At 42.7% G+C, this 72089-nt stretch overlaps 2 protein-coding genes across 2 annotated transcripts; both read left to right on the plus strand.

Annotated features, from left to right (window-relative positions):
• Positions 1-34193: 34193 nt before the first annotated feature.
• Positions 34194-39892, plus strand: LOC127330864 (putative F-box/FBD/LRR-repeat protein At5g56810). The gene is made up of 5 exons (XM_051356939.1): positions 34194-34691; positions 37959-38058; positions 38307-39161; positions 39255-39410; positions 39527-39892. Coding segments are annotated over exons 1-5 (1419 nt in total). The 5' UTR covers positions 34194-34689; the 3' UTR covers positions 39833-39892.
• A 13823-nt stretch (positions 39893-53715) lies between these two features.
• LOC127337142 (large ribosomal subunit protein eL34) lies at positions 53716-54282 on the plus strand. The gene has a single exon (XM_051364028.2). The coding sequence runs from the start codon at positions 53753-53755 to the stop codon at positions 54110-54112; it is 360 nt and encodes a 119-aa protein (XP_051219988.1). The 5' UTR covers positions 53716-53752; the 3' UTR covers positions 54113-54282.
• Positions 54283-72089: the final 17807 nt, after the last annotated feature.

The raw sequence follows: 72089 nt of genomic DNA on the forward strand, positions 1-72089 counted from the left end.
TTTCGTGGGTTTGTTTGGGTATCATCCAGGTTAGTACTTTTTTTTCCAAATCATGTTCTTCACCTGTTCTTTTCTTTTTCTTAAATTTAAGTAATTTACTTCCCATAACTTCCTGTTTGTATTTCCCCTTTACGTGACTTTAACTTTCCGTAGGTTTCCTGCATGTACTTCCCCTTTTTATCACCTGTACTTCGCATATGTGTTTCTTGTACTTCTTGTTTATTCTACTTGTACTATCCTGTTTCTTTGCAGTATTTCCTGTACTTCCTATATTTCTTCTTTTTAGTTTCAGATACATATTTTTTAAAGTTTACAACTGACTTTGTTGCAGGTGAATCTCTTGATCTTGATGAAGAGAATTTCTGTGTTTTCGATACCCAGACCTTCATCCCTGAAGCTGATGTCGTTAACATCAGTAGTCAAGATGATGATTCTGTGAAGAGAACTGGCAACAAATCCCTTGATTCTCTGAAGAATAAGCTGGCTGATGTTCTTGTGAAGGCTACTATTTTTGAAAAGACAGTTGTGGATGCTGAAGTTCTATCCTCTGATGATGACTTTGTTACGCCAAAGACTAGGTCAGGAAAGGTACTTACTCCTGTTAAGAAGAGAAAGGATCCTTCGGTCGACTCGGCTAATATCACGACCAGAAGGAGGGCTCCAAAAAGACCCAAGAAGTGGAGTGGACCTGTAGAGATTCTAAAGCCTGGTGAGTTCAATCACCTTAAAAATGCAAGGCTGCTTAAGGACTTCATGCTGAGCAAGCATGGAGTCGAAAAATATGGAAGGTATGATATCTTATGATCCTTCTTTTCTTTTTGGACCTGTTTTTTCCCCTCTGTAATGATTTTTTGTGTGTGTCTATATAGCGTCAATTACTGTAGATTTGTCCATGGGAAGGACACGTTTGGCGATGATATTGAATCATTATTTACCGGCAAAGAATTGGCTATGGCCTTTGGAGATCTTGGGGAGTTAGAGGGTGAAATGATGAGCTATATTATCTGCCAGTGGAAGGAAGATCCCACCCAGAATCATGTCTTTGCTTCTGGAACGCGTGTCCTATTGTCTCCCTACTTTCTTACGGTGAATAATATAGTTTCTCTTCTTTTTTATAAGCTATTTGTTATGTTTTGAATAGTCGTGTTGAATAGTCATAACATTTTAAACTTTTATCTTTTGTGTAGTATTTGCTAGAAATGGACGGCATGACTGTGAGCAACAACTTTGATGCTGTAAGGGCTGTGCAGAGTTTCCATGATTATTTGAAACCAGGGGAGAATCTGTTGACTGCAAAACTGGTAATACGTTTATTAAAACTTTGATGCCCTAACCTGCCTGCACTTCTGCTGAGTTTAACTATGTACTTCCTTTTTAATGTATTTTTTACTGTGCACATGTTTATTTATTTTTTGATGTACTTTTTTATAACAGATCATTATGCCCTACTGTAAGACAATGCCTGGTTCACAATAGAAGCATCATGTCTTGTATGTCATGAACAAGTATCGTGCAACCTTTGATGTTCTCGATTCGTTTGATTGGAGTAGCCACAAAGAACTTTCTCGGAGTTCGTTCCATGCTGCAGATGTCAAGGAGATTGTATGTTCTAATAATTTTCTGCATATTTTCTGACAGCTTATGTAGGTTAAACATTCTTTGTGCTTAATGTCCTTCTTTTTCATTTCAATGTTAAAACAGGCTCGAAGGATGACCTTAGTCATGGAAGGAGTTTATGGCAAACAGAAGTATGATTGGAAGGCAGAGTACTTGTACTCAACTGTGTTCCATGTCAACAACATGATTCCTCTACATGATCTGCCAGTGGAAATTCAATGCCTTTCACCTCATTCTGTGTTGTCTACCCAAGGAGAAGAGCTTATTGTGATGCTTAGCCAGATGTCATAGGAACCTCATTTTCATATTCATATATAATTTGAATTTGATATTCATATCTGTAATTTAATATAGTTTGACCTATTGGAACATCAGTCCTTTTCATTTTGTATTGGAACATCAGTGTACTTCATACTAATCAATCATGTACTTGGTACTGAAGAAGCTTTGTACTTTGATCTGATCTTATCCTGTACTTCTTGCAATATGTCTTTTTGTTCTTATTTTTTCAATTAGCCTTTTTGTGTTTCTTTTCTGAGAGAAGTGTTGTACTTCCTGCAGATTTAAGGTTGTACTTCTTTTGTATTCCCCATATAATAATTTTGGGATCTATATTTTTATTGTAGTTCAAGATTCGAAGCTAGTACTTTTGTATTTTGTCCAATTGTACTTCTTTGTTTTTACTCATGTACTTCCTGGTCATCTTCTATATTTTTAATCCTCCTCTGTATCCCCTACAAAACTAAAGCTATGATATAAACTTCTTACTGGAGTTCAAGAATGTAATGAGTTGTACTTACTTGTATTCCTGCAGATTCATCTATGATATATATATATTTTTACTTGTATTCCTGTAAATTAAGCTTGTACTTACTTGTACTTGAATTCTGTACTTCCTATCGTGTATGCTTGTACTTCCTTTTTGCTGGCCTTTGTTGTTGAGGCTGTACTTCTTTGACTGACAAAGCGCTTAACGGCCTGGGCCGGGCTTTTTCTCGGCCCAAGAAGTGTGCCTAAGACATGTGCAGCATTTTGCGGGTGGGACTTTTTAGTCCCACCTCGCTAGTTGATGAGCATGGCGTGTGGTTTATAACGGGGCATCCTGACAGGTTGGCAACCGTCCTAATTAACTTGCATTCGCGCTTGCACACGGTGCACCCCTTCTCTGACCTGTGGGCCTGGGTGGGCCTATCGATGCCTTGTTTAGATAGTGGCCATCATAGTCTCTGGCCTACGCAGGTGGTCAATTTTTTTTGTATTTATTTGTAATTTTTTGCAGGTTTTGTACTTCATACTGAGTAAACTTGTACTTCCTAGAAATGTATATTTTACTTTCTACTTTTTTATCTTACTGTTGCTGATGTATATACTTGAATTTTTATCTTTAATGGTAGTTATGTACTTCCTTGGGATTCTTTCTCGTACTTCCTTATAATTCATTCCTGAACTGCCTTTGTTTTTTGCCTGTAAGACAAATAAGATGTCTATTCATATATCAAATTCGCGTTGTACTGCCATTCGATGTTAGCTTGTACTTCTTTCTAATTCATGCTAGAACTTGACGTCTCGGGCCTACCCAGGTCGTCATTTTTTCTGTATATTTTTGTAATTTTTAACAGACTCTGTAGTTCCTATTTGATTAACCTCGTACTTCCTATTAATACATATTGTACTTCCTACTTTTTATTTTACTGTTTTGCTGATGTTGCTGATGTACAGACTTGAAATTATGTTTAATGGTAGTAAACTAATGACTGAATGGAGTAAACCGAGATCATTTTCCCATTACAGATAATTACTGAATGGGAAGTAAACTAATTACAATATCGTAACTTATTTCTATGTTTTTTTATGCTAACTTTTTTCTGGTGCTCCTTCTTAGTGGAGGTGGCGTTGGTTCATTTCCTTCATCCTCGTCTTCCGCTTTGTCATCTTCTTCTATGTCCTCGTTTTCCTCAGCCTCATCTTCCTCTCCCTCTCCCTCTCCCTCGCCATCCTCTTCTTCTTCTTCTTCTTCTTCTTCTTCTTCTTCTTCCTCTTCATCTTCCTCGTCCTCTTCTTCTTCTTCTTCTTCTTCGTCCTCTTCCTCCTTCTTCTTTGGTTTTCTTCTTGTTAGCATTTTATTCTTCGATTTTCCTTTTAGCTTCAAGCCATTTGTCACAGGACAAGTAAGAGAGTTGTGGCATGTTCCATATTTGTGACATCCTGAACACATCTTTCTTCTTGGAGCTTTTATTTTACTGATAGCAAGTTGTTTCATTACTCTAGGATCACTTGGACAAGATCGAGAGTTGTGTCCAGCTTTCAGCTTGCATATACTGCACGTGTTCTTCCCTTCCTTCTTCCCAGTCTTCTGCACCTTCTTCTTCTTCATAGCTCCTGGAGGTTTAGAGCCACCAGGTTCCTTATTCCTGCTTCCTTTAGTTTTTGACTTAGGTGGTGGTAGTATAACCCTATGCGGCATACTGTTACCATCGTTGTCAGGCTGATTATCTTGCTGGTTAGGACAATCAGGATATTGTTGGATAACGTTGCATAGAAAACAAAAATTTTCCTACCGCGAACACGCAATCCAAGCCAAGATGCAATCTAGAAGACGGTAGCAACGAGGGGGTATCGAGTCTCACCCTTGAAGAGATTCCAAAGCCTACAAGATGAGGCTCTTGTTGCTGCGGTAGACGATCACTTGCCGCTTGCAAAAGCGCGTAGAAGATCTTGATCACGATCGGTTCCGGCGCCACGAACGGGCAGCACCTCCGTACTCGGTCACACGTTCGGTTGTTGATGAAGACGACGTCCACCTCCCCGTTCCAGCGGGCAGCGGAAGTAGTAGCTCCTCTTGAATCCGACAGCACGACGGCGTGGTGTCGGTGGCGGTGTAGAAGTCCGGCGGAGCTTCGCTAAGCTACGCGGGAAATATGAAGTGGAGGAGCAAAGCTAGGGTTTGGGAGGGGGTGGCCGGCCACTCAAGGGGGCGGCCAAGCTATGGTCTTGGGGTCGGCCGGCCCCCTCCCTTGGCCCCTCATTATATAGGTGGATCCCAAGTGTTGGTGTCCAAGTCTTCGAATAAGACCCGAAACCAAAACCTTCCATAGGAGGGGGCAAACCTAGCCCAACTAGGACTCCCACCCAAAGGTGGGATTCCCACCTCCCATGTGGGGGGTGGCCGGCCCCCTATGGTGGAGTCCACTTGGGACTCCACCCCCACTAGGGCTGGCCGGCCATGGAGGTGGAGTCCCTTGTGGACTCCACCTTCCTTGGTGGTTTCTTCCGGACTTTTCTAGAACCTTCTAGAACCTTCCATAGAACCTTCCGCGACATTTTATTTCACATAAAATGACATCCTATATATGAATCTTATTCTCCGGACCATTCCGGAACTCCTCGTGATGTCCGGGATCTCATCCGGGACTCCGAACAAATATTCGAACTCCATTCCATAATTCAAGAACTACCATTTCAACATCCAACTTTAAGTGTGTCACCCTACGGTTCGAGAACTATGCGGACATGGTTGAGTATTCACTCCGACCAATAACCAATAGCGGGATCTGGAGATCCATAATGGCTCCCACATATTCAACGATGACTTTAGTGATCGAATGAACCATACACATATATTACCAATTCCCTTTGTCTCGCGATATTTTACTTGTCCGAGGTTTGATCTTCGGTATCACTCTATACCTTGTTCAACCTCGTCTCCTGACAAGTACTCTTTACTCGTACCGTGGTATGTGGTCTCTTATGAACTCATTCATATGCTTGCAAGACATTAGACGACATTCCACCGAGAGGGCCCAGAGTATATCTATCCGTCATCGGGATGGACAAATCCCACTGTTGATCCATATGCCTCAACTCATACTTTCCGGATACTTAATCCCACCTTTATAACCACCCATTTACGCAGTGGTGTTTGATGTAATCAAAGTACCTTTCCGGTATAAGTGATTTACATGATCTCATGGTCATAAGGACTAGGTAACTATGTATCGAAAGCTTATAGCAAATAACTTAATGACGAGATCTTATGCTACGCTTAATTGGGTGTGTCCATTACATCATTCATATAATGATATAACCTTGTTATTAATAACATCCAATGTTCATGATTATGAAACTAATCATCCATTAATCAACAAGCTAGTTTAAGAGGCATACTAGGGACTTCTTTGTTGTCTACATATCACACATGTACTAATGTTTCGGTTAATACAATTATAGCATGATATATAAACATTTATCATAAACATAAAGATATAAATAATAACCACTTTATTACTGCCTCTAGGGCATATCTCCTTCGATCTCCCACTTGCACTAGAGTCAATAATCTAGTTTACATTTGTAAAGATATAACACCTTGGCCTTATGGTGCTTTATCATGTATTGCTCACGGGAGAGGTTTTTAGTCAACGGATTCGACACGCCGTAAACGTATGTATTTTGTAATTCTTTTGCGTCTCAACGCATCACTCATTTCCAAATGAGTTGGCATTAAATATGTTTGATCTTATGGTGGAACCTTAATTCCGCGGTCTGAAATAAGTCACTAATATTGTCACATACAATATAGCTTCAAAGTTCTGACACTATCGGAACTACACCAAGTTCTCAAAGAACTTCTTGATTCAACATCCTCAGTCATTTGTCAAAACAAATGACATACTCTGCCTTCGTTTTGTAGAATCCATCACAATATTTAGAACTCTTCTAAATCTAACATAGACAACTTTTAGTTCATTGTGCTACCTTTAAAACAACACTTAGTCTAATTTGAGATTGAAATTCTATTTTGATATGTGACAAAATAAATATCGGTGTAACACCTTACAATGATTTGTTTGTCATTTCTTCATACAAAATTATATATATGTATATCCTTAGTTCTTCTAAAGTACTCAAGGATATCTTTACTGTCGTCCTATGATCATCTTATGAATCATTCCGGTATATGCTTCATAACATTTTAGAGCACAAGATATCTGATTTTGTACATTTTATTTGTGATCTAAAATCACTCATGTATTTTTACTCATCGAGTGTCAGATACACTCAAGTCTTGTTAAACCTTCACATGATAAGAACATTTTCTTAATATTTCTATATTGAACTATTTCAATATCCATTCTATGTACTTTGACTTAAACTTATTATGTGTTTCAATCTATCTTCATAGATCTTGACACTAAATATGTTTTAGTCCATATCCTTTCATTGAAGTTAATTTTCAATGAAACCTTTTAATCAAGTATGTAATTACATTATTTATAACCAACTATATGTCTTCTACATAAGTATTATAAATATGTCTCAGCGCTCCCACTTAATTTCTTGCAAATGCAAGCCTCTTCATCGTCTCTGATGAAATCAAAAACTCTTTGACTATTTCATCCAGTGAAGATTCAAACTCCGCGATACTTACTTCATCCAATTGAAGTTCGTATACCTATCTAGTATTTCACGGACCAGCAAAACTCTTGGTTTGTATCTAGTATACACCTTTAATATACACTTCATTAAGTAGTGTATTTTGCCATCCTACTAACATATCTCATAAAAGAAATATGTAGTGATTACTAGAATAATCCACATAGACTATAAGCATTGCTACGGAAGATCTAATCTTATCGTACTCAACTCTTTGAACTTTGTCGTAAACAACTTTTCAATAAGTTGAGCTTCTTCAAGGATATTTCATCCAAGTCCATCAATTTCATAGATCCATTTACTTTCAAAAAGTATTCATCTATCTTGGATTTTATGGCGTATAGCCATTTTAACGAAGCCTTGGCCCATCATAACTTCTTTGTTTGTAGTTGGTTTATCATTGTTCAAAATCAATCCTTTGTTCACAAATCATTTATTTGATCACAAAGTAAACCATACCTACAAGATTCAATATGTACTTCGATCTCCATGGCTAAAATACTTTGTAGTCATGGGAGCCATGATCGTTATGGCCGCTTCCGAAACCAATTCCGATGCTGCGCTACTCTGATCATTATGCTCAGGTTCATAAACCTTATCAAATTATATTGTCCTCCCACTCAAATACTTCACTAGAAACAATTTCTCGGAAATAAGAAACATTGACAAACACTTTTGTCTTTGTCTTGTGGGAAGAATTCCCAATTAAATCTCTGGGATAACCAACAAAGACATTCATCCGATTTTGGTTGTAAACTCTTAGACCAAAATTTAAAGAAAAGACTATTAGGGTTTATACCCATACCATAACTTGTATGGTGTCATTTCAACGGATCATGATGATGCTCTATTTAGTGTAAAAGCGGTAGTCACTAAAGCATAATCCACAAAAATATAATGGCGTCATAATATTTTATCACATCATTAATCCAACAAGGTTTGGATACATATCTCGGATACTATATCATCATTATGATACTCCAAGAAATGTGAGTTGTAGAACAATTTCATAACTCTCTTAGATGTTCGCTAAAACTCGTAATTCAAATATTTCCACCATGATCCAATCATAGATATTTGATTTTTCTATTACGATGATTTCCACTTCATGCTGAAATTTATTTGAATCCTATTCAAATGTTTCAAACTTTTCCTTATTGAATATATCCACATATATACTCAATTCATTGTTTGAAAGTTTTCATGAAGTTGAAGAATCTTCCGCACACAACTATGCTCAGTGAACCACATATATCATTATGTATGTTTTCACTAAGTTAGTTGCCCGTTCAACTCTTTGGCCTATGAACGGTATTTCAGTCATTACCTTTTAGAAAAGATTTTGCAAGTGCCAAACGATTCAACAAATCGAATGACTCCAAAAATCCATTTGCATGGAGTTCCTTCATGCGATCTTTTCTAATATGACCTAAATTGCGGTTCCACAAATAAGTGGAATTCAAATCATTTGCCTTATGGCATTTTTAGCGTCAGTGTTATGTATGTGTGTTTCACCATTAAGATTTATAATAACTTATCCATCGTACATGGAGTAATGTCATAATTTGAACAACTCATTGTTTTCATTTGACTAGAGCAAAATAACAATTATTAAGTTCTTTATTATAAATTCTAAGGGTTAGATAGAATGCCAACGACGAACATAATAACACTTTATTTTGTTCCAGACGTGCATTTCTATCATATTCCTTGTCAGTCACTTAGGCCATTGTATTCTTGTATTGCGTTGTTTTGTATGACACTTCATACCAACCAATATGGTACTAATACCCAAGAATTTCATTGTGTGACTTAACTAGGAATACAACCATAACATGTATATCATTTATATACACCTGAGCTAGACTTTCTAGTCTTTTCTTTTCTTTTGCCAAAATATCTTTTGCAGTTTCTCTTTTAGCTTTCCTCATTATTCAGAAAAACATTTCAACATCAATAACTTCTAGGTTTGTTGGTCAAATACCAATAACCTTGAGGTTCTTTATTTTGAAGTTGATCATCATATGACAATTGTTTCAGATTTCACTATTAGTAAATTTGTAATATGATGAACAATTTCACTCATAATTTTATCCATCAATTCATGATAACTTTCTGAGACCATGTCTGTACATGCTAGGCTCATAAAGTTTAAACCTTAGTATTCGCATATGCAAATCTGGCTTGCACCCGTTGGAAGCACACGTAGAATCTATAACACCCGATCATCACGTGATGCTTCGAAACGACGAGTCTTAGCAACGGTGCATACTAAGGACAATCACTTCATGGATATGCGAATATCGTTAGTGCCCCAATAGTTGGAGGATTGGGACGCCTTGCGTCTTCAACCTTCGTACATTCCCATAAAACTTATGAGTTTATGTAGTCTCACCAAATTTATATTCTATCATCTTGCAATAAGGTCTTAGATATCACATATATCTCGTACCTTGATTATTTCTGAAAACTAAATTTTCAGCTCCTTACTTTTCAAACAGATTTGAACTTCAAGTTTCACGGAGACAAGATAACTTTAGGTACTAATTGAAAACATAGCTCTTTGAATCAACAATGTGAGGTTTACTAAAAGTTTGCAATAGGACTTAATCAATTCTTGATTCTTTAACAATACGGTACCAATCCGTAAAGTTTCTTGTCAGATTTTAACAGTATTTCTATCTCAATAACAAGACTAGCGCATGGTAGAAAACGGATGCCAATACTACAAAATTAATTCAAAATACTACTCAGACTATGTTTATGATAATTAGTTCATGTTTTAATCTAATTACTAATGAACTCCCACTTAATACAACATCCCTCATAGTTGTTAAGTGGTACACGATCCAAATCCACTACACCAAAACCGATCATCACGTGAGATGATGTAGCTTCAATGGTGAACATCAACATGTTGATCATATCATCCATATGACTCGTGTTCAACCTTTCGGTTTCCGTTGTCCCGAGGCCATGTCTGTACATGCTAGGCTCGTCAAGCAAACCCAAGTATTCCGCGTGTGCAACATGGCTTACACCCGTTGTATGTCGAGTTTATCACACCCGATCATCACGAGATGCTTCAAAACGTCGAACAATGCAACGGTGCATACGAGGGAAGAACACTTTATTATCTTGATATTAATGTGAGGGATCATCTTATAATGCTACCGTCGCGATCTAAGCAAAATAAGATGCATAAAAGGATTAACATCACATGCAGTTCATATGTGATATGATATGGCCCTTTTGTCTTTGCACCTTCGATCTTCATCTCTAAAGCACGGACATGATCTCCATCATCAACGGGCATGATCTCCATCATCGTTGGCGTAGCGTCAAGGTTCATGGCGCCGTCTTCATGGTTGTTCACCTCATGTAGCAACTATTACAACTACTTTGAAATACTACTCAACATGAAAATTAAAGACAACCATAAGGCTCCTGCCGGTTGCCACAATACAATAATGATCATCTCATACATATTCATCATCATATCATGGCCATATCACATCACCAAACCCTGCAAAAACAAGTTAGACGTCTCTAATTTGGTTTGCATATTTTACGTGGTTTAGGGTTTTCGTGTAAGATCTAATCTACCTACGAACATGAACCACAACGGTGATACTAGTGTTGTCAATAGAAGAGTAAGTTGAATCTTCACTATAGTAGGAGAGACAGACACCCGCAAAGCCTCTTATGCAATACAAGTTGCATGTCGAACGAGGAACAAGTCTCATGAACGCGGTCATGTAAAGTTAGTCCGAGCCGCTTCATCCCACTATGCCACAAAGATGCAAAGTACTCAAACTAAAGACAACAAGAGCATCAACGCCCACAAAACCATTGTGTTCTACTCGTGCAACCATCTATGCATAGACCTGGCTCTGATACCACTGTTGGATAACGTTGCATAGAAAACAAAAATTTTCCTACCGCGAACACGCAATCCAAGCCAAGATGCAATCTAGAAGACGGTAGCAACGAGGGGGTATCGAGTCTCACCCTTGAAGAGATTCCAAAGCCTACAAGATGAGGCTCTTGTTGCTGCGGTAGACGATCACTTGCCGCTTGCAAAAGCGCGTAGAAGATCTTGATCATGATCGGTTCCGGCGCCACGAACGGGCAGCACCTCCGTACTCGGTCACACGTTCGGTTGTTGATGAAGACGACGTCCACCTCCCCGTTCCAGCGGGCAGCGGAAGTAGTAGCTCCTCTTGAATCCGACAGCACGACGGCGTGGTGTCGGTGGCAGTGTAGAAGTCCGGCGGAGCTTCGCTAAGCTACGCGGGAAATATGAAGTGGAGGAGCAAAGCTAGGGTTTGGGAGGGGGTGGCCGGCCACTCAAGGGGGCGGCCAAGCTATGGTCTTGGGGTCGGCCGGCCCCCTCCCTTGGCCCCTCATTATATAGGTGGATCCCAAGTGTTGGTGTCCAAGTCTTCGAATAAGACCCGAAACCAAAACCTTCCATAGGAGGGGGCAAACCTAGCCCAACTAGGACTCCCACCCAAAGGTGGGATTCCCACCTCCCATGTGGGGTGGCCGGCCCCCTATGGTGGAGTCCACTTGGGACTCCACCCCCACTAGGGCTGGCCGGCCATGGAGGTGGAGTCCCTTGTGGACTCCACCTTCCTTGGTGGTTTCTTCCGGACTTTTCTAGAACCTTCTAGAACCTTCCATAGAACCTTCCGCGACATTTTATTTCACATAAAATGACATCCTATATATGAATCTTATTCTCCGGACCATTCCGGAACTCCTCGTGATGTCCGGGATCTCATCCGGGACTCCGAACAAATATTCGAACTCCATTCCATAATTCAAGAACTACCATTTCAACATCCAACTTTAAGTGTGTCACCCTACGGTTCGAGAACTATGCGGACATGGTTGAGTATTCACTCCGACCAATAACCAATAGCGGGATCTGGAGATCCATAATGGCTCCCACATATTCAACGATGACTTTAGTGATCGAATGAACCATACACATATATTACCAATTCCCTTTGTCTCGCGATATTTTACTTGTCCGAGGTTTGATCTTCGGTATCACTCTATACCTTGTTCAACCTCGTCTCCTGACAAGTACTCTTTACTCGTACCGTGGTATGTGGTCTCTTATGAACTCATTCATATGCTTGCAAGACATTAGACGACATTCCACCGAGAGGGCCCAGAGTATATCTATCCGTCATCGGGATGGACAAATCCCACTGTTGATCCATATGCCTCAACTCATACTTTCCGGATACTTAATCCCACCTTTATAACCACCCATTTACGCAGTGGTGTTTGATGTAATCAAAGTACCTTTCCGGTATAAGTGATTTACATGATCTCATGGTCATAAGGACTAGGTAACTATGTATCGAAAGCTTATAGCAAATAACTTAATGACGAGATCTTATGCTACGCTTAATTGGGTGTGTCCATTACATCATTCATATAATGATATAACCTTGTTATTAATAACATCCAATGTTCATGATTATGAAACTAATCATCCATTAATCAACAAGCTAGTTTAAGAAGCATACTAGGGACTTCTTTGTTGTCTACATATCACACATGTACTAATGTTTCGGTTAATACAATTATAGCATGATATATAAACATTTATCATAAACATAAAGATATAAATAATAACCACTTTATTACTGCCTCTAGGGCATATCTCCTTCAGATATGTCTGTTGGTTTTCTGTCCAAAAGTGAGTTTCATCAGGCTCAAACTCATCAATATCTAGGCACTGGCTTGAACCATCTTCATCATTATCTGGTGTTGACGAACCCATTGCATCAAGTTCATCATACAGTGCCTACAGACCAACTTTTGCTCTTGCCTGCTGTTCTTCTGAGCATGTGGCTTTCCGAACAACTTTCATAGCCAGCTGTAGTACTTCATTCTGCTGGTACAGGTACGAGGTTCCATCAGAAGCTTGTGTCTTGTAATCTCTCCTATCAAAAGTTCCTCTCTGTCGCGCTCCAATAGTGTACCTCCTTAGTATGTAACGGACTGGAATGCTATCAACCCTCAGGTGGTCCAGCATGCATAAAACATGTAGGCAGAACAGTCCTATGGTAAAAAAATGAAGTTTCAATCCATTACAAACTATAAGAAGTGCAAGAATGGGCGACACAGAAGTTTAAGTCAAAAGGTAACAGAAGTACAAGTTGTAATTTTGTTTATTTATAATGTTGTACCTGTGTGTTCCCATAGCAGACACTCGCACCTGTATTCGCCTCCAATAGAATCTACAAGTACTCTGAACTGATGGTTTGACCAAGAAAAGTCGGTCGTTGGTTGGTGATAGGTCACCAGATAATTGTACTCATCAAGATCAGGGTAGTCTGGATTTGGTTTGATGCGGACGAGTGTGCTTTTCTTCAGCATAGCCTGGTACTCTTTGAACACAGTCTTTGTGTAAAGTTGTTGGAATTGATGCTCAAATCCATAATGGGTTCTCTTATTTGTTTTTGACTGTAAAGAGGACACAACACTTTTTCTTTATCTTATATGAAGAAAAGATAGACAAGAATGCTAACACGAAGCACAACATGTGGAGTAAATGTTTTTAAATCAAGTACCTGTGTTGCATATGTCTTTAAATTCTCTGCCTGTCTCCTTTGGAATATTAATTTGGTAACTTGCTCTGCAAAACGGTTCAGACTGAGCTTCTCATTTAACAGACCACGCTTTAGGGATGCATTCATGTTTTCTGAGTGCTGAGTAGATGTCATTCTCGCGCAGAAGACGTTCTTGAAATATGCTGAGATCCACTCCTCCCTGATTTCCCAGAGCTGCAACATCATGGGATCATCGTGCAGATTGTATTTGTCAAGTAGATTTTGCCAAGTGTGTTCAAATTCTGTAGGCATGAGTGGCCAATTCAGGATTGCTGTAAACTCAGCCTGGAAGGTCAAATACTTCTTGTACAGACTCGACAAGTGTAGGTGGAATTTCCTCATCATATGCCATCGGCATAGTTTATGCAGGGTTTTAAAGAAAACACGAGGGATTGCTGCTGCCATGGACGGGCATTGGTCTGTAAATAAAAAGAAGGTGTCTACAAATCAATACACAAGTGAAGCTGCCAAACTGAAATTGGTTCAGATGTAAATTATTTACTATGCTATATGTTTCTGACAGAAATATGCAAAAGAATGTGCGTAAATAGACCTGTTAAAATTATTGTGGGTTGCTTCCCATTCATGCACTTCAAGAACGTTCTGAACAGCCAATAAAATGAGTCTTCACTTTCATCCCTGACTAGAGCACAAGCAAAAATAGTGGACTGTAGGTGGTGGTTTACTCCAACAAAGACACCGAGGGGCATGTGGTGTATGTTTGTTTTGTATGTTGTATCAAATGTTATGCAATCCCCAAAATCCTCGTATGATCCCCTACAGCTTGCAGTAGCCCAAAAGATATTCTTTATACGGTTTTCATCATCAAGCTGAAAATCGAAGAAAAACTCTTTGTTGCAAGCTTTCATCTCTCCAAAGTAAGACAAAAGCTTATTAATATCGTCCCTAATATCCTCTTGGGAATTTATTGCCTTCCTGCAATTATATGGATGGAAAGTACAGAATGCTTTAGCAGGAAGTACAACCGTACTACAATCAAAAGTACATGGAAAGATAGACATGCATTAACAGGAATGTTTTTTCACACGTGAATTACAGAGTTATCATAAAGGGAAGTTCAGGTTCGCAAACAACTTCAATTCTAAGTTGAAAAGAGCAAAAAGGTAGAGTGTTGCTTACCGGTTTAGTAAGTAACGCCCATGAAATGTTAAGTACTGCGCGCCTCCCACCGATGAATACAGGATTGACAAAATTATCCGATGAGATACATTCTCAAACTGGAGGAACTTTACAAATTCCAGCAAAGAAGGGTCGAAATCTTTATGAGAATGTAGGAAATTCATCATGCTGGGGCTTTGAATCATATGGTGGTTGTGTTCGAACTTTATATTCTCAATTACATAAGTCTTGTCTGCCTTCTCCTTTACTCTAATACCAGCAAGGCAACCACATCAACTAGTGGTTTTATCACGCAGGCGATCAGTTTCTGCAACAGTGCTCTCGTAATGACCTTGGCGGTTGCAGTACAGGTATCGATTGGCACCATTGTGCTGTCCAGTTCTGACTCCAAAACCAGCATGCCTTGCATATCTATTGTAAAATATTTTGGCAGCCTCGAAATCTTTGAATACCATTTTTATCTTTGGTAATAGATAATTTGGAAGATCATGATCCTGCAAAAACAAAAAACAATAGTACATTAGGCATTCCAATGAGAAGTACAAGTATGATAAACAAGAAAGTACAAGTATGATGTAGCAACAAGTACAAGTGTGATACATCAAGATGTTCAGAAACTAAATTTCTTCAAATGTACTCACATGGCTGTAGCGACGTTGCTCCACTGGGGTATCTGCTTCTTCTTCAGGGAGTATTGGGCAAGGCGGTGTCACCAATGATTTGTGTAACAATGGAACTGACGGGTCACGGCGAGGCAATCTAGAGGACGAAGGTCGTACAGGTGCAAGTGGAGGAGGAAATCCAGAGGATGAGGGACGTATAGGTGCACGTGGAGGAGGAAATCCAGAGGATGAGGGACGTACAGGTGCACGTGGAGGAGGAATTCCAGAGGATGAGGGACGTACAGGTGCACGTGGAGGAGGAATTCCAGATGATGAAGGTGCTGCTGGTTCTGGTGCTTCTGGTTCCCTACTAGGCATTTTGTAGGCACTAGCATTACGCTAATTTGAATGCGCATATCCATTATATGGAATATGATCTGGAGGATGCGTAGCTCCAACCTCAGCAACCTTTCTAGCAGGTCGTCTAGTTGATAGGACACGTGCAATATTCAGGATATGTGGTGGCACAACAGGACCTGGATTGTAAGGAAATTGCGACGTTGTTCCTTTCTCAGCACTTTTGTTCGTATCACAATTTGTTTCTGGACTATACATGTCTGAGTCCAATCCCATTGTAAAAGGTGAGTAGCCAGTGACATAGAAGTTGCGTGGAATTTCAGGTGTCACCCACTGCAGAGGTTTTGGATCAAGCACAACTTCACTTCTTTTATTTCGTCTAGCCATTGATTCATCCTGCGATAGTACAATATCAGAGTTTTATTCGAATAAATAAGGGCAGTACACATAACACAATTATAACTTGGACAAAATAACAAGTTCAAGATAATAAGAGAAGTACGAACATGAAGAAAGTGAAGTACAACATAACCAAAATTAGCAGTACAAGATAACTAAATACAACACTCAGGGATTACTAAGTTCAACTGCAAAAACAGAGAAGTATAGGACTGAGAGATAACTAAGTTCAAGTGCCAAAACAGAGAAGTACAGGACTCATCGATTACTAAGTTCAATTACAAAAATAGAGAAGTACAGGACACAAGCATTACTAAGTTCAACTGCTGAAACAGAGAAGTACAGGACTCATCGATTACTAAGTTCAAGTAGCGAAACAGAGAAGTACAGGACTCATCGATTACTAAGTTCAAGTGCCGAAACAGAGAAGTGCAGGACTCATCGATTACTAAGTTCAATTACAAAAATAGAGAAGTACAGGACACAGGCATTACTAAGTTCAACTGCTGAAACAGAGAAGTACAGGACTCATCGATTACTAAGTTCAAGTAGCGAAACAGAGAAGTACAGGACTCATCGATTACTAAGTTCAAGTGCCGAAACAGAGAAGTACAGGACTCATCGATTACTAAGTTCAATTACAAAAATAGAGAAGTACAGGACACAGGCATTACTAAGTTCAACTGCTGAAACAGAGAAGTACAGGACTCATCGATTACTTAGTTCAAGTAGCGAAACAGAGAAGTACAGGACTCATCGATTACTAAGTTCAAGTGCTGAAACAGAGAAGTACAGGACTCATCGATTACTAAGTTCAAGTGCCAAAACAGAGAAGTACAGGACTCATCGATTACTAAGTTCAATTACAAAAATAGAGAAGTACAGGACACGGGCATTACTAAGTTCAACTGCCGAAACAGAGAAGTACATGACTCATCGATTACTAAGTTCAATTACAAAAATAGAGAAGTACAGGACACGGGCATTACTAAGTTCAACTGCTGAAACAGAGAAGTACAGGACTCATCGATTACTAAGTTCAAGTAGCGAAACAGAGAAGTACAGGACTCATCGATTACTAAGTTCAAGTGCCGAAACAGAGAAGTACAGGACTCATCGATTAGTAAGTTCAATTACAAAAATAGAGAAGTATAGGACACAGGAATTACTAAGTTCAACTGCTGAAACAGAGAAGTACAGGACTCATCGATTACTAAGTTCAAGTAGCGAAACAGAGAAGTACAGGACTCATTGATTACTAAGTTCAAGTGCCGAAATAGAGAAGTACATGACTCATCGATTACTAAGTTCAATTACAAAAATAGAGAAGTACAGGACACAGGCATTACTAAGTTCAACTGCCGAAACAGAGAAGTACAGGACTCATCGATTACTAAGTTCAATTACAAAAATAGAGAAGTACAGGACACAAGCATTACTAAGTTCAACTTCTGAAACAGAGAAGTACAGGACTCATTGATTACTAAGTTCAAGTAGCGAAACAGAGAAGTACAGGGCACAGGCATTACTAAGTTCAAGTAGCGAAACAGAGAAGTACAGGACACAAGGATTACTAAGTTCAACTAGCAAAACAGAGAAGTACAGGGCACATGCATTACTAAGTTCAAGTAGCGAAACAGAGAAGTACAGGAGTTGCAGTAGAAGCAGAGAAGTATCATAAGCATACAGAATAAGTACAATTTCACAATTGGAGAAGTATAAGGTCATCACTTTTTAGAATTACAACATGAAAAGTTCAGGTTTTAACACTGAGAAGTTCAAGATTCTAGTTTCTAGCTGTACAACATTATCTCACCTCATTTAGTTCAGATGTACTTCGTTTCAAAGGAGTAACTGTTGCAGATACACATGTTTCCCTTATTTTATCTGAGAGCAAAGTAGATTTGTGAGCAAATCGAGGTGAAGATCTTGTAGGAACGACATCTTCAACTCTTTTCCGTCGAATCTGCATCTTCTTAGATCTTGGATGATCCATTTGCTTGGATTTCTTGAATTCAGACCATTTATTTAGAAAAATCCAATATTTCAACTATGATTTGGCACTGCTGCATTTGTAGAGAAGGATCCCAGAGCTGAAGAATTTGCAGAGATCCCTGAAGAGACTTGCCGAAGAAGAGGGGGCCGCGCCAGAGAAGAATTCGGCCGGGATCTAGCGCCGGAGAAGAATTTGGCTCGCCGGAGAAGAAGATGCCGCGAGCTCGGTCGCTCCGCACGAGCTCGATCGCCGCGCGAGCTCGGTCGCCGCGTGAGCTCGGTCGCTCCGCGACGGCGCCGGAGATGTGGGGCGGAGGCGGGGGCGGGCGCGGGGTGGAGGCGGACGCGGGGTGGCGAGGTGGCGGCGGGGACGGGGTGGAAGCGGGGCGGGATCGAGGGCAGGTGGTGTTTGGTTGGGGGGTCTCGGTCGGAGCGGGCGTTCCGCGAAACCCTTATATAGGGGCCGGAGATGCTCAGAATAATATTCTGAGCACCAGTTTCAGAATAGTGCTTCCCTATATATATATATATATATATATATATATATATATATATATATATATATATATATATATATATATAGGTCTGCTATTCTCGAACCGGTTCGAGAATATTCTCGAACCCTTTCTGAACTTCCCGGTACATGGATGTGAACTTCTTCTTCCCTAAATCTGAACTTCCTGACGGACTTCAATATTGTACAGGGCGAACTTCCGAAACTTTAGTCTAGTTTGAAGTGAACTTCAGAAAATATAGCGAACTTCCGTCGCATCTGAACTTCTCTAAACACAGATCTGAACTTCCCCTTATCTGCATCTGAACTTCCAGACGGACGTTAACGTTGTAAGGAGTGAACTTCCATTTTCAAATATGAACTTTTATACGGGGTGTGAATTTCCGTATGGAGGTAAGTGAACTTCCCAATGGTGGCAAGTGAACTTCTGAAAATATTGCGAACTTCCACCTATTCGAATTGAACTTCCGAGTTGTTTTGTCTTTTGTTCGAAGTGAACTTCCAAAAATAATGTGAACTTCTACTTTTTGCGTTCGAAGTGAACATTCGATTTTCATGTTTAGTTATGCAGAAGCCTTCTGAACTTCTGAATTCGGCGAAAGTGAACTTCACCAATCTGCGAAAGTGAACATCTAAATTCGGGCGGATGTGAACTTCCCATTTTTTGAACTCTAGAAAAATTTCAGAACTTTTGAATTTTGCGAGTGTGAACTTCCAAGTCTTGCAGATGTGAACTTCCTAATTTTTTGAAATCTGGAGAATTTTCTAAACTTACAAATTTCGTGTATGTGAACATCCAAGTTCTGCAGATGTGAACTACCGAGTCTTGTAGATGTGAACTTCCTGGTTTTTGTAGATGCTATTTTTTAGTTGACAAAGAAGTGAACTCCACATGTCAGCCAAACCGAGCAGCATCACCGCTGACCAGCATCGAACTCTGCAGCAGGGGACGACAGCCTTCACTGGCCAGGCATGGTGGGTTGGAGCATCAACGCATGTAGATGAGGAGCACACGCTAGCAGGGATCCAGTAGACGTGCAGCGGCGGGGATCCAGGAGGCTCGTCGCGGCAAGATCCAAGAGACGCGCGGCGACGGGATCCAGGAGGCGCGCGGCAGCGGGATCCAGGAGGCGCGCAGCAGGGGTCCAGGAGGCGTGCGGCGGCAGGGACCCAGGAGGTGCGAGGTGGTGGGGACCCAGTAGTCGCGACGGCGGCAGGGACCCAGGAGGCGCGCGGCGGCGGGGAACCAGGAGGCACGCAGCGGCTTCATTTTTCTGCGAGGATGGGCGCGTCGTGGAGCTGGCCGCTGATGGCGTGGAGGAGGCAGGTGGCGCTGGGATGGTGGGAGGCGACACGGGGTGACGAGGAAGAACGTGGGGTAGTTCGGGGATGGGAGGTTGGCTGGTTCGGGGAGAGGTGGGGCGGGGTGGTCGGGTTCGGTGGAGGAAGAAACTAAGCGGGATTAAGGGGGTTCGAGAATAGCTATTCTAGAACCACTCTTAAGGGGGGTTCGAGAATAGTCCAGCTCTATATATATATCTAGTAAACCCTAGATTAACCCTAATTAATATATATGGCCTAGCTATATCGATCATGTATGAACATCCCTGCGATTCATTAATTATATAATTAGCGCTGATAATTAAATTAATTAACTTGAATTTTGACAAGTTCTCGAAGGAAAACACACTTCAATTAATTTGCCTCACAATATATATATAATTAATTAGCTAGTGTGCATGCATGGCCTACCATGCGCGCATGCATATATTTTGTATATATATTTGTACAATCTTGGGGATTTCAATCTCTCTCTCTCTATATATATATATCGTTGGTTGCCAACAACACACATGGACATGCACTAGCTTTATGCGCAAAGGCGGGTGCCTCTAATTAATAATGTGTGTGCGCACTCGATCAGTCTAGTTTTGATTAATTGTAGCACACAAATAAAAAAGGTGTATTTTAATTCACAACAAGTTATAATTAAACCCTAACCCCTAAACCCTAATTAAACCATAAAACCTATATATATAGCTAGCTATAGGCCAACGACACTTAATTAATTGCGCATCAAGCAGGCTAGGGGCCTCTAAGTGTGCCATGAACCCTATACCCTAATTAAACCATATATATAAAACTAACCCTAGCTAATCAAACCCTACTTAAAACACATAACACCCCAAGCTAATAACCCGATCTAATAAAACCCCTGCTCTATATATATAGCTAGTAAACCCTAGATTAACCCCAATTAATATATATATGGCCTATATCGATCATGTATGAACATTACTGAGATTCAATAATTATATAATTAGCACCGATAAATTAATTAACTTGAATTTTGACAAGTTCTCGAATGAAAACACACTTTAATTTGCCTCACAATATATATAATTAATATATGCATGCATGGCCTAACCATGCGTGCATATATATGTTTGTGGATTTCAATCTCTCTCTCAATCTCTCTCTCTCGTTGGTGTCCAACAACACACATGCACTTTGTGCGCAAAGGCGGGTGCCTGGATCTAATAATGTGTGCGCACTCGATCGATCTAGTTTTGATTAATCATAGCACATTGTATTTTAATCCACATATAACCCTAATCTAAAACATATAAACCCTAACATGGCCTAATAATTAACCCCTTCTCTCTAGCTAATCAGTGTAAAACTTTCACAAAATTAAAGGGGTCCCTCTATAATTAATTAATGTGTTCATAAACCTCTCCCTTTAACTAATTAATTCACCGCTAACAAAAACTTGGGTTTTGACAGAAACCAAATTAAGCTCTATAGCTATCTATATCTGCTAGCTAGCTAGCTGGCTGCTAGTACACCCGAGGACTTGCTTAATTATATATGGCCTAATATACCATGTATGAACACATTACTTGGATTCAATTAAGCCACACGGCCACCCAACTATTAGCAAGACCATATACATGGCCATATATGTGTGTGTGTGTGCCATATATATACATAGCTAGATTGTGATAAACTGTTGCCCCATATTTGGTGGATGTGTGCATCTTGGCATGTAAAACAGTTAATGTTTGCAAATGGCGTTGTCAAAATTTATGTACAAATGATTTCTTTCCATCCAAAGTGCATAAAATGGGAGTTTTAATGAAGAAAGTACAAATAAAACAGCTCAACATGCCCCCACCCCCGATTTTCACACGAAGTAGAGCATATTTAAAGGATAATTCCAGAGTTTTACTAATTTTCAAGCAACCTTGCTAATTTCCCCCCACTCACATGACTTTATGTCAATTTAATGAAAAAAATATGGTGAATTTATAAACTACATGCGAGGGATAGTTTGAATCATGCGCGCGGCAAATGGAACCGCCTATTCCTCAACCTTGTGGACGGCAAATTAAATACGCAACTCCATTAAGCACAACCTACCGACCTTAATTATCACCCCGGCAGCCCGGCCGCATGAACCCCCACCCACCCCTACACAACTTATCCCCATCCGAGCGAAGAGCTTCCCCTCCCCGTCCCGTCCATGCGATGAAGCTTCCCCTCCCCGTTGTTCTTCTCGAGACGCACCGTCGGTCAAGTTGATACACGGTAGGGCTGCTATCTCTAGCTCAATCATGCATCGGGCAAGACGGCCCACCGATTTGTATTTTCTTTATGCTGCTAAAAAAATTCATCAGTATGCTCGAACTAATTGGCACTTTATAGTTTTCTGCTCGATTTTTCCTCGATCAATTTGTTCATTTGCATGGGCATATATAGTCAATCCTGCTCTCAATCCGTTAATTTGCTGAAATGCCATGGCAGAGTTTTGTACTCGATCTATTTCCTAAAATGTTGATGGGCATTTTTAGTTTTGTACTCGACATGATTGCCGAAATGCATAATCATATAGTATAGTTTTGTACTCGATGGATGTACATTTCCTACTACGCCTTAAATTAATCACCAACCACTGTATCTCGTAATTAAACAGATGGACAGAACTTGGATACTGCATGGACACTTATCTTCCCCTTCATATATAAATGGTGTTCAACACTTTATGGGGTTTGTTAGAGCTCATGAAGGTCACAACGTGGATGTGTATTGCCCGTGTTGCACATGTATGAATGGTGAGAAGAGGCCTCACCATGTAGTGGAAGATCATTTACACATTTTTGGGATGGACCGCACATATGTTTGGTGGGTTTATCATGGTGAACCATATAATGATCCTTTAGCGGGAGAAGCAGATATTTTGCATCCAGATCACCTAGGACAAGCGGGAGAAGCAGATCTTCCTCACACTGTATGTGTGCTGGCATATGTAGTTAATTATTTATATTGATGATGCCGCTGTTTCGATCAATAGTTTGCATTGTTGTGCAAGGTTCTGTACTCAAATTTAACTTGTTGCAGATGGATGAACGGGAAGGAGAGAAAAAGCGCTTGCTTCATGAAACAGGTTTCAGCTCTGGGACCTGTGCTATGCCAGGTGAGAAGGTAAATCTGTAAAACAACATTTGTTCATGTTGCATCCCTTAGATGTTTGTCTAGTCGGTTGATGTACTAATTGCAGAAGCATGGAGTTGAAGAGGTCTCTCAGTTTGATGGCAGAGTTGAAGATGAATCTCAGTTTGATAATAATCATGAAGATGATTCTCAGATAGCTACACCTGAGGTTTTCGTGCCATGCAATTTATGAACAGAAGAGAGAGATGCACCCGGTGATGGTACCGATGACCCTGCTCCTGACATTATCGTGTCAAGTGTAGTAGGTGGTGCATCTGGTATAACTTCTTTAGGTTCTGATGCACCTGTGGATGGTACTGATGACGAGCCTTTCATAGACGAAGATCATGCACCTGAGATTATCCAGCCTACTGAAGGAGGCCGTGGACCGAGTACACAGCTTTGCGTTGAAGTGGATGCACGCCCGGAGATCATTAGGGGCGTCCGGGTAGTCTCAAGACCACCCAGCCCTGATGCAAAATGTTGAGCTACTTTATGATTCGTACTCTTATGTCCTGGTGCTGTAGTATGTACTATCTATGTTATGATTTGTACGCCTTTGGCGCTAGAACTATAATTCAACACTCAGTGCATGATCGCATTGCAAAATTTGACACCCACACAATCAGTTCATCGTATGCGTAGTAGCACAATTACTTCTACAGCGAGTCCTGCCAGCGCATTAATCCGTAGCATGAAACACTTCAGGTACTCCCCTCTGATTCATATTAATTGACTCAATTTTGTCTAGATATGGATGTATCTAGATACATCCCTATCTTGACAAACTTGAGTCATCCCTATCTAGACAAAATTGAGTCAGTTAATATGAATCGGTGTAAACCGCCCAAGTCCTCAAGCAACTAGTTTATTGACTCTGGACTCCAAGCCTCTCGCGGCAAGCCATGGATGAAGCGTTGACTAGTTCTTGGCCCGTATTTTGTTTTGCGAATCACAAAGCTTTGACCAGTTCCTCTCGGGATACAGCACGCCGGTGAGCTTGCACGGTTGCCATGACCACTTTCCGGCGGAACTTCCTCTGCAGCGCCCTCAAGCCGCGACTGCGAGACAGCACGCAGTGCCTCGAGGATGGATGGAACTCGGGATCTCAGGGCAGGGGGTCCGCCTCGTCCGAGAACGATCTCCAGCGGGTCAACGAGGACATGCATGGCGGCCAGGGGATTTGGGTTTTTTTTTGAGCTTGGGATTTGGGGGTTTTCGGATAGGGGAGGAGGAAGAAGAAGAAGAAACAGCCCGCGTGCTTGGCGCGTGGAGGTGTGCTTGAATTTCGATTTTTTGTGAAATGTTTAAGTTCCCCGCTACAATTCGGGGGGTTTCTTGACGCGCCAATGCCTCCCGTCGGGCAGCTTCAAGTGAATTTGGGGTGCCACACTATGGGCCCCAGTTTCAGTGAGACATGTAATGACCAGTCAAATCAGTAAGTTCACTGTGTAATAAACTATGTTACCCCTCCCCTTTATGTAGCCCCCTTCTCTCCCGATCGAGTGCCGACCGATGCAAGCCGCTAGTTCGATCCACTCCTTTCGCCTCCACCGTCCAGGCATCCAGCTTGGAGTGGCAAGCTGCATCTAGACCAAGTGGATTAGGTAGTACTAGTAATGTTCTTTCCTTTCTCAAGATCTGTTCTTTTTGCTCACCTCCAGATCTTGCTGCCTAGCTAGGAGCATCTCTTTCCTATTCTGGGCGAAGGGGTGTCTTTCTGGTCACCCTCGCGCTGGGAGTGATTGATGGGGGGTGGGGGGCGGGGGCTACCTTTGCTTGGATTGGGGTGTTCTTCCTTTATTTGTCGACATTTGCAACCTTTGTAGTTTCTGCTGATCCTCACTGTATCTTTTGTCAGCTTCTACAGGAAAGGAAAGACCTCGGGAGGACAATGGAGCGTAAGGCCACCACACATGTGGGCAGTTGGCTGAGCCTGAGCTGCGTCCCCATCCCCGCAAAGCATATACTTCGTTTGCTTATCCACTTTTATCCTTTTTAGTGTCTGTCTGCATCCTCAATCTGTTCCTGTGCTGGAAGATGCTTAAAGGAGCACATGTCTTCAGTTGTTTGTGCGTAAAGCCTCTGTGACACCATGCTCTATATTCTCTGTATCAGGTTGGTACCTCCAGGTTCCGTGCTGAGGCTATGGGGAACGAGAATAGCGCCCCACCTGCTGCAGGAGCATGGCCCAATCTGCAGCACAAGAAGCGAAATGCGACTGTCGAGCTGGGCAGGGACCGCCCAGGGGTAATTTTTTTAGCCAACTTACCATGATGTAGTCTGAATCTGATACTCCCTTAGATCCAAATTAATTGACTCAACTATCTGTAGATGCGGATGTATCTAGATGTGTTTTAGCTCTAGATACTACTACCTCCATCCCAAAGCTTAGGGCTTATATTATTTTTAGAAAGTCAAACTATGCCATGTTTGACTAAGCTTTTACCAAAAATCATTAACATGCAAAATACAAAATTAATATCATTAAATAGATAATGAAATATATTTTCCTACGGTATCTACACAATATTATATTTGTTGATAGAATGTTCTAAAAGTTTGGTCAAACATTATTTGGTTTGACTTCTCAAAAAGAAATAAGCTTTGGGATGGAGGTAGTACATGCATATCTAGACAAAGCTGAGTCAACTAGTTTTTTTTGTCTGTCCATAGCTAGTGTTCATGTTGCAAAAGGCTAAGAGCATCCACTATATGCATCAGTCTATCTCATACAGTAATTCAATATCACTGCTGAGGTCTGCTTTTTGCTATTCATATGCAGACTGAAACTTTAGGGCCTTTACTCAAAACGAAGATCAAAACTGCGGCTGATGAGGCTGCCAGTATGTTGATGCCGCCCCCATCTTCTAAAAACCTCTACAAGCACAAGGCCACGCGCCAGCTGGGTGGTGACCTTTTAATGAATATGGTATATTTTCTTAATCCACATACATGCCTTGATTTTTGTCTGTTTATTGTCGGTTTTGTCTAATGCTTGCTAAAAGTTCAGAAACACCAAATTCGTTTGCTTACAATCATCGTACACTAATGTTCATCTACTCTCCAGTTCCCCTAACCCAACAGATTAAAATCATATTAATTACGATTTTTTAGATTAAAAGTACCATTAGGCGCTGTTAATTACGACTTTGAGATTAAAATGTCATTTGCCATTGTTAATTATAATTTTGAGACAAAATATTAGTTTAACCTCGATCTGTTCTGCTCTCCAATTTTCCCAACCAAACAAAAAAGTTACCATTCCGTTCATCCCTTTTATCCAAACTGAACGCGGATCTGAAATGGAACCATTCCATTCCATTCCACGCCATTTCAGAACCGAACACACCCTTGCATTGTTGTGAACTGTTGTCTATACACATCCATATTCTTCCACTTACATCCAACACTATATGCATCAGTCTCTCTCAGAGTCATTCAATATCACTGCTGAGATCTGTTCCCATTCTTATGCAGGCTGAAACTGCTGCGCCTTTACTCAAGTGGATACAAAATGAGGCTGATGAGGCTGCTATGAGGATGATGGTGCCGGCACCATCTTCCGAAAACCTCTACAAGCACGAGGCCACGGGCCAGCTGGGTGGTGACCTTTTAATGAATCTGGTATATTTTCTAAATCCACATACATGATTTTATTATTATCTGTTTAATTATTGTTGGCTTTGTCTGATGCTTACCAAAAGTTCAGAAACACCATGTTTGCTTACAATCATCATACACTAATTTTTCACTATTCAGTCTGTGTCATCCATATATAAACTGTTGAGCTCCGTTGGTTTCTTTTGTAATCATTTGCATTGTTGTGAACTGTTGTCTATGCACAACCCTATTCTTCCACTTACATCCCGCACTATATGCATCAGTCTGTCTCATAGATTTATTAAATATCAATACTGAGTTCTGTTGCTATTCATATGCAGGATGAAACTTCTGTGCCTCTACTCAAATGGATAAAAAATGATCCTGATGAGGCTGCTGTGAAGACGATGGTACCGCCACCATCTTCTGAAAACCTCTACAAGCACAAGGCCACGGGCCAGCTGGGTTGTATCCTTTTCAGGAAGCAGGTATATTTTCTTAATCCTCATACATGATTTGATTTTTGTCTGTTTATTGCTGGCTTTGTCTAATGCTTACCAAAAGTTCAGAAACACACACAACCCTATTCTTCCACTTACTTTCAGCACTATATGCATCAGTGTCTCATAGATTCATTCAATATCACTGCTGATGTCTGTTGCTATTCAATTTTTTATATGCAGACTGAAACTGCTAAGCCTTCATTGGCCAAAAGGATTGCAACTGCTGCTGAGGCATCTGCAGAGGCTGCCACCAAGTTACTGTCAGCCCCACCTTCTGGATGCGTATATAAGCTGAAGTCCAAGCACCAGCCGGGCCGTAACCATCCAAGGGTTCGGGTATATTTTCTTAAGCCACATATACATGCCATGATTTATGTCTGATATTATCACCGGCTCTGTCTAATGCTTTTTTTGGAAGTCGGAAACACCAAATTAGCTTGCTTATATTCAACATACACTAATTTTTCACTCTTCAGTTTGTAACATAGTGTTATGCACTCCCTTGAGTTCTGTTGGCTTCTTCTGTCAAAATTTGCATTGCTCTGAACTTTGCTCTTTACACAACCTAATTCTTCCACTTACATTTAGCGGTACGCACCAGTAGTACCTCCCAAGTTTCCTTCATCATCCCGATGCTGAGCTTGCGGGAATATGGCGGGCCCATGTACAAACCCAGTGTATAACACCTCTTATGGCTCTATCTACCTTTGTAATAACTCCTTCACAGAGTTACAGGTATGTATTCTCAGTGGTTTAGCATTATTGGCATATAGTAAAGTCTTATTTTCAGTCTTCCTGCTTCTTATATTAGTATCAATTTTCACATGCAGACTGTACCTTGTGAACTTTGTCCAATGATTAACCAGATGTGTCTGCATGAAGGGTCTTTCAATATGCATGGCAATGGCAAATTGATGGACACCTACACGGTCTATGAGGTGTATGTCTACAAGACGCAGGCCATCACATATTTGTATGGACATGACTGGAGAAAGTTTGCTTTTGACTACGGTCTGAAGAAGGGCGACGAGCTGAGGATCAGAAACTCAAAATGGCAGATATACGTAACTGCTTACAGAGTTGGAGACACTTACAAATATATAATATGTAACTTTTCTTGTACTCATATCCTTTGATAACTGCATTCCAAGCAGTTGTTCTAAACCATTCTCTCTGTTCTAGCTAGCTAGGTTTAACCTGATCAAAGCTGCAGATCCCCTGACGGAATAGGAACGGATGTCACTAAGGGCACCGACACCAGCACTGGCACCGGCTTCCCAGTCTCCTGCATCAGCACCGGTTCCTGTACCAGCCCCGTTTACTGCATCTACCCAGCAGGCCCCTACACCAGCATCGGTTCCTATAGAGGCCCCGTATACTACATCTGCCCAGCAGGCTCCTACATCAACACCGGTTCCTCTAGAGGCACCATTTACTGCACCTGCCCAGCAGTCTCCTGCATCAGCACCAGCTCGTGTACCAGCCCAGGCTCCTGCACCTGCCCCAACCAGATCACCGAGGTCTGAGCTCATCGAAGTGGCCACCCGTGTGGTGACCAGGACGCATCTGAAGGCTATGTTCGTGAGTATATGACAGCAGAACTGCTCTTATCTTGATGTCTTCTCTGCTCAAAGTCTCACATGGTTCAGTGCATTAGTGTCATTGACTAATTTTTGGTGGTATCTCTTGCTTTGAATCAGAAATTGCATAAAAGTATCTCCAAGAATCTCAATGCCGGCTGAAGGGGCAAGATATCCCTCGTCATGAAGAGTGAAGGTCTCACCGTGGAGGGACGGTACTCCGTCAGTCCCACAGATGGCCGCTTGGCTGTTACTTCTAGGTGGAAAAAGTTCATTGACGGTGCCAAACTTCGCATTGGATCAAAGTTGAAGGTCAAGATCTTTCGATGCCGCTGCGACATGCTGGTCATGAAGTTCGTGGTTGTCTAGTTCTGTTGTCCCATGAGCCCTTAGCAAATGCATTTATAGTTATAGTTATATAAGGTTCTCTTATCTGAACTGCTAATTAACTGTATGGGTGGTAAAACTGTGATAAGCTTTTGCTCTTAGCAAGTATGTATGTATGATCAGCTATTATGATAACTAATGTTTGTGTTCATCTTAATTTGCATTTCCGTTTTAGAAAAAAAAACTTAATTTGTATTTCCGTGGAGGGACTGTTTATTGTCTGCAAAATAATCAAGATATCACATATTTCTTTGGAATTTGGAAACACCAAATTAGGGGTAAAAAATAACTCCAAGAAAGAAAACTTTTATTGCTCATAGAGGATGAAATGCGGGACCCATGAGCCAGCAGCTTCCTCAATGTTTCCAAAAATGCGGGACCCATGAGCCAAAAATAACTCCAAGAAAAGAAACTTGATTGTACATAGAGGGTGACATGTGGGTCCCATTTTGCAGCAGCGGTCTCAACGTTTCCAAAGTCAAGTGACGAAATATCAGGTGCCAAAAATAACTCCAAGAAAAGAAACTTGATTGTACATAGAGGATGATATGCGGGTCCCATTTTGCAGCAGGGGTCTCAACGTTTCAGAGGTGGCAAGGGATCGAAAAAAAGTCAAGTGACGAAATATCAGGTGCCAAAAATAACTCCAAGAAAAGAAACTTGATTGTACATAGAGGATGACATGCGGGTCCCATTTTGCAGCAGCGGTCTCAACGTTTCCAAGGCGGCAGGGGATCAAAAGAAAAGGAAATAGCCAAAAATCAGAGGGTGAAAAAAAAATCGAAGAAAAGAAACTTTTATTGTACATAGAGGATGACATGCGGGTCCCATTTTGCAGCAGCGTTCTCAATGTTTGAAAGGGGGCCTGAGATCGAAAGAAAAAGGCAAGTGACCAAATATCAGGTGCTAAAATTAATCCAAGAAAAGAAGCTTTTATTGTACATAGAGGATGACATGCGGGTCCCATTTTGCAGCAGCGGTATCAACGTTTCTTAGGCGGCATGAGATCGAAAGAAAAAGGCAAGTGACCAAATATCAGGAGCCAAAATTAATCCAAGAAAAAAACTTGATTGCACATAGAGGATGACATGCGGGTCCTATTTTGCAGCAGCGGTATCAACGTTTCAGAGGCGGCATGAGATCGAAAGAAAAAGGCAAGTGACCAAATATCAGGAGCCAAAATAACTCCAAGAAAAGAAACTCGATTGTACATAGAGGATGACATGCGGGTCCCATTTTGCAGCAGCGGTCTCAATGTTTGAAAGGTGGCATGAGATCGAAAGAAAAAGGCAAGTGACCAAATATTAGGAGTCAAAATTAATCCAAGAAAATAAACTTTTATTGTACATAGAGGATGACATGCGGGTCCCATTTTACAGCAGGGGTCTCAACGTTTCCAAGGCTGCACGGGATCAAAAGAAAAAGGAAGTAGCCAGAAATCAGGGGGTCAAAAAACAATCCAGGAAAAGAAACTTTTATTGTACATAGAGGATGACATGCGGGTCCCTTTTTGCAGCAGTGGTCTCAACGTTTCAAAGGCGGCATAAGATCGAAAGAAAAAGGCAAGTGACCAAATATCAGGAGCCAAAAAAAATCCAAGAAAAGAAACTTGATTGTACATAGAGGATGACATGCGGGTCCCATTTTGCAGCAGCGGTCTCAACGTTTCCAAGGCGGCACGGGATCAAAAGAAAAAGGAAGTAGCCAGAAATCAGGGGGTCAAAAAAATCCAAGAAAAGAAACTTGATTGTACATAGAGGATGACATGCGGGTCCCATTTTGCAACAGCGGTCTCAACGTTTCCAAAGGCGGCACGGGATCAAAAGAAAAAGGAAGTAGTCAGAAATCAGGGGGTCAAAAAAAATCCAACAAAAGAAACTTGATTGTACATAGAGGATGACATGCGGGTCCCATTTTGCAGCAGCGGTCTCAACGTTTCAAAGGTGGCACGGGATCGAAAGAAAAAGGAAGTAGCCGGAATTCAGAGGGTCAAAAAAAAATCCAAGAAAAGGAACTTGATTGTACATAGAGGATGACATGCGGGTCCCATTTTGCACCAGCGGTCTCAACGTTTCCAAAGGCGGCACGGGATCAAAACAAAAAGGAAGTAGCCAGAAATTAGGGGGTCAAAAAAAATCCAAGAAAAGAAACTTGATTGTACATAGAGGATGACATGTGGGTCCCATTTTGCAGCAGCGGTCTCAACGTTTCCAAGGCGGCACGGGATCAAAAGAAAAAGGAAGTAGCCAGAAATCAGGGGGTCAAAAAAATCCAAGAAAAGAAAGAATTTTCGTTCATAGAGGATGACATGCGAGACCCATGATCCTGCATCGTAAATGGCTCGATCGGAGAGCGTTGAACGAGATGGCGTGATCGAGAAAAAAACAATGCTAGAGAGGCTGCCATCTGGGCCCTACATCCCTGGGCGGTGCGGATTTGCGTTGACTGGGCCGGCGCACCCGAGAATTCATCATGCACCACGTCCCGGGCCACCATACGCGATGTTTTCCACGTTTTCGTCGGGCTAGGTGGCCTCAAAAACGAGAAAAAAAAAGTTTTGACATGCACCACGGAGACAGCAAAAATCGTCGGCCATGGTGCATCAGCAACCACAGCGGGACTTTAACTTCGTCGGCTATGGCAACTTTTCTTGTAGTGACGAGCCTCCGCCTCCATCACCATCTACACCAATACAGAAGAGGAAGAGGAGGCTAGGATCTTGAAGGGCAACGCATCGATCTCCATCATCAACACCGTCATCAACGTCTTCACCACGATCCCCTTTGTCTACTTGGTTGTGATCCGAACTCTATTAGGATTTGCACTTGTATGCAATTGTACCTTCATATTCAATCCATATTATTGCTATGATGTTGATCCTTTTCATGTTTGAGTAGTTCATTTGTTCTTGAGGAGATATGGAGAAACCCTAGTAATATTATGATGTGAAATAAAGATGTTTTATACCTTTGATCTATGAATATGTGTTAGTTTTCTCTCTTGATATTACATATTTTGCACCATGTAATATATGCCTTATGGTCTTGAGAGGGAACTACCCTTAGACGTGTGGTAGAGTGAATGGTGGGAAGTGACATTAACGTATCGGCGCTTTAACACATGGATGAGGGGGATAAGGAGGGATTCACTAAGCTCATATCGATAACCATAGGAAAACCCTTAATAGCAATAGTCAATATGTAGCTTGCAGAAGACTAGCTGCCGTGGTTATTTAGAGATGCGATGACCGATGGCTTTCTGGGCGCATCTTATTATGGAGCTCTCCCAACACATAGCTTGGCAAAGATATAGTTCATTCTAATCATAAGTAATAGCAATACTAGTGGTGGAATCTACACTTTGGGAACCCCTCAACCATATCACAAACACGCTCCCTTGCTTTAGTTTACTTTTATAATTAATCCATGAGTGAGTGATTGATCTGGTTCTAGGTCGAGGTATGAGCTAGTGGGCTAAGCTAGAATGTATGGTGACCTAGTATTTATGTACATGAGTTACAAAGATGAGTTCACGAGACCCTTTGACCCGAAAATGTACACATGTAAGAATTATGCATAGTACACGTTGTGGCATGGCCTGGTAATCAAATGGGCAATATTTATTTGTCTACGGAATCTGTTGTAAATAACGGATCACACATATATTCGCCCATCTAGTACTAGCAAGACCGAAGCCTAGAAACCACCTCTCATTCCATTCAATCTTATAGCTACAATACTTTTTAGTTTACTTTGTTCTTGTTTAGTTCTTTATTAATAGTTACTTCAAACCACCCTCAAATCATTACCATCTTAGCACCTTATAGTATAGGCTATTTCCGAACCACGGTTTGGATGCGAACGTGGCTACGCCTGACAACGCAGTTGCGGGGTTGTGTTTATTGCCATTTGCAAAGCTCCTTTGGGACGGACTTTCTAATAAATAGTTGCTGCTACAAGTACTGCAATAACCCTGTTTGGACGCAGGAACCCAGTCATCATTGGTGTTTTGGGTGATCTGGTGTTGGGATGAGGATGCTTGTGTGGTGGCTACGAGTGGCAGTGTCATGGTGGTCATGGGGGCATTTTGCCGAACACCTGGTGGGTGCGGGAGCTGTTCTGGTGTTAGTTTGCCAAGGTTGGGTGGGAATGGTGGTGGAATTGTTGGTGGCATAGGAGCTGGTATGGAGAGTTCGATGATGGGGGAAAGGGCATGGATTGGGAGTGGCGGGGGAGTGGAAAAGGGCCGGTTTTGCGCCGTAGGCGGTGGCTCTGCGGTGGTGCTATTGTTTGGTGAGGATAAGCGGGACATGTTAGTAGCCATAGCAGACATCATTGCGGTGAGGTTGGACATGTCACCTTGGAGTGTAGCGAGGGCGGCAACGGACTCGGCCTGGTGGCGTGCGAGCACGGCCGTTGAGCTAGCTTGATGGTGGTCCAGGCGACGACTGATGCTGCGGACCTCGCGTGGGAGCTTCGCGTGCACCTGTTCTTCGTCGACGTCCTCATCCGCCGTGACCGGCGTCGACTTGACGGAGTGGTCGCGCGACTGCGAGCGCGACTGCGTGGTGGAAGGCATGGTCGAACAGGGAGGGAGGGCGCGTGCCCCCAGATCCGATGGTTTGGGAACTCCGATTGGGTGGTGGCTGTGGTGGTAGGGAGGGAGGGGAAGGAGAAGAGTGGAATCGATTTCTGGCTCTGATACCACCTATCAGGACCCCGGTGGATACCTGATTGTTGTTGACAGAGAAAAGAGGGAAACTGGAGCTCTCGGGATCAGAACTTGATACTAAAAACTGGAATGTAAATTGGACAAAAAATAATTAGGGTTTTGATTGCTTGATCCACCCAGCCTCCACACTCGTCCTTTATATCGAAGGATCGAGCTCTAGCAAGTTTACATCATTACCCTTGTTTCAAACTGAGATACAGGATTTAAAGTTCTTGTCCTAAACAGTAAATATGCTACTGGATAGTTTTTGGTCCGTTGGATCTCACCAACCCAGTGAGCCTGCATCTTGATCATTGCCCTTGTTGCTGGTTCTTGAACAGGTAACTGAAAGTGTAGCCGGCCTGGCGATGCATCTTCAGTCAGTATCCTGACACTCCAGCGGTCCATCCGTTCTCCGCCCACCTCTAGCAGCAGCACCTCCGGTATCCTGCTCCCGGACCTGACCTGGGGACCTGTTGTGCCAGAAAAATCAATCACCAAGGAAAAACAAAACGAATCATTCCTCCACAAAGGGCCGGCCCAAACCGAGAAGACGCTGGAATCGGCAGATTTTGGGAAGGAAGACGATCAGGGTCGCCAACTGACGCCGTGGCCTTCCAACACCGCCGCCCCTTCCCTCTCTTCACATCCCAGCGCCGGTGCGCCGGCCGCGTTAGTCCCTGCCCCGCCGGTGGCTTCTTCCCCGTCTGCGCCTGAACGATGTGAGTGTCGCGGCCTCTTTATCCCCTTGTTTTTCTTTTCTTTTGCTTTTTATTGATCTGTTAATTCTAGATATCACCGAAACGTGCTTGTTCACTGGTTCCTTCACATGATGTTCGAATTCTCTTTTGTATGATTTCCTAAAACGGATATGTTCTTCCGTCTGTATCATCTACTATTATAGCTTTTAAATTTAATATTCTCTCCGTGCCGCAAAAAGATGTCTTAGATTTGTTTAAATTGGATGTACCTAGATGCATCCGAATTTGTACAAAGTTGAGACATCTTTTGCGAGACGAGGGAGTAGTAAGTCCGGTTATCGTATCATTGCATCAACATACTATCAAATTTTGTTTTTACTAATAGAATATGTATATGTATTAATAATTACTAGTAACTGGGGAGACTCCTGATTGTAGCACCTGCCTCCGCCATTGAGTGCACATACGAATAAATGGACTGATGCAGTTTTTATATTTCCTACTAAAAGGCATGATAATTTCCTCCACGGGTACGTATCCTTCAAGAGAAAAACGCCAGTGTTTGATAAGGTTAAGTATGAGCAAATCATCAGATTTTCTACCGTCCTCTCTAACCATGAATCTACCTGATATAGACTCTATTAAGCAGCAAAAATTATAACCCAGCATTTATTTCTCTCCAGTGGGTTTGTTACAAAAGTGAGCAAACATTTTGACGAAGAAAACATCAAGTTCAAGACACTAACGAGCTAACTGTTTTTCCAACCAGCGACAGTAGCAGTAATACCACTTCCTAAAATAGGGAATTGTTTTTTATAAATGATGGACGATTTCATGGAAAATACTATTTGTGATCAGTTTGTATGACCATAGAACCGCGAGAGAAGCCCCCACGGTATTTTTATATTAACTATTGCAAAACACAAGTCTAAATTTGAGAGGATCAACCCATTACAACAGAAAAAAAAAAGTACAAAGCTAAGCACAATCTAGCGAAGTTTCGAGGGCTTGCTTTTTGCTAGGCTCAAGTCTATATAAGAATATACTACTGTCCTTCTTAAAAAGGATTTTCCATCTCCTGAAACTAGGTGATCTTTGCTCAAGTATGAAGCCATTCCTTTCCTTTTCTTCCTAGGCCATTTGCTTGGTATATCCATTCATCACTATTGTTCCTGGCCTGTGTATTTTGCCTTAGTTCATCTAGCAAGCCCCTCTCCTCATGAGCCTGCTTTGATAATGTAAACAAGAATAATGATGCCAGTTTCTAAGTACGTAGTGCCTTGTGTAAAGAGAGATCCTGATCCAAAGCAAAGCAAAGGAATAAATTCTCTCATGCTCTAAAGCCAACACTTCACCTCCTGACCATTTATCTTTCCAAATAGCATAGATTTTCCATCCTGTCTTTCAGATGCCAGTAACAACAAGATGCACTATGCATATCAGAGAAGTCATTTCACAATAAAAGCAACTTTGTTTAGGAAGATACAGTAAAGAGATCTGCTACAGGACTGACTCTAGCTTTGCTTGACTAACTGAGCAGGCTCAGGTTGTATTCTTTACTCATAACACTTAAGAGAAGCAAGATATATGCAGCTGAACATTAATCTATTCAAGGTTTAAGATATTGACAGATACAAAATATGGACATCAAGTGCCATCATCAATGAGTAGAGAAAGAAACATCTAATCAACTTATGGAGTAAATATAACTGAAAAGAAAACTACAAAGAAGTATCTGCAGAAAGCTATAAACTCATCCATGTATAGATAAAACTGAATAAGATGTCAAGCTAATACTGAAACTGTTGGAACATAGTAGATTCATTGAGGGGAATGTTACTTATGAGTTATCAGGAGAACATGTGGAGGACAACTGGGTGGATCGAAACTGAAGCACATGGGGATAAAAATAAAACTGCATAAACCCAGACAATTTAGGCGAGTGCTGTAAACCTATATAACATAACTAAGGATCCTCTCCTGCAGTGCACTACCCTTATTTGCAAAGTTCTCTCAATTGATTTGTAGGATTTTCATGCGTAATTCTTCTGTAATAAAGTCATAAGCATATCACTTTTGTTGCAGATAGCAGTTACTGTAATTTGATCTGCACAGCTGTTACTATAATTAAACCTATATCACTCACATGAAAGATAATTCTAGACATCAGAAAGAGATAAATATATATACACTCAAATGAAAGGACATGCTACTATTGTCACTTCCGTAATTATTATGCAAGCATGAAATCAATCCCACTCGTGAATTAATAGATGCATTGTTCTAAGCAGAAGGTACTTAGAGTTGCAAAACTAATGCTTGTTACTAGCCTAAAATATGACCTTACATCCCAGATGAGAGATGGAAGCAAACCTCATACAGGAAACATGGAACCAATTAGGATTCTCTTTTAATGTCAGATTATAGTTTGAGTTCAGTTTCCATGACACACCACGTCTCATGGACTGCTAGACAGATCTATTGCAGTCAAACATGGATATTTGACTTCAATGAGACATCAAAGAATTTCCAAATAACCTCTACTCTAAAATGACTTTCTAATTCAGTTTCTAAGCAATCACTTTCTTCCCTGGCTGAACCACAGCTCAAGGAGGTGGCTGTCTAGGAAGCACACGTACCTGGACAAGGGAGCCTTCTGCTCCCGCTGCCATGTGAGGCCCAATGGGCAATATGCTCTCGTCGCCATGCGCCTCTTAGCTTGTGTTGGCGAGCCTCTGTCCCGAGCTGTCCCCACCTGCTTCCTTCCTCCTTGCACCGCCTTCCTTAAGCTTGTGTGCGAAAAAAACAGGTGCATTCAACATTAAGATTTCCACTATAATCAGTGGGAAGAAGCAGTGGAGCAGCATCAAGGGGATGAGCAGCGTGGTGGCACGCAGCAGTGCGAGGTGCTGCAGAGTGGCCATGCCCCTAATCGAGGGCGCATCAGTATGGGGGCTGTGTATGGGGGATGAGCAGGAGGTTACCATCGTAGAAGGGCCACAATGTAGTTCATCACCATTGTCGAAGTCTGCTGGAGGTTGCTGGCCCCACAGCCAGTGGGAGCTGTGGGAGGACTAGGATGAAGATGGGACGAAATTTCATAGCTGCCGTGAATCTCTTTATTTTCTACTAGAAGTGGCCCAGTTAGAAATAATGAGACGAAACAAGTTAATTCCCAATCTTTGCAGGCAATGCGTAGATCGTGGATAGCCCCATCTAGAGACACCGCTTTCTTTGGCCCTTATTAGGTTTTATATGTAATTCTAAAAATTCATGAGTTCGTTTCAGGGTGGCTAACCAAAGAAAGAGACACCACTACAAAAGTTCGCTCAGAGCTGCAACTAGAAGGAAAAAATCAAGAAACAATTCACTCCATGATCTACCTGAGGTAATATAAATTTTTATTATTGTTTGTAGTTTACTATCCAGTACTGTGCAAGCTGTTTCCGTTTGTTGCCACCCATGATATGTTATTGTAGATAACAGTGACTATGGGCCTCTAGCATTTGGAGATAATTTGACAAAAAGAGAATGTATACACTGCCTGTATGAACCTGAAAGGATGACATTATGTGGGTGTACTTAGGTGGATAATGGTGATTTTGCAAACTTACATTGTTGATTTTATTTTTATAGGAAATTTTACAGATAATAATATCACAACTAACATTGAAAGATGCCGCACGGATGAGCATGCTGTCCAGGATGTGCAAAAGGTTATGGAACTGTCATTCTTACCTGAGCTTTGATGCTGCCATGGTAACAAACTCCTGTTCTAAAAGAGACAAGGAGAGCAGAAGCAGCCAGGAGAAAAAGTTTATTGATATCGTCAATACTGTGTTACGCTGTCATGATGGTACAAACTTAAAGCAGTTTAAAGTAGCATTTGAACTCCGTGAACAACACAGTTGTTCTCTTGACAACTGGATTGGATTTGCGGTTTCTTCACATGCAAGTGAGATTGTGCTTGATCTTGATCCAAAATCGCCACGTACAGCCCAAGATGCTTATGATTTCCCGTTTCATCTTTTTCAAAGTGAAAACAGTATCCAATCTGTCTGGGTCAAATGTGTTTCTTTAAAGCCACCTCATGACTTTTCTGGATTCAGAAAGCTCACGAAGTTCACAATTAGTTCAGTGCATATCCTGGAAGATATTGGGAACTTGCTCTCAAATTGTTGTGCTCTCAAGTGGCTGAACATCATTTGTTGCAACTTTGGAAAGTTAAAGCTGCATGGCACATTTTACCGCCTGCTACATTTTTGTGTTATATATTCAGAGGTGCAAGCAATCGAGTTACATGCCATAGATCTGTTGACTTTTAAATACGTGGGGACTCCACTACCTATTGTGTTTTATGAATCTCCAAAGCTAAAAGTGGCGAATATTAAGTTGTCCCCATATTATGACTTTGGCTATGTCTGTAGTGGGCTCCCTACAACGTTGCCTTGTCTGGAGGAGTTATACATGGATGTGCGATTAAAAGCAGAGGTTTGTTGTCTGCCTACCAAATGTTTATAACAGTTGGTCTGTGCATTTCTGTTTTCAGGTTATTCTTACTACACTCACATGACAATACTTCAGGCACCAGAGTATGCTATAAGTCAAGTCAAGTTTAATTATTTAAGACATGTGAACTGCACGGTGTATATATCTGGGCATCCAAATTATACAGGAGGAATACTTGGGTTAACTTCTATTTTGAAGGTTGCTCCCGTTCTTGAGAAATTGGATTTGCATGTGAGTACTTATTATATTTCTCTTGTACCTATTACATGTGTTATTTGGTTGTCTAGTTTATATTTTCCTTGAGCCATCTCTTACTATGACAAACTCTGTATTTTTGGGCTACACAGATGGATGCTTGTATGTATCCAGATTACATTTTTGAACCGATTGGAGATCCTCCCTCGAGCCCTCACAATCATTTAAAGGTCGTGCGCGCAACAGGATTTATTGGTTTTGAGGGTCAAATTCGGCTTGCCCTCTATATTCTCCAGAATGCAAGGTCGCTCCAATCGATGATGATCGACCCACTGAGTCTTCGTCATGCTAGATCAAGGGAAGACGTGAAGAATTCAATTTATGTCCAGATTGGTGGAGAGATTGTTCATAAGTTTCTCGACCTTGAGAAATACCGTGATGTGTTAACTATATTATGATTGTAACCATAAGCCAGGCTAGCTAGCTAGCTAGCTATAACGTTGAATTTGAGATTTTATGTTGAATATGTAACGAAAGTTAAATAATTTTTTTGAAATTTATGTTGAATTTGAGATTTCCTATAAGGTTCTTTGGAGCACGCGCGCGGCTGGAAGCGATCTGTCGAGCTCCTGTTTGAGAGACAGCCGCTGGAGATGAAATGGAAGAAGAGGGCTTAAAAAAGGAGACGCTCTAACACGTGAGGCTGCCTCGTAGTTGCCTGCATGTGTTTGCCGTAGATAAAGTGATGAACTAGGGAGTTGTTCCTGTATTTATTTGGCTTCACACTTACTAGAGTCCACCGCGCGCGGTTCCGTGACATATTTCCCGCCAGAAATGGTGACGTTAATGAAAAGATACGAAAGGCAGGAAAACTGTGACAGCGTGCACATTGCGTGGCAGCAAAACCGAACAACAGCAGCGGATAGCAGTGGCGTGGCGGCAGGGAGACGAGCACGACGTCGGACAATCAGATCTGCAGATGTTAGCATCGATCTCCTCTGCTTTTTTGAAGCAACCGCAAGCATATGCTTGCCCGCCCCAAGCATGCGTGCCCGCGACTCAGTCACCGGACACCCGACTCCCGCGGAGCAGAGCAAAAAAGAGGGACTCGCCGCGCGCGCGCCTCCTAAGTCCTAACCAACCAACCACCCTCGCCGTGCCGAGAAGGGCAACCCGTCCAGACCACGGCACGGCACGCGCGATCCCCTTCGCCGCTTTAACCGGGCTTACGCACGGAGGCACGGGCAATGCGGCCGGCCGCCACCCACGGCGATGGGTCTCTTTGACGGCCTCTTCTCACGCCGGCGCGACGACGGCAGCATCAGCACGGACATCGTGGCACCGGCACCGGCGGTCATGGACGACGCGGCGGCGGCGTCGTCTTCGTCGTCGTCGCAGCACTATGGCATCCCTCCCCTCTCGCCCACCGCCGCATCCGTCGTCCACCGATGCGCGCGGTCCGTATTCCTTCTCTCTCTCAATCAAACTTTACTGACCGTTACGGGGATTATCGTAACTGACTGCTCGAGCACTTGTGTGGCAGGATCGCGGGCGTGCCGGTGGAGCAGCTGGTGCGGCGGTGCGAGCCGGAGCAGGCAGAGCAGCCATCCCCGCCCACGACACACCCAAAGCAGAGGGCGCAGCAGCAGGATGAAGCCGACCCAGAGTGCCCGTCCACGGAGTTGCCGATACCGCCGGAGTCACCATACGAGTTTGAGGGACCAAATCTGCCCAGTTTTGTGTTTTGTGTTTCTAGACAGTACTTTACATCTCAGTTTAAGGGACCAAACGTTGAATATATAAGCAAATATCCATATGAAATAATCCGTACAAGTAATTGATAAATTATGACTATAAAAATAATAAATAAACTAATCGTGCAGACTAGTAAGGTAGATGAACAGATCATATCTAAATAAAACAAACCGATCGCATCTACCATAGAAACTAGAAAAAGAAACTCTAACAGAAACTGAAAGAGAAACGACAAGATCACGTACTTCGCAGCAGCTTCGTTGTCGCCCATGTTGAGGTTGCCGAAGAAGTCGCTGAGGTCCGGGAAGAAGTTGTCGGTGTGGAGGAACTCGTCATCCGATAACGACGTCGTGATACCAGTAGTCGCGCCGGAGCGCTCCCCAAAAACCTGATTGCCCCTCACCCGTACAGGTTCACGAGAGGCATGGTTCCGGAGGCCTACTGTCCCGGCAGTCGGTGCACGCCGACGGACGGGATGAGGAAGATGAAGGCGGCGGCGCAATGAACTGGAAACAGGTAGTCGCGTATGCGTCTCCGAGCGGCTGCTAGGGTTGCGCAGGGTCTTATGTAGTGCAGTTCGGGAAGGTCGTGGGGCGCGTCCCACGTCCGAGTCGGCACAGCCACGATCCAGAAAAACCGGAAGGCAAAACGGATGTGTTAACGTCCGTTAATGACTCGTAATTGATTACACAATTAATTTCCAAACAGCAAAAAGATAAGCTCGACTCAGCGAGATTCCCGCAACCCGCGTCGTGACGAGGCGAGGCGGGCGGCGGAGGAGGAGGAGTGCGCGAGGGCTCTCTCTTTTCTCACTCACTTACTAGGACTAGAACAGCCCACCTTATATACCACTCCAACTCTCTCCCAACTAGCAATGTGGGACTAAACTTTAGCCCCCACTAGTGCTGTCACTGATTTTTGGAATGGGCCATGTGAGTTTCAGAATTTGATAATGGGTCGTGGGCCAAAGACCAAATACCCAAAAATTCCAGCAATCCCCCACAAACTCTCATTGGCACATCTCATCAATAAGTTTCCAGAGCATTGTTTTATATACCGGTATGTCGTGGAGACTGTTAAGTTGAACTTCCACTTAAAGCTTCATATTACACTAGATTGCAACTTGGATAGTGGACTATGCCATGAACTACAAGTTTTCTGCGCACTAGCTTCATACAAAGCCTAGACCGATACTAGGCTGCCGCGAGGCTTCCTCACGGTTTGGAGCTTATACGTCATACTCCAGGGCCTTTCATGAGTTTACTAGAGAGCACCCAACTCTCATAGATTGCGACGTTTAACAATCAGACTCATATAGGTGTGTTCTTCAAAAGATGTTCTGCAGGACAACATCTCTGCTAAAATAAGCCACTTAGAACACATTAAGATAATTATCAACCTGCCATGCAGATTAGGAGAATATTGCATCTTACGGAGTGGTAAAATTGCTATAGCGATATATACTCTCCTCCCAGCTGACCAGCAGCTTGTCTCCTAACTCTAATTCACGGGATCTCCGATCACATAGAGTGGGTTACCACCGTGGGCAGCTCATAATGTGGGTCTCATACCCATCTCCCTCGATGCATTTTCTGTCACATTTCGTGATAGTCCCATTTGTGAAGGGATCTGCCAGGTTTCTAGACGTATGGATATAATCCAACGCTATAACTCCGGAGTTTCTCATTTTCCTGACAGTTTTCAGTCTCCTCTTCTCATGCCTTGATGACTTCATATTATCCTTAGAACTGTTTACTTTGACGATCACAGTTTGATTATCACAGTTCATAGGAATAGCGGGTATTGGTTTCTCAACAACAGGTAAGTCCATCAAGAGCTCACGAAGCCACTCTGCTTCAATAGTGGCTGTGTCTAATGCTGTGAGTTCAGCTTCCATAGTTGACCTCGTAATGATGGTCTGCTTGCAAGACTTCCAGGAAACAACGCCACCTCCAAGTGTAAACAAATAACCACTTGTGGCCTTAGTCTCATCAGCATCAGATGTCCAATTTGCATCACTATAACCCTCAAGTACCCTTGGATACCCAGTATAGTGAATGCCATAACTCGCAGTGCCTTTCAAATAGCGCAAAACTCTCTCAAGAGCATGCCAATGAACATCTCCAGGTCTAGACACATAACGGCTGAGTTTACTTACAGCAAAGGAGATGTCAGGCCTCGTGGCGTTAGCTAAATACATAAGCGAGCCAATGATCTGCGAATATCGCAATTGATCTCTAGCAATTCTTTTATTCTTACGAATTATCACACTAGGATCATAAGGCATTAGAGAAGATTTGCAGTCGCTATACCCGAAGCGACTCAGGATCTTTTCCACATAGTGGGACTGAAGCAATGTAATCCCACCATCGTCATCCTTCAGCAGCTTGATGTTTAAGATCACATCAGCTACTCCCAAGTCCTTCATCTCAAAACAACGAGATAGGAACTCCTTGACCTCCTTAATCACAGTAAGGTTGGTCCCAAATATCAATATGTCATCGACATAGAGACAAAGAATAACTCCCTCGCCCCCACCATGGCGATAGTATACACACTTGTCAGCTTCGTTTACAACAAAGCCTTCAACGGTTAAAGTTCTTTCAAACTTCTCATGCCACTGCTTAGGCGCTTGCTTAAGCCCATACAAAGACTTCAGTAATTTACACACCTTTCCTTCTTGACCATCTACTACAAATCCATCAGGCTGCTCCATATAAATTTCCTCTTCAAGCTCTCCATTTAGGAAAGAAGTCTTAACATCCATTTGATGAACGAGAAGACCATTTGAGGCAGCCAAGGATAGTAGCACTCGAATGGTGGTCAATCTGGCAACAGGTGAGTATGTATCAAAGAAATCTTCACCTTCTTTCTGGGTATAACCCTTGGCCACAAGACGTGCCTTGTATTTTTCAATAGTACCATCGGGCCTAAGCTTTTTCTTGAACACCCATTTACATCCTACAGGTTTGCACCCATAAGGACGATCAGTAATTTCCCAAGTTCCATTGGCTAAGATGGAATCCATCTTGCTACGGACAGCTTCCTTCCAGTAGTCAGCATCCAGAGATGCATAGGCTTCTGAAATAGAAGTGGGAGTGTCATCCACGAGGTACACAATGAAATCATGTCCAAAGGACTTTGCAGTGCTCTGTCTCTTGCTCCTTTTGGGAGCTTTATTGTCATCCTCCACAGGATTATCAAAGTATTCTATAGCCATGGTAGGTTCAGGAAATAATTCCTGAGTAGATGAACTGGGCATCTCCTGAATTGATGAGCTAGACGTTTCTTTCATAGGAAAGATGTCCTCAAAGAAAGTCGCATCATTCGACTCCATAATTGTACCAACATGCATGTCGGATACCTCAGATTTTACTATCAAAAATCTGTAGCCAATGCTATGAAATGCATATCCCAGAAGAACACAATCCACGGTTTTTGGTCCAAGCTTGCGCTTCTTGGGTATCGGCACATTTACTTTCGCCATACAGCCCCAAGTTCGTAGGTAAGAGAGTTTCAACCTTTTCCTTTCTCATTCCTCAAAAGGGGTAATGGTTTTGTTCTTTGTGGGAACACGGTTTAGGACATGACATGCAGTCAATATCGCCTCCCCCCACCATGCCTTGGATAGACCCGATGTATCTAACATGGCGTTAACCAAATCAGTTAGAGTACGGTTCTTTCTTTCGGTCACCCCATTTGACTGAGGTGAGTAGGGAGGCGTCCTCTCATGGATAATACCATGTTCCGCACAAAAAGAATCAAACTCTTTGGAAAAATACTCTCCACCACGATCAGACCTTAGCCGCTTGATCTTTCGATCAAGTTGGTTTTCTGCTTCAGCTTTAAAGATTTTGAAGTGATTAAGAGCTTCATCTTTAGATTTCTGGAGGTACACATAACAATATCGAGTAGATTCATCAATTAAAGTCATGAAGTATCTTATCCCTCCTTTTGTCAATTCACCATTCATTTCACAAAGATCCGAATGTATAAGCTCCAGCGGTGCCAAGTCTCTTGCCTCCGCAGTCTTATGAGACTTACGTGGTTGCTTAGCTTGCACACATACTTGGCACTTGGATTTCTTGACAATAGCAAATTTCGGAATTATATTCATATTCGCTAGCCGCGTCATGTACCCAAAATTAATATGACAAAGTCGTGAATGCCAAATATCGAACTCACTATCATTGCAAACATGATTAATAATTTGAGTACATAAGTCTGACAAAGATAAGCGGAACAAGCCTCCGCACACATAACCCTTTCCAACAAATTGTCCACACTTGGAAATTACAACTTTATTGGACTCAAAAACCAACTTAAAACCATCTCGACATAAAAGCGATCCGCTAACGAGATTCTTATTAATGGAGGGAACATGCTGCACATTCTTCAGCTGGATGGTCTTTCCCGAAGTAAACTTCAGATCCACCGTACCAACACCATGAACAGAAGCACGTGAGCCGTTTCCCATCAGCACGGAGGAAGTCCTTGCGACCTGATAAGAAGAAAACATAGAAACATCATAACATACATGTGTATTGGCTCCGGTGTCTATCCACCAATCAGGAGAATTACATACTGAAAGGACAGTATGAGAAATACCGTACCCAACGTCCTTCATCTCAGTATCAACGCCAATCACAACATTTGCGGACTTGCCGCTGTTCCCACGCCGATCATGGCGTTCTGGGCAATCAGGAGCCCAATGTCCAGGAGCGCCACAAACATGGCAGTTCCCTTTCTTCTTATAAGGAGTCTTCCTCTTGAAGTTGGTTGAGTTGGAGGCTTTGTTTTTCTCGTCAAACTTGCCTTTTCCATTGTTCTTATTCTTAGACTTGTGAGATTGGAAGTTCTTCTTCTGTACCACATTGGCACTAGAACCTCCCTCAAAACTACGAGCGCGTGTGTCCTTTGCTCTCTCCTTCTCTTCCACATGAAGCGAGCCAATGAGATCCGAAACGGAAAACTCTTGTCTCTTATGTTTCAGAGAAGTAGCAAAGTTCCTCCACGAGGGAGGAAGCTTGGCAATAATGCCACCGGCCACAAATTTGTCCGGTAAGGTACACTTAAACTACTCGAGTTCTTTGGCAAGGGACTAAATCTCATGAGCCTGCTCAACCACGGAGCGCTCATCAGTCATCCTGTAGTCATAGTATTGCTCCATGACATACAATTCAGTGCCAGCATCCGAGACCCCAAATTTGGCCTCGAGCGCATCCCACACATCTTTACCATGGTCGAAAGCCATGTACGGGTCAACAATGTTGTCCCCAAGAATGCTGAACAAGGTCGCCTTAAACATGGCGTCGACCTTCTCAAACTTTTCCTGCTCCTCTGCAGAAAAAGGACCCTCAGGTCTAGCATCTGTGGCGCTAAAACAGCCTAGGTTTGTAAACCATAGAACTGCCTTTGTGCGCCACCTCTTGTAATACATACCATCAAAGAGGGGAGGTCGAGTAGCGGCAGCAACGCTGTTTGAATTGATTTGCCTATAATCAGGTTTTTGGATTGTTGAATATATAAGCAAATATCTATATGAAATAATCCGTACAAGTAATTGATAAATCATGACTATAAAAATAACAAATAAACTAATCGTGCAGACTAGTAAGGTAGATGAACAGATCACATCTAAACAAGACAAACCGATCGCATTTACCATAGAAACTAGAAGAAGAAACTCTAACAGAAACTGAAAGAGAAACGACAAGATCACATACTTCGCAGCAGCTTCGTTGTCGCCCATGTTGAGGTTGCCGAAGAAGTCGCTGAGGTCCGGGAAGAAGTTGTCGGTGTGGAGGAACTCGTCGTCCGATGAAGACGTCGTGATGCCAGTAGTCGCGCCAGAGCGCTCCCCAAAAACCTGATTGCCCCTCACCCGTACAGGTTCACGAGAGGCAGGGTTCCAGAGGCCTACTGTCCCGGCAGTCGGTGCACGCCGACGAACGGGATGAGGAAGACGAAGGCGGCGGCGCAATGAACTGGAAACAGGTAGTCGCGTATGCGTCTCCGAGCGGCGGCTAGGGTTGCGCAGGGTCTTATGTAGTGCAGTTCGGGAAGGTCGTGGGGCGCGTCCCACGTCCGAGTCGGCACAGCCACGATCCAGAAAAACCGGAAGGCAAAACGGCTGTGTCGTGACGTGACGAGGCGAGGCGTGGCGAGGCGAGGCGGGCGGCGGAGGAGAAGGAGTGCGCGAGGGCTCTCTCTTCTCACTCACTTACTAGGACTAGAACAACCCACCTTATATACCACTCCAACTCTCTCCCAACTAGCAATGTGGGACTAAACTTAGCCCCCACTAGTGCTGCCACTGATTTTTGGAATGGGCCATGTGAGTTTCAGAATTTGATAATGGGCCATGGGCCAAAGGCCAAATGCCCAAAAATTCCAACACCAAATCTGCTCAGAAATGGCTGAAATTGGAACAGTAGACTCATATTACTGCTTTTGATTTTCTGTAATTTTTTCAGATTTTTTGACAAGTTCAAATTTTGGCCAAAATTTATCAAGTTTAAAATGTCAGTTTAGAGGTTCAAATCCCAGAAATGGCTGAAATTAGAACAGTAGATTAGTGTTGCTGGCTTTCTGTAATTTTCCAGATTTTTCTAGGATCTTCAAATTTTTGCAAATTTTGAATTTATTAGGCCAAAATGCTGCCACAAAGTTGAAGCAAGGGGTATTATGGTAAATACTGATGTACATACGAAATACGTGTATTTTTTGAACCATTATTCTCTTTAAGTGCACAAGATGGCACATGTAGAGAGGTATTGGAAAGTTAGAGTGACATAGATCAAAGTTCAGTTTTTGTAGTGGCATTTTCCCAAGTGATGAAAGTTGGAGTGGCATAGGTCCAATTAACCCTAACTAAAATTATTCTAGTAAAGAATTAAATTCGCTTGCCATGACACACTTATCCCAACACTCTGGATTTTTTAAGTTTACCTCAAGGATCTGTAACGGACACTGGACACTTGACTGGACAAAAAGGCAAACACCTTGCGTGCAACAATAAAAGAGATAATACTATAACACACAAAGGATGCTCCTATGAGTTCAGGGTGCAAACGGGAGTGGGCCGTCCGCGGTGCTGCAGAACTGGACCCATTTAACTGCTTACGCGGAAGCCCACGGGTTGTTAAGGAAAATACGCGGAATAGGCTATGAGCCAAAGTGGATTTCCCACAAAGGATAACCAACTAATTTAATGTCAGGACTAACATTAAGTATCATACGTGCAGCAATCTGAGGAAGATGAATTGTGCACAATCATAACAATCATTAAGAAATGTACCAAAGAGAGGGAGCAACTCGCATGTGTTTACCACTGGCGGAGCTCCTTTGGGGCCAAACTGGGCCATGGCCCGCCTATGTTTTTTGCACAAATTCTTTTAACCCCTACGCATGTAAACCTCTAAGGCCCAGCCCACTCCACAGGTACGCGTTGTCTCCCTATACGTCTCCCTATGCGCTGCTTCCAAGCTCCTCTGTTCCTGTGGATTCGTTCCTCTTTCTCTAGGTTTAGCTATTACGGAGTACAACCGAATAGAGGGGGAATCAGGGTGAGGTACAGCAGCGCGCCGTCGGCAGCCTGGGGTCGGCCGAGGAGTCGTCGCATCCCGCGGGCACGGTTGCACCGCACGGGGGCGGTTCTGGCAGCCGACGGTGTGACTGGGTGACCCCGAATCGATCCCTTCTTTTATGCAGTTCCCCTACGAAGGTTATATTTTTTCTTTCCCCAAATTCTTAGATAGTAATTTATAGCATCTGTTGTTCTTTGTTCAGTAAATTGGGAATTTGTTCTTCAACTTTGCAAATTGCAGTAGCAAATAGCAATGGTAAAGGCCAGTCAGCGAAGAATTAATTTTGTCTTGAAAAGAAAAAGGGATGGGACAACTGAAATTGAAGGTCCCTTGGCAGCAGCAAATGATTGTTTGCCCTTGCTAATTTCTAGTGAAGTTGTGTGTTTGAGAACACATTTTTTGAGTTTCTTTAGCCTTGCCCGCCCAAGAAAAAATTTCAAGCCTCCGCCACTGGTATTTACCTCCTGTGGCGTTGGCTCTCCACACGAAGAACGTGGCTTGTACAAATCCTATATACATATACAATGGCGGACCTGCGCTGCTGGAGAGAGCAAAGAGGTACCGATTTGGATGTGGGAGATGAAAACAGAGCCATAGTGAGATGTGAGCAGCGAGACGCAGCTGATGGGATTGTGATGGGATGGAGGCGGTGGTGTGTTGTGACCGGGATGAATGTGATAGATTGCGGAATATGATTGTATTGATATGCGGTAATTTGATGATTACATTGAGCCTCTTGGACTGTTTATATAGTAGAGAAGACTTAGAGGGCAAGAAGCCTAGTAGAGATAGAATTGGAGTACAATCTTAAACTACCTAATATAACTAAACGTAATATAATCTAACCCCCCCCCCCCCCCCCCCCGCAGTCGGATCGGTAGTGACGCAGATGGTCCGACTGGAGAAGAAGCCGAAGACATGGTGTAGCCCTTGATGCTGATTTCGATGAAGCCGTTGTTTGTCGTGGTCGATGGTGCTGTGTTTGATGTAGTCGCCTTGGAGAACGTAGTTGAGGTAGATGGTGTTTTGGTCGTTGTCGTCGTTGAGCCCGGGAGACGCTCGGAAGGAGGGAGACATTGTTGTTGTGGTAGAAGTAGTAGGCGACACGCCGCACCGAGCTTGCCGGGCTCGGGAGCGCGCCGGGGACGAAGGCATGCGCCGGTGTTGCCAGTACCGGACATGCGAAGACAGGGACCACCATGAGCCATGCGTGCCAGAGTTGGATGGAGTAGCAGAGAAGGCCTCCGTGATCGATCGGTGTGTAGAAGTTGTCCGCCGATTGTCGGAGTAGACGAAGTAGCTTTAAGAAGAAAAATTAAGCACGAGCGTGCAAATAAAAATAGACTGCAACTCTGGCGGCGAGGTCGTGGTGAACGAAGACGGCGATGTAGTTGTTGAAGTAGATTCCGGGGATTAAACCCGGGTTCCGCGTAGATTGTCGCGGTGTCGAAGAAGATCCCCGTTGGTGTTGACGATGACCATGAGTGTTGGCGATGATGCAGTTGTCGGCGATGACCAGCGACGATGGCTCGACGTAGATCGGATTATTTGGTGGCTAAAGAGAGAGAAAGAAACAGATCTAAATCGAAATTTGCTAAACTATGAAACTAATCTAAAGAAAAACCTAGCTACAAGATCGGATGCCCCCGGCGGAGATCATGGAGATCGATCTCCCCGGGGGCGGCGAAAGCGGTGGGTAGCTAAACCCTAGGCTGCGGAAAGAACCGCTCTGATACCATGATAGATTGCGGAATATGATTGTATTGATATGCGGTAATTTGATTATTATATTGAGCCTCTTAGGCTGTTTATATAGTAGAGAAAACTTGGAGGGCAAGAAACCTAATAGAGATAGAATTGGAGTACAATCTTAAACTACCTAATATAACTAAACATAATATACTCTAACAGAATGGTGTCTAGCAACCCAGTACAAGAGCGCAGGCTGCTGGCGATAGTTCCTATTTTGACCACGAGTGCTACAGGATGTGGAGTTACCAGGAAGGAGCTTCCAAATATACGTGCGCGGGAGGAAGCCGGAAGGGAGAACTGACGAATCCAGCTGCTTACAACCGTCCGATCAGCTGGAGCTTGGGTTAATGAAGGGTTGATATCAATACATTCAGTGAAATTAACGGTTAAAAGTGACTCTATGTTCCCTGGCTAAAATTGAGAGTGGGAGTGAAATTTAAATTTGAAAACTGGTGATAGAGATAGAGATAGAGATATAGATACCTGATTTAAGATACTTCCTCTGTCCCATGAAACATGTTAAAAATTTGTCTAAATTTAGACGTATCTAGATACTCTTTAGTGCTAGATACATTTAAATTTAAACAAATTTCCGATATATTCCATGGGACGGAGGAAGTATTTCTTATATATAATATGCTCTTGAATCCTCTACTATAAGGCAATTATATGTATATAAGTGGATACAACATATACTTATAGGAGGTGTCACACATTAATCTGGGTAGATTTGTGATTTTTAATCTTGCTTTCAACTTTACTTATATTTTGAGATTTTAGTCTAGTTAAATGCAGCAGACCAAAATTGAGAAACAAAAAGTTGTATTTGAACTAAAATTGTTTCTTACTGTTACATGTGTACTTAAGACGTCTGACGTTAAAATTATAGAAAATGAGCACTGATATTTTTATTGTGAATTTGGCTAGGTAATACGAGAAAAGTTACTAGATAAACTTGCACATTATTTTTAAATAAGTAAGCACATAGATTAGTAATACTAGGGGTTATAAAAAATTAAAAAAAAATTACTACAAAAATAGACATGTCAAATAAGGCTGAAATTGAACAGATATCTACGGGACTAGTATATAGCCCGTGCGGTGCTAAAGAAAAACGTAAGTATACATCCATATGACTAAAATGACATTTTTCTTTGTTAATGTGTATTGAGTTCAAACAAAGTGGATTTCGAATCGCAGCAATGAACATAATATTTGATCTTGTGCATCATCATATTTTCATGTCAATTCTACATGGTGTTTATAAGTATGAGTGACGCCGAGGTGGGCGTCAAAGCACACAATAGCACATTGGTTCTGGTGTCGTTCGAATCTGCTGGTGCGATACTTGGAATATATCAAGGTTTTCATATGACTAAATTAAATCATACTCTATTGAATGTTGTATGGTCCAAATTATCTCTTACTGTGTTACCGATATTATTTATAGTTATCATTTAAAATATAGCAACCGCTCAATTTAAATAAGGGAATCATCTGAAATTCATGGAATTTTTTAGTTACGGGTTAATTCGAATTAAGATGAATAAGTCTTTGTAATGTATTCCTAGTAGCTATGAATACATCATCCATAAAACCAAAGAGGCAAAAACTTATGTTGCTGACCATGGTATTTTCCACTGATTAAAAACTAGGCCGAATTAGCGATTAACAGGTCGATTAATTGCTACTAGGGGCTTGACCGTATCGATTACCTCTAATCACTTGTGCTAATCCTTTAACCCGATTAATTGTTTTGGTAGCCCGATTACTAGGAATGTTCCCGATTAATTAGTCTATCAATAAAGTTGAAAAAAATTCAACGTAGATAGCCAGTCTAGTCGCTACCCCATCCAAATCAAGTAGGTTTACGAAACTTCAACTCGGTTCTTGCCTCCAAGAGCTCAATTCTAGACGCCGCTGACCAATTGCTCATCGTTGCTGACCAGACCTTGGATACAAGATCTCAACCGTCCTGAGGAGCTTGTCGAAAAGCTCCAGGACGCCTTTAAATATGATAGGTGGTTGAAGTGCAAGAGGGGCAGTACCCTGGGTAGGTGGTGGGAGAAGAGAAACATCAGAGGGCAGAGGAGGAGAAGCGAAAGGAAGGAATATGGTGGCGGCTGGTGGCTCCTTTGTCGCTTATGACCTAGAAAATTACGCCATAGAGGAGAAGTTGAATGTACAAGGATGTCGCCTAGAGGGGGGGTGAATAGACGAGCTATAAAACTTCTACTTGATGGCTTAACAAGGCGGAATAAAACTATGTTTTACTTATTAAGCACTAAGCCTACAAACTACGGTTTGCCTATGTGCACCAACAACCTATGCTAAGCAAGATAAGCAACAAGATGATAGCAAACTAGATATAGAACATGAAGCACGAAGGCTATCACAATGTAAAGCGCATAGGTAAAGGAGCTCAGGTTAAGAAGTAACCGGTGCACGAGGAGACGATGATGTATCCCGAAGTTCACACCCTTGCGGGTGCTACTCTCCGTTGGAGCGGTGTGGAGGCACAAGGCACTCCAATAAGCCGCTAGGGCTACCGTATTCTCCTCGAGTCTTTCCCACCCAAGGGAAAGCCTCGATCCTCTAAGGGACCCTTGAGGGTGGTCACCGAACCCGTACAAGGTTGGGGCAAACACCCAAGTATCAAGCTTGAGGCAAACTCCACAACACCGGAGGCTCTCAAGTACAAGGCCACAAAGGCTACAACGCGCCACACACGGCTACAAGGCCACAAAGGCTCCAACGTCCCACAAGGGCAACAACGCCACAAAGGCGACAAGGCCACAAAGGCTACAAGGCCACAAAGGCTACTATGCCACAAAGGCGACAAGGCCACGAAGGCAACAACACCACTATGGTCAACAAGAACCCTAGAGGGAACACACACACAAACTCACACGAGACCGAAACCCTGGAGAGAACCCAAACCGATGCACCTAATGCAATGGCTAAGACCACCACTAAGATACCCAAGTCCTTCTCTCCAAAATTCAAAGCTACAAAAGCTATTGGGGGAATAAGGGAGGAAGAACAAATAGTAGGAGGAACACCAAATTACTCCAAGATCTAGATCTAGCAAGATCCCCTCACATGGAGGGGGATTCACGTGGTGGACCACTAGATCTAGATCTCCTCTCTCCTTTCCCCCAAAAGATGCAACAAATAGTGGGGAGGGGGTCAAGAGAAGGATCAATCTCTTCAAGCTCAACAATGGAGGAGAGAGAATAGATCAACCCTCCTCCTACTACCGGCGGCGGAGACGACGGCGACATGGTGCAGCGTCTGACCTACCGGAAGAGGCACAGCTATGCCACCAAGTCCAACCAGACGAGGGTCGTCAAGACCCCTGGTGGTAAGCTCGTGTACCAGTACACGAAGAAGAGGGCGAGCGGCCCGAAGTGCCCTGTGACCGGGAAGAAGATCCAGGGGATTCCCCACCTGAGGCCTACTGAGTACAAAAGATCAAGGTTGTCTAGGAACCGCAGGACTGTGAACCGTCCCTATGGCGGAGTTCTTTCTGGACCTGCAGTTAGAGAAAGGATCATCCGTGCTTTCTTGGTCGAGGAGCAGAAGATTGTGAAGAAAGTCTTGAAAATACAGAAAACCAAGGACAAGACTGCCTCGAAGTAGATTACTTTTCGAGATGGAAGTGAGATGCGGTTATGTAAACAAGGAAATATTTTTGTGGATGGTGATCATCAATGGTTTTTAGTCCCTTCTAGCTAAATGCTTTAGTATGTCAAGGAGACAGCTGTTGAATTCAGAGATTATGAGACATTTGATACCCATTTGCTATTCCATTTCTGAATCTCATGTTGAATTTGCAAAAAAAAACAATGGAGGAGAGAGAATAGATGGGAAGAACTAATTCGGGCTGGGGAAGAAAGCCCCCTTTTATAGGGCCCCTCAAATCCAACCGTTACACAGTTCCCGTAGGACCGGTACTACCACTCTGGTGAGCGGTACTACCACGTCCATGCGACCGTTACCCCAACCTACTAGGCAAATCCAGCACGACCGGTACTACCGGGTCTAGTACCGCTCAAGGTACCGGCATATGGAAATTGCATATTGGATCCGTTGCGGTACCAAAGCGGTACTAGGTGCGGAACTGCCGCATGTTGGGATATAGATGCGAGACTCAACTGGTACCGCAACCGGTACTACCGCGAGTCACTCAGAAGAGTGACCCGAGCGGTACTTCCGACATCGGCACCGCACAAGTACCATAACATGTTCCAGGGGGCTCGGATCACATGGCCGATATCGCCAGCGGTACCTCAAGCGATACTACCGGTTCTGTGGAAGAACCGGTAGTACCGTCGTAGCGGTTCTAGCTAGCGTGTACCTGGTGCTAAAGGCGGCAGCGGTACTACCTCTCTCAGCACCGGTACAACCGGTTTAGCAGAAGCCTTGTTTCCCTTTGTCTTCTACTAAGAACTGCGATACGAAAAATGCAATATCTCACGATTGGGAATTCCGATTGGGACGAAACCAATTTTGTTGGAAAGAGGACGACAAGAGCTACCCCTACAAAAAGGGGGATGATTTTCTTATGAATATAGAGGTGCAACCTCTCAATACGGTAACCGAGAATATCATCCAACTCGAACATGCAACATGTGATGCATCCGGAATCCGTTTCCGATGAGCTAGAGCTTGTCATGAGAATGAAACAAGCTCTAAAACATCTCATGGATAGGAAGTAAGAACCAACAACAACCAAGAAACACGATACAATGCATGCAAGGTTTGAGCTCTCTCCGATAAAGATAACATCCATCTCTCTGATGATTCGACCAACTATCCTACCGAGTACAAACATTGGCCTTGCGCATTCCACTCGAGTCGGCAAGCTCCATCTTCATCCTCCTTGAACATTGCACATGCACGCTGATGTTGCTTGATGGAGGCGGTTGGGAAACCCCAAGAGGAAGGTGTGATGAGCATAGCAGCAAGTTTTCCCTCAGTAAGAAACCAAGGTTTAATCGACCAGTAGGAGAAAGGCGTGACTTCTGAAGGTGTTGCTAGCTGACTATTGGCAGGGCACACTACCGGCATCAGCAACAACGTGGAACCTGCACACAACACAACCAAAGTACTTTGCCCCAACTTACAGTGAGGTTGTCAATCTCACAGGTTTGCTGAACACAAAGGATTAAACGTATCGAGTGGAAAGAGGTATTTGCAGTAATTAAGGAGAACAGTGCTTGCAGAAAGTAAACAGAACATGATTGCAGTTGATAAATTTATCAGTGTAAAGGAAAGGACCGGGGTCGGCAGTTCACTAGATGTGTCTCTCCATAAAGATAACATGCTGGGTGAACAAATTACAGCTGAGCGATTGATAGAATACCGACCATACATGACAAGATGATTACTATGAGATTCGTTTGGGCATTACAACATAATACATAGACCGTAATTCAACTGCGTCTATGACTAATAATCCACCTTCCGGTTATCGTCCGAACCCCTTCCAGTATTAAGTTGCAGGCAACAGATTATCACATTAACCAATGTGTGTAAAGTAAACAATAGAATTACCCTCGGAGAAAACATTGTTGTTTTCTCCCTAGTAGCAACAGCACATCTACAATCTTAGAATTATTGTTACTCTTTCAGAAAACTAGAGGCATGAACCTACTATCGAGCATAAATACCCCCTCTTGGAGTCACAAGCATCTACTTGGCCAGAGTATCTACTAGCAACGGGGAGCATGCAAGATCACAAATAACATATGACAAGAATATATAATCGATCTCAACATAGTATTCAATATTCATCGGATCCCAGCAAACACAACATGTAGCATTACATAAGGATGATCTTGATCATGTAGGGCCGCTCACAAGATGTAATATCCCAGAACATAGGAACAACGAAGGGTAGATTTAGAAATGGGATGTGCATTTCATCGCAAAACGAGGGAAATTTTCACGCCTTATTTCATAAAAACCTAGGAGGGATCGAGGTTTCTCTCTCGTTGCTATTAGGGTTAGGCAATGTGAGTGTTAAGAATTTCGACATGACCTCTTTGGAAACTTGTTGATTTTGGGAGATTATTTGAATTGACAATTCATATTTGATTTAAAACAAAAGAAGTAATCGATAAACAATATATAAATGAATTATGAATTCATAACTCAAATCACATCACACAAATACGAATAATTCGTAAGTGAATAATAAAATTACAAGAGCTCATAATCAAAACCTTGAGCTTTATTGATCATACACACACATTACATTGTCTTTACAATATTCATTATACAATAATGGACAAAATAGTAAATAAAAGAAAATAAGAATTACAAGAATTGGATTCTATACAAAGATCCTAAACTAAATGTCTTGGAAGGTTTTGTCCTTGGATCACTTTGAGTTGAAACCTGCAAAGATGAAAGAGAACTAGCCAGGGGGTTAGTCCAAGTGTCAAGGACACTTGTCACTGTCCAAAATCTTGCCAGAAGCAAGATAAACATCAGCAGACCACCAATTTGAGCAATCATGAGCTCAAGTTTCACCACAAGCACACACACAGCTGACCAGCCGTTGTGCATGCTCAACAGCAAGCCAACCATGGCTTAGTCACCAAGTAGTGCACAGGTAGGTGTGTCACTGACAAGGGATTAACTTATCAATGCCTACGGATTGTAGACTAGGGTTTTAGCGGAAGTAGAGGGCAAGTAGATCTCGAAGGTTTCAGCCGAAAAGTACTCGATGATGCAGAAACTAGGGTTGCGTGAGACAATGAATCGATCCTTTCTTTGTCCCTCGACTCCCCCTTATATAGGAGGTGGAGTCGAGGGATTCATAGTACACACATTACAGAGTCCGGGAAGGTTTCTAACTCATCCCGTAAGATTACAAGTATGTTTTTCTAGCTTTACTTAATACTAACTTGGGCTTCCGAATCTTCATATTCATCGAGTCGTGGGCCTTCAGTAAACCCCGGGTACCATCTTCGGCAGGCCCATTGGGGATGCCTATGTCAGTAGCCCCCGAGATTTTGCTTGAATCGAAGAATCAGGGAAAATCTCCAACTTTAATCATTCAATAACTATCAAATTTATCACATATCTTTTGGATACGCAATTATATATTGTACAGGGATAATGGTAGTTGGGGCTAGTTCATCTGACGGATCAGGTACTAGTTAACTGCTCTAGTGGCAATCCGCAAAAACCTACTTCAAGATCACGTCCCTGGACATGATCTCGGGATACTGGTGTAAACTTCGACAGGTGCCGCTTAAGGTCTTACCATTCTGTCGAGTCCCAGTCATGTTTTATCGGGTACCTAACGCGTCCGTTAGGATTTTTCTTCGTATCTGTTGATACGGAAAAAAGTAGCAAACCGACGTCAGAGACGGTGCCACGCCGCTCAGAACGGATCTGGGGTCTTACCTTCGCAAAGTTTTGCGGCATTCAGAGATTATTCGCAACTTTGGCGCTCTGAGAATATATTGTCGAGTGCTTTTTCGGCTGTTGGAATAGCACATTTTATTGAGTCAACGGATGACTTATATTGCCCTCCCGATGGGATTATGTTTCGAGTTATTTGTATAACTCGAAATATACTCACTTCTTCTTTCTCTCTATATTTTTTATAATTTCATCGGGCACGCGAACAGCGTTCCCGATGGGAGTAGCCCCCGAGGCTACATCCAAGGACTTGTGCTTGGTTGTAGGCTCAACATCTTATGCCGCTATATTGTCAATCTCTCTCTCGAGCTTTTTATGTCTATCGGGTGCGCGACCAGCGCTCCCGATGGGAGTAGCCCCCGAGGCTATGAACAAATGCTTGCGTTTGATCATAGGCTCTCGCCATTTCTATTTTGTCATACTCGAACTTTTCTTTTTTTCCGAAGTAGCCCCCGAGCATTTGGGCAAAAACTTGTATTTGATCAAAGGCTCTCGAAATAATCGATAATTTTTTCTTGCCGCCAATTCCCTTACTCCTCACGCTCTTTCTCTGTCTTGCGGGCCCAGAATCCTCACCACGTTCACACGTTGTGCAAGTGGGGGACCCACATCCTCCGCTTTTCCTGGCGCACGCACTGTAACGCCTGTTCCATTCCTTCACAGTCAAAATACTCTTTTACCCCTTAGCCACGTGTACGACATCCACCGCAAAAATTATTCCATCCAACGGTGCGCCGCTTCGCCAATTCCCTATATAAGGTCGTCTTCTTCCTCCGTTTACACTTTCGCTTGCGCCGCACCTCTGCTTCTCCTCTGCAAAAAATCCCCATTGCGCCCAGAGCTCGACCACACTCGCACGCTGCGCTTTCGCCATTGTTGATGCCACCACGCGCGCGGCTCACTCGCCACACCACTCCCGAATCCAAGATGGCGGCGGAAGATCTGGAGTGGGAGAGATCCAAAATCTCCCACCAAGACCTGAACTTGATGAAGAAGCTCGGGCTCACAAAGACGAAGGACGCGCTGCGCTTCCCCAGCGACGAAAGCTATCCCTCGCCTCCAATCGAGTATCGGGTCAGTTTTGTCGATCACCTCATTCGCGGCCTGTCCACCCCCATTCACGATTTCCTCCGTGGTCTTCTCTTTGTTTATGGGGTGCAGCTACATCAGCTGACTCCCAATTCCATCCTCCATGTCGCCATTTTTATTATTCTTTGTGAATGCTTCCTCGGAGTCCCTCCTAACTGGGCTCTGTGGAAGCGCATCTTCGACCTCCGCCGCAATGGCTCCCACAACTTCACCTACAACATAGGTGGTGTTGTTATTTGCGTTCGCCCTGACGTCGAGTACTTTGACGTCAAATTCCCCGACTCCGTCCAAGGGTGGCGCAAAAGATGGCTCTATGTGCGCGAAGAAAGCGCTAACTCAGTGGAGTATAACATAGCTCCTTTTGATGGAAGCGCCAAGATTCTTTGCCGCCGTTCCTGGGACGCTGAAGCTACCGAAGAAGAGAAAGCATCGACAGAGGCGCTAATGTCTCGTATTCATGAGCTTCAGAATACCCGCGGCAAGGAACTGTCGGGTATCCAAATCACAGCTTACTTCCTTAGGATTAGGGTGCAGCCTCTGCAGGCTCGCAAAAATCCCCTTTGGACGTATGCTGGCGAAAAAGATGCTAATAGGATCTCCAAGGACCTTTCTGTAAAGGACTTGGAGAAACTTATCCGAAGAATTTCATCACTCAGCAAGAAAGATCCTATTCCATCTTCTTGCCGTGTGGAGCCATATAGTGTCTCCAACCCACTCCCCAAGGTATTTTCTCCAACTAGTGTTTTATCCTCTCGACTTTTTGTCTTCCCGATTATTTTACTTTTTGTCAACTGTTTTGCCGATTTCCCCTGCATAACTTTCTTGTCGACATTCTTTGTATTTGTAGAATCATCCAGTTCTAGCTTCTCTTCCTCCTCTTCCTGAAGATGGAGAAGTCGAAGAACAGGCTGTTGTCACTGACGACAACCAGGGTACTTCTCGCCCTGAGAGTGAAATCGCGGGTTCTCAGAAATCTGCGGCTTCTTCTGAAAGAGAAGATTCTGAGGCTACCGCATCGACACACTCCCTCCCCTCCGCTGTTTCTCCAAGGAACAAGAGAAAAAGGGATGAAGTTGACGATTCTGGCACCTCCAAAACCAGCGCACCTCCTGCCGAAGAAGTTGTTCCTACTGAAGAAAGGACAACTTTCAACCCTTACGAGGATGCCCTTGTCAGCTCGTAAGTTCTCTATTGCTCTTTGTTGTTTGCTCTCGATATTTTGTCTATGTTGTTTCTTACTTTGTCGCCTTTTATTGTAGTGGCGACGAGGATGAAAATCTACCCATTGACGCGACTGCTCGAACGAGTACGTCGCATACTTTAGTTGTCTCCGAAGCTCAGCCTGATGGAGAGGAAACTTCGCCTCCTCAGCAGGACATTGAGCGTCCAACTCCAATTGCAAGCCCCCGTGCCCCTTCACCCAAGAGGGCTAGGGTCGAACCGGCAAAAGAACCTACCTTGCAAATTGGTAGTTCCACAACTCCTTCACTGGATGATGCAAGTTTCCCTTCTCTTTTTTCCTTCCGATATTTTTCGGATCTCTTTTGTGTTTTGCATCTTTTTCGCTTGTCGCTGTCGAACTTTCGCTATTGATTTTTCTTTCTTCAGCCTTTGATGAAGGAATTTATCCGTCTCGGTACCCAATTTGTCGGGTACCGTGATCATGCGAACAAACTTGAAGGTACTATTGTTGCTGCTTTCTTTGGTTGAATACTTTCTGTCATATTTTTTGTCATAACAGTTGTTGCTGTCGGTTGTTTTTCCAGCCAATCTTGCGGAAGCCAACAAATGCGCTGATGCTCTTGCTCTTAAATTGGAGCAAAGCGAAAAAGCTCGCAAGAAGGCTGAATCAGATGCCGATGTTATTGAAGATCTTCGAAAAAGACTTCACAACGTGGAAAACTCTTTGAGTGAAAACATCACTCAGCAAACTGCCCGCGAGGAAAGGATTATCTCTCGCTTAGAGTCACAGAGCCGGCGTTTTGTCAGTAAGTGCTCTAACCATTGCTTATTCTTCGAATACTCATGCTTTTCTTGGCGTGCTTTTTCACAAACTGTATATTGTGGTATCAGGGAGGACGCATCAAGATTATGAGCTCGACAATCCTAAAGGTGATCGCCTTCTCGACGCGCTCTCCCTCCTCGAGATTCATGGAGATGAGGCACGCCAAGGCATTGCTGATGTTGAATCGGGTCTATCGCGCCTTTTTCCATACTTCTTCTCGAAGAAAGAAGAACCCAAAACTTTTGCTGCTCTGGCCAAGTTCTTCAATTCTCAAGAGGATCTTGGGCACGGTCTTCGACAAGAAGGTTTGAAGATTGGTGTTGAAGGTACCATTGCCTTGGTTGCTGACAGTCGACAAGACGTTGACTGGGCCAGAGTTGGCGATGTGCAAAAGATGGAGACGAAGAGATGGCAATCTTTGATCAAAGCCGCCAAGCCAAACTCGAAGAAAATCCTTTCTTTCCTTGGATTCAAGCCAACTTCGGCTCCTAGTTCGTCGAAGCCGGAGGTCAAGTAGACCATCTTGTCTTTCTTTTTTCGCTGTGCTTTTATTTTGATGCTGTCGCCATAGTAGCTCTGGCGACAACTACCCCATTAGTTCAGTAGGAACCTTTCTTTGTAATAGCCATGTAAATATCTGTCCTTATTAATGAAAAAGCTATGTTACCGAGGTATTGATGTCGAATTATTTTCTCTCCAGTTGATTTTTGACAACTATACCACTGGGCCTCATTCCTCGGCTGCCCTGCCTGCTGCGTCTTGCCCTAAAAGGTTCTCCGCTGTCGAATATATTGGAGGTTTATCGAGTGCTGCTCAAAATGAGGACTTGGACGAACTCCGTAAAGAACTACAGTCGAAGAAAAAACAAATTCTCGTGATCATGGAACAGTCTCGAAGATCATCTGAGAATGAGAAACGAGCTATTCAACAAGCTCAAGAAGCCATGGCGTTGAAGGAAACTGCAGTTGCTGAGGCTGCCGAAGCTACGCGCCGAGAGAATCATATGCTTGAGCTGATGAATGATGCTAGCTTGCATATGGCGGGTATGCTCCGCAAAACTTGGTCATATGTTAGTTTAACTTTACTATTTTTTACTCCTTGCTGAAGTTTCCGGTGGACCAGGTTCTTTCTTGGATACTGCTGCCGAAGATCAACGTGTTGAAGCCTGAACCAATGTGATTGTCAGGCTTGCTCGTGAGCACGGTGCCAATTTTTGGGTCACTCCTGAGCGAACTCGCCAAATAGTCAGATTTCAAGATCGCGCGAGTCAGGTCCGCGATTTTCTCGACTTCTGTACGAAAACTTTGTCTTTAGTCTACAGCACCATGTTTCCTCGCAACAAAATCCCAGACACCCTTCCTGCTTTGATGGAGAAATTTCGAGATGCTCCTCGTATTCATCAATTTGTGCGGGCTCAACTAGAAGCTGGGGCAAGATTCGCCATGATTATGATACAGATCTGCTACCCAAAGTTAGATCTTACTCAAATTGTCGACAAGTGTCTGGCCAAACAGACGAAGCGAAGGAGAAACGTTGACAAAATTGATGACACTGTGCGCCCTGTAGCAGAAAAGATGATGGACGAACTGCTTCGGCTGGATGCGGAATTCTTTGTAAGGGGTAGTTACGCTGAACATAGCACTGGTGCTGCAAATAACGAGGGAATCAATATAGACGCTATATTGAATGCTGATTGAAGAATTTCTTTGTTGTTTTTTCTCTGTCAAAGAACGCCTGTATATTGTAAATAACATATATGTTGTCAAGTATCTCGAACTATATATTTTTTTTGAACAAGCCCCCGAGCTTGTTATTGGTTCTTCCTGTATGTCTGTATTATTTTGCGAGGTGTGTTGCACCAAAGCGAAAATTATTGGTTTGCAAGTTCTATTTTGTCGGCAGTGCATATGTATGCTGTAACTGCTGGGTACAAGCCCCCGAGCGTGTCGACAAAGAAAATGTATATCACCAACATTTTTTCTATATTGCAGCGCCGCGAGCCCGCCTCATTAAAAACCTTTTCAGCCCCACTCGGTGCCCTGAAAAGGAAAAGAGTGCGTCTGAAAGCTCGCGGGCGTTTCAGTACATTGTATTTTTACAAAGGAGGACTATATTTCGACTCTAAGCGTAGAACCGCCTGAGTTGCGCCACGTTCCAGGGATTTGGCTCTGCAACCCCTGTCTTCTTGTCCTTTATCCTGTATGCTCCTCCTTCGATTACTTCTGTGACGATGTAAGGGCCAAGCCATGGTGACTCGAGCTTTTCGTGGCTCTTTTGTGTGAGCCGAAGAACTAAGTCGCCCACCTGAAAGGATCTTGGCCGCAAACGTCGACTGTGGTAGTTTTTCAGGTCTTGCTGATACTTGGTGACCCGTGATAGCACTTCATCTCGAGCTTCGTCAAGTGCGTCGACATCATCCTCCAGTGCTTGTCTTGAAGCTTCTTCATCATATTCCGTTACTCTTGGACAATCGTGTTCTATTTCTATCGGCAATACTGCCTCAGCTCCATGAACCAGGAAAAACGGAGTTTCCTGTGTCGCTGTATTTGGTGTTGTTCGAATACTCCATAACACACTGGGCAACTCTTGAGGCCTGGTATGTCGAGCTTTTTCCAATGGTGCTAGTAAACGCTTCTTTATACCATTGCAGATAATTCCATTGGCTTTTTCGACTTGACCATTGGTTTGCGGGTGCGCAACTGATGCAAAGTGTAGTTTGATACCTACCTCTGCACAATATGCCTTGAATTCCTTTGAAGTGAAGTTACTACCATTGTCTGTGACGATGCTATGGGGTACTCCAAATCGAAAGACGATACTTTTCACGAACTTGATTGCCGACGCTCCGTCTGGTGAATTTATCGGCTTTGCTTCTATCCACTTAGTGAATTTGTCGACAGCGACGAGCATGTACTCGTATCCTCCTGGCGAAGCCTTGTGTAATTTTCCCACCATATCGAGACCCCACTGAGCAAAGGGCCAAGACAGCGGTATTGGCATCAGCTCTACTGCTGGAGAATGAGGTTTTGCGGCAAATCTCTGACACGCGTCGCAAGTACGAACTATTTCTTTCGCGTCTTCTATTGCTGTCAACCAATAAAATCCTGCTCTGAAAACCTTGGCTGCTATAGCTCGACTGCTTGCATGATGACCGCATATTCCTTCGTGTACATCCTTCAAAATTATCCTTCCTTCTTCGGGTGTGACGCACCTTTGTAACACTCCCGAAATACTTCGCTTGTATAACTCCCCTTTTACCACAGTAAAGGCCTTGGACCGCCTAATAACTCGCCTTGCTTCAACTGGATCGTCGGGTATTTGTTTCCCTAGGATGTATGATATATATGCTTGCATCCATGGAACTTGTACCATCATAACTAGGTCCTGTTCCTCCTCTTCTTCCAGTGTCGCTTTCATAGCCCCCGAGGGTTTCTCATCCTTCTCCTTCTTTTTTGGTTTCTTCGACTTTGTAGATCTCTCGGCTATCTCTTCCCAGAATACGCCTGGTGGAATCGCGAGACACTGCGACCCAATATTTGCAAGACCCCAACCCAAAACCTACCATAGGTGGGAAACCTACTCAAGGAGGGAGTCCTACTCAAGGTGGGACTCCCACCCTTCCTTGAGGGGGGCTGGCCGGCCACCTTTGGGTGGAGTCCACCTTGGACTCCTCCCCTTAGGGTTGGCAGGCCATGCTAGTGGAGTCCCTCCAGGACTCCGCCTTCCATGGTGATTTCTTCCGGACTTTTCTAGAACCTTCTAGAACCTTCCATAAATGCACCGGATCATTTCCAAACATGGAAAGTGACTTCCTATATATGAATCTCATTCTACGGACCATTCCGGAACTCCTCGTGATGTCCTGGATCCCATCCGAGACTCCGAACAAAACTTCGAACTCCATTCCACATTCCATATCTACTTAAACGACATCAAACCTTAAGTGTGTCACCCTACGGTTCGCGAACTATGCAGACATAGTCGAGACTCTTCTCCGACCAATAACCAATAGCGGGATCTGGAGATCCATAATGGCTCCCACATATTCAACGATAACTTAGTGATCGATTGAACCATTTACATACGATACCGATTCCCTTTGTCTCGCGATATTTTACTTGTCCGAGGTTTGATCATCAGTATCTCCATACCTTGTTTAACCTCGTCTCCGACAAGTACTCTTTACTCGTACCGTGGCATGTCATCTCTTATGAACCATTCATATGCTTGCAAGCTAATCAGACGACATTCCACCGAGAGGGCCCAGAGTATATCTATCCATCATCGGGATGGACAAATCCCACTGTTGATCCATATGCCTCAACTCATACTTTCCGAATACTTAATCCCACCTTTATAACCACCCATTTACGCAGTGGTGTTTGATGTAATCAAAGTACCCTTCCGGTATAAATGATTTACATGATCTCATGGTCGAAGGACTAGGTAACTATGTATTGAAAGCTTATAGCAATTTGAACTTAATGACGTGATCTTATGCTATGCTTACTATGGGTGTGTCCATCACATCATTCACCTAATGATATGATCTTGTTATTAATAACATCCGATGTTCATGATCAGGAAACCATGATCATCTATTAATCAACAAGCTAGTTAAATGAGAGGCTAACTAGGGACTCTGGTTGTTTACACAACACACATGTATCAATGTTTCCGGTTAATACAATTATAGCATGGAGTGTAAACATTTATCATGAACATTAAGATATAACAATAACTGTTTTATTATTGCCTCTCGGGCATATCTCCAACAGTCTCCCACTTGCACTAGAGTCAATAATCTAGTTTACATATGTAAAGATATAACACCTTGGCCTTCTGGTGCTTATCATGTCTTGCTCACGGGAGAGGTTTCAGTCAACGGTTCTGACATGCTCAGAAACGTATGTATTTTGCAATTCATTTGCGTCTCAACGCATCACTCATTTTCCAAATGAGTCGGCATATATGTTTAGTCTTCTGGTGGAACCTTAATTCCGCGGTCTGAAATATGTCACTAGTATTGTCACACACAATATAGCTTCAAAGTTCTGACACTATCGGAACTACACCAAGTTCTCAAAGAACTTTTTGACTTTAACATCCTCAGTCATTGTTAAAACAATGACATACTCTGCCTCTGTTTGTAGAATCCGTCACAAAATATAGAACTCATCTAAATCCAGCATGGACTTCTTCCAGCTCATTGTGCTACCTTTAAAACAACACTTAGCCTAATTGAGATTGAAATTTTATTTTTTATATGTGACCAAACTAATATCGGTGCAACACCTTACAGCGATTTGTTTGTCATTACCCATACAAAACTATATATATATCCTTGATTCTTCTAAAGTACTCAAGGATATTCCTACTGTTGTCCAATGATCATCATATGAATCATTCTGGTATATGCTCCTAACTCTTTAGAGCACAGGACATCTGATTGTGTACATTTTATTCGTGATCTAAAATCACTCATGTGTTTTTACTCATTGAGTGTCAGATACACTCAAGTCTTGTTAAACCTTCACATGAAAAGAACACCTTCTTTAATTTATTATATTGAACTACTTCAATATCCATTTTATATACTTTTAACTTTAAACTTATTATGTGTTTCAATCTATCTTCATAGATCTTGACACTAAATATGTTTCAGTTCATATCCTTTCATTGAAGTTAATTCTCAATGAAACCTTTTTAATCAATTACATAATTCCATTATTTATAATCAACGATATGTCATCTACATAAAGTATTACAAATATGTCTCAGCGCTCCCACTTAATTTCTTGCAAATGCAAGTCTCTTCATCGTCTCTGATGAAATCATAACTCTTTGATCATTTCATCCGGTGAAGATTCCAACTCCGTGATACTCACTTCATCCAATTGAAGTTTGTATACCTATCTAGTATTCCACGGACCAGCAAAACTCTTGGTTGTATCTTGTATACACCTTTAATACACACTTCTGTTAAGTAATGTATTTTGCCATCCTACTATCATATCTCATAAAGGAAATATGTAGCGATTACTAGAACAATCCGTAAAGACTATAAGCATCGCTACGGAAGATCTAATCTTATCGTAGTCAACTCTTTGAACTTCGTCGTAAACAACTTTTTGACAAATCGAGCTCCTTCAAGGATATTCCTATCCAAGTCCATCAATTTTATAGATCTATTTACTTTCAAAAAAGTGTTCATCTATCTTGGATTCCATGGCGTTTAGCCATTTTAACGGAGTCAGGGCCCATCATAACTTCTTTGTATGTAGTTGGTTTATCATTGTTCAAAATCAATCCTTTGTTCACAAATCATTTATTTGATCACAAAGTAAACCATACCTACAAGGTTCAATAGGTACTTCGATCTCCATGACTATAACTCTTTGTAGACATGGGAGCTATGATCTTCGTGGCCGCTTCCGGAACCATTTCCGATGCTGCGCTACTCTGATCAACATGCTCAGGTTCATAAACCTTATCAAGTTCCATTGTCCTCCCACTCAAAAACTTCGCTAGAAACAATTTCTTGGAAATAAGAAACATCGACAAACACTTTTGTCTTTGTCTTCATAGTGGAAAGAATTCCCAATTTATTCTCTGGGATAACCAACAAAGACATTCATCCGATTTTGGTTGTAAACTTATTTACTTATGCTATGCATACCAAAATTTAAGAAAGGACTATTAGGGTTTATACCCATGCCATAACTCGTATGGTGTCATTTCAACGGATTTATGATGACGCTCTATTTAGTATAAAAACGGTAGTCTCTAAAGCATAATCCACAAAAATATAATGGCGTCATATTATTTTATCTCATCATTAATCCAACAAGGTTTGGATACATCTCTCGGATACTCCATCATCACTATGATACTCCAAGAAACGTGAGTTGTAGAACAATTTCATAACTCTCTTAGATGTTCGCTAAAACTCGTAATTCAAATATTTCCACCATGATCCAATCATAGATATTTGACTTTTCTATTACGATGATTTCCACTTCATGCTGAAATTTATTTGAATCCATTCAAAATGTTTCAAACTTCTTCCTTATCGAATATATCCACATATACTCAATTCATTGTTGGAAGTTTTCATGAAGTAGAAGAATCTCCCGCACACAACTATGCCCAGTGAACCATATACATCATCATGTATGTTTCCACTAAGTTAGTTGCCCGTTCAACTCTTGGCCTATGAACGGTATTTCAGTCATTCTCTTTAGAAGAGATTTGCAAGCGCCAAACGATTCAAAAATCAAATGACTCCAAAAATCCATTTGCATGGAGTTCCTTCATGCGTTCCTTTCTAACATGACCTAAATGGCGGTTCCACTAATAAGTGGAATTCAAATCATTTGCCTTACGGCATATTAGCGTCAGTGTTATGTATGTTTGTTTCATCATTAAGATTTATAATAACTTATCCATCGTACATGGAGTAAGGTCATAATTTGAACAACTCATTGTCTTCATTTGACCAGAGCAAAATAACAATTATTAAGTTCTTTATTATAAATCCTAAGGGCTAGGTAGAATGCCAACGACAAACATAATAACACTTTATTATGTTCCAGACGTGCATTATTACCATATTCCTTATCAGTCACTTAGGCCATCGTATTCTTGTATTGCGTTGTATGACATCTCATACCAACCAATCTGGTACAAATACCCAAGAACTTCATTGTGTGACCAATCAAGGAATACATTCATAACATGTATATCATCTATATACACCTGAGCTAGATTTTCTAGTCTTTTCTTTCTTTCTGCCAAAATCTTTTGTAGTTTCTCTTTTAGTTTTCCTCATTCTCAGAAAACACTTCACCTTTCAATAACTTCTAGATCCGTTGGTCAAATACCAATGACCTTGAGGTTCTTACTTTGAAGTTGATCATCATATGACAAGTGTTTCAGATTTCACTATTAGTAACTTTGTAATGTGATGAACAATTTCACTCATAATTTTATCCATCAAATCATGACGACTTTCCGAGACCATGTCTGTACATGCTAGGCTCGTAAAGTTTAACCTCAGTATTCGCATGTGCAAACCTGGCTTGCACCCGTTGTATGCACACGTAGAATCTATCACACCCGATCATCACGCGATGCTTCAAAACGACGAGTCTTAGCAACGGTGCATACTAAGGACGATCACTTCATGGATATGCGAATATCGTTAGTGCCCAACTTAGTTGGAGGATTGGGACGCCTGGCGTCTTCAACCTTCGTACATTCCCATAAAACTTATGAGTTTATGTAGTCTCACTAGATATATTCTATCATCTTGCAATAAGGTTTTAGATATCACATATATCTCATACCTTGCTTATTTCTGAAAACAAAATTTCCAGCTCCTTACTTTTCAAACGGATTTGAACTTCAAGTTTCACGGAGACAAGATGACTTTAGGTACTAATTGAAACCATTGCTCTTTGAATCAACAATGTGAGGTTTACTAAAAGTTTGTAATAGGACTTAATCATTTCTTGATTCTTTCAACAATACGGTACCAGTCCGTAAAGTTGCTTTTCAGACTTAACAGTATTTCTATCTCAACTACAAGACTAGCGCTTGGTAGATAACGGATGCCAAATCTATAAATTAATTCAAAATACTATTCAGACTATGTTCATGATAATTAGTTCATGTTTTAATCTAATTACTAATGAACTCCCACTTAATACAACATCCCTCATAGTTGTTTAGTGGTACACGATCCATATCCACTACACCAAAACCGATCATCACGTGAGATGATGTAGCTTCAATGGTGAACATTAACATGTTGATCATATCATCCATATGACTCGTGTTCAACCTTTCGGTTTCCTGTGTTCCGAGGCCATGTCTGTACATGCTAGGCTCGTCAAGCAAACCCAAGTATTCCGCATGTGCAACATGGCTTACACCCGTTGTATGTGAACGTAGAATCTATCACATCCGATCATCACGAGATGCTTGAAAAAAACGAACTGTAGCTACGGTGCATACGAGGGGAGAACACTTTATTATCTTGATATTAATGTGAGGGATCATCTTATAATGCTACCGTCGCGATCTAAGCAAGATAAGATGCATAAAGGATTAACATCACATGCAATTCATATGTGATATGATACGGCCCTTTAGTCTTTGCGCCTTTGATCTTCATCTCCAAAGCACGGACATGATTTCCATCATTAACGGGCATGATCTCCATCATCGTCGGCGTAGCGTCAAGGTTCATGGTGCCGTCTTCATGGTTGTGCTCCCATGTAGTAACTATTACAACTACTTTGAAATAATACTTCAACATGAAATTTAAAGACAACCATAAGGCTCCTGCCGGTTGCCACAATACAATAATGATCATCTCATACATATTCATCATCATATCATGGCCATATCACATCACCAAACCCTGCAAAAACAAGTTAGACGCCTCTAATTTGGTTTGCATATTTTACGTGGTTTAGGGTTTTCGAGTAAGATCCAATCTACCTACGAACATGAACCACAACGGTGATACTAATGTTGCCAATAGAAAGAGTAGATTGAATCTTCACTATGGTGGGAGAGACAGACACCCGCAAAGCCACTTATGCAATCCAAGTTGCATGTCAAGCGTGGAGCAAATCTCATGAACGCGGTCATGTAAAGTTAACCCGAGCCGCTTCATCCCACCATCCCGCAAGATGCAAAGTACACGAACTAAAGACAACAAAAGCATCAACGCCCACAAAACCATTGTGTTCTACTCGTGCAACCAATCTATGCATAGACACGGCTCTGATACCACTGTAGGGATTCGTAGCATAGAAAACAAAAAATTTCCTATCGCAAGAACGAAGAACAAGCCAAGATCCAATCAAGAAGATGGTAACAACGAGGTGAAGATCAACATACCCTTGAAGATCACAAAGCGTTAACGAGATCAGATCTCGTGGTGGATGTAGACGATCACTTGCCGCTTGCAAAAGCGCGTAGAAGATCTTCGACGGTGCCACGAACGGGCAGCACCTCCGTACTCGGTCACACGTTCGGTGTTGATGACGACGTCCTCCTCCCCGTTCCAGCGAGCAGCGGAAGTAGTAGATCCTCCTCGGAATCCCGGCAGCACGACGGCGTGGTGGCGGTGGTGGTGGAGAACTCCGGCAGGGCTTCGCCTAAGCGCTGCGGGAGTAGTATGTGGAGGAGGGGCGCTAGGGTTTGGGGAGAGGGGGGCTTGGGCGCCAGCCCTCAAAGGGGTGCGGCCAAGGTGGAGGCTAGAGTGGCCGGCCCCCTCCCCTTGTCCCTCTTTTTATAGGTGGAAATCCCCAAAGAGTTGGTCTACAAGTCTTCGAATAAGACCCCAACCCAAAACCTACCATAGGTGGGAAACCTACTCAAGGAGGGAGTCCTACTCAAGGTGGGACTCCCACCCTTCCTTGAGGGGGGCTGGCCGGCCACCTTTGGGTGGAGTCCACCTTGGACTCCTCCCCTTAGGGTTGGCAGGCCATGCTAGTGGAGTCCCTCCAGGACTCCACCTTCCATGGTGATTTCTTCCGGACTTTTCTAGAACCTTCTAGAACCTTCCATAAATGCACCGGATCATTTCCAAACATGGAAAGTGACTTCCTATATATGAATCTCATTCTCCGGACCATTCCGGAACTCCTCGTGATGTCCTGGATCCCATCCGAGACTCCGAACAAAACTTCAAACTCCATTCCACATTCCATATCTACTTAAACGACATCAAACCTTAAGTGTGTCACCCTACGGTTCGCGAACTATGCAGACATAGTCGAGACTCTTCTCCGACCAATAACCAATAGCGGGATCTGGAGATCCATAATGGCTCCCACATATTCAACGATAACTTAGTGATCGATTGAACCATTTACATACGATACCGATTCCCTTTGTCTCGCGATATTTTACTTGTCCGAGGTTTGATCATCAGTATCTCCATACCTTGTTCAACCTCGTCTCCGACAAGTACTCTTTACTCGTACCGTGGCATGTCATCTCTTATGAACCATTCATATGCTTGCAAGCTAATCAGACGACATTCCACCGAGAGGGCCCAGAGTATAT

This window comes from Lolium perenne, chromosome 2 (assembly GCF_019359855.2).
Source record: "Lolium perenne isolate Kyuss_39 chromosome 2, Kyuss_2.0, whole genome shotgun sequence".
Taxonomy (NCBI): Eukaryota; Viridiplantae; Streptophyta; class Magnoliopsida; order Poales; family Poaceae; genus Lolium; species Lolium perenne.

Excerpts from the sequence above, each read along its gene's own strand:
- LOC127337142 (XM_051364028.2), top strand. The coding sequence starts at position 53,753 with ATGGTGCAGCGTCTGACCTACCGGAAGAGGCACAGCTATGCCACCAAG.
- LOC127330864 (XM_051356939.1), top strand. Across the intron at positions 39,162-39,254 it reads ATGTGCGATTAAAAGCAGAG|GCACCAGAGTATGCTATAAG; the intron begins GTTTGTTGTCTG and ends ACAATACTTCAG. Across the intron at positions 39,411-39,526 it reads TTGAGAAATTGGATTTGCAT|ATGGATGCTTGTATGTATCC; the intron begins GTGAGTACTTAT and ends TGGGCTACACAG.